The following is a 72,089-nucleotide window of genomic DNA, read 5'->3' on the forward strand; positions in this document are numbered from 1 at the left end:
AAAAGATGATGTTATTATTCTAGGTCTTTGGGACTTCTGGTTTGGTAATTACCGTCTCTGTGGAAATACTTTTTATGTCTATGAAGAAATGTGTGACACAAAGTCTTGGAGCTCTCTCAACCAACTGGAAGCCATTTGATGTCTACTAATGACAAGGACAGAGTTTTCCCTTTTTAGAACAGTTTTAATTGTACAGTTCAATTACCAAAGAGTTGTGGAGAAATGTGTGGAATTTTGAGATATTTTAACTAATGGTTTATGGATCCTCCTAATATTATTTGGTGCACTGTGCAAGTGGTTGTGAATAAGTGTTCATTTTATTACAAAGATCTGTGAGACAGCTCTGAAACAATCATTGGTGAGGATGTAATATCTTCTACAGTATTTGGTGGGGGACAAAAGGAATCCCATTCTTGCAAAAATAAACTTACACAATTAAACCTTAGCCTCTGCACAAAGAAGTGTAAATATGGACTGCAAAGGTGACAAGTTCATATTATTTGGTAAGCGAGCAAGCAAAGTGAAAATTCAGCTGGATTTTGTGACCTCTTTAGTTGTGTTTGTGTTTTTGTTTTTGTGTTCTCTCTTGACAGGCCAAAGGCCTTGACCGATTCTGATGAAATGTTGAGCGTATCTTTCTACCACCCTAACTTAGATCTGCCAGAAGTTTCAACTAAATCGGTGCAGCCCAAAATGGTAACAAACATGTACATTCTAATAGGTACATCAATGTAGATGTATATACAGTACATGATCAGACACCATGAGTAGTTTATTGGATATGTATATACAGTATTGGCCCGAATAGAGTGCTATGTTTTTTTCCTAAAAATGTCCTTTTCCGAAAACTGTACTCTTATTATATGCGCAGCCTAACACTTTTTATTTCTCAAGTAGAACACCTTCAAAACTTCAGGGTCGTATTATGTGCAAGACCCTAGTATATTCGTGCCAATATGGTACTTATAAATTTTCCACTCCGACCATTTTAATTCCCCCTTTTTTCATTATTGTTACCAATAAAACATTTTCTTTCTATAATCTCTTGAGATAATGTTTTTTGGCGAATAGCCATATGGGGCTCAAAACACCCCCACAACGTTCCTGCTGTTGGCCCAACATGCTCGCTTCACTTACACACCTTAGGCACCACTGATCCCCCCCGACCTGTGCAGCCTTGCCATTGCACTAAAACACCTGAGAAGGTCTCTGTCATTGCAGCAGAGCACCAGAAAGTAAGTTCAACAGATTTTCTTCTTCAGGGCAGATTTTCTCTCTTTAGATCAGCATGTGACTGCCTCTACCAGCTTCCTCCTTCCCATATAACTGCTGCCAGCCTCTCTTCCCCCTCTCCCTGACCCCTCCTCCATTTTACTTACTTATTCACACCCAGCTATCCACCTCAAGAGAGGAGAGAGCCGTTCCCCCACTAACCCAGGGAGCATAGCGAGGGGGCTTGGCACCTTGGTCATGCCACCCTTCCCTATCTGTCGGGGCTCTCTCTTCTTATAAAAAGGAATATATTATGACCAAGGGGTAATTTTATATATGCCAAAGAGGCTATTCTTGCCGTTTCCATCTGCAAATTTCCTTTGACATCTATGGGCATTTCCATCCTAAAATTTGCTGAACAGCTGCTTTGGCATATATAGATGAAGGCCCAAAGTCTATTTTATGCATACTGGCAGAATAAACGAGCAGACGTCTTCTGTTTGAGATACTCAGGAAACATGAGGAATGACATCAAACTTAGAAGACACTTGGTTTGCTTGTTGATACTACTGAAGTGCCCTTAAACACTATAAATAATAATAGAACAGCAGGAAGCTGAATCTCCTTCTTCTTATACACTTTTTAACATCATCTTTATAAAATTATTATTGTAATGTAGGTTTACCTGATGTATTGATATACTATTTAATGACTTCCTTTTTAATGACATTGAGTTACAATGCCCACTCTTTGGGCTCCGCTCTCCCTGTTTTGTCTTCTTTCTCTGTGTCATTACCTAATATTGTCAATCACTGTGATCATGTTGTTCCAGCCTCCACAAATTCCTACTCCGCCAAAGGAAAGCAGTTTACACTGGACTATCTCGGAGGCATTGAGTATTCTGATAATGCTACAACACCTTGCACTTTGTAACAACTACTCCTTTAAAGCCCATGTGTGTACATTTTTATTTATAGGTCATTCACACAGTACTCAGCGCTTAACAAAAGAGACATTACAGTGAATTATTATACATATATAATAGTATAAAAATAAATAATAAGAGCAGCAAGCCAAATCAGACAATAGGAAAATTCCTACCACAGAGAGCTTACAATCCATGTGCATAGCGTGTATTGGATGAAGGGGAGCGCAACTCACTTAATCCAATACAAGCTTCTACAAGAGGGAATCCTATGGACGGTCCCTATAAGGGTTTTTTGAGCAGCATACACTTATTTACACTTTTTTTGCACTTGATGGTCACTAATTATGTCACTTTTATTGTCATAAATGATATATATTTGAGTTATTGGTTATTGTAACACTTTATCACTTGTCACTTCTATATATAAGTTATTGGTCACTCACTACAGATCACTTTATCACAAGTCACTGGTTCAATCTTCATTTAGAGCACTGTTTTAGTTTTAGTTTTCTCAAGCCATGTGCATAGCAAGCCTATTACTAATTTAACAGAAATGTAAAAGTAAATCACAAATTAAATGGCAAAGCCTACAAAAAAAACAAAAAAACATTTGACTCGGAGGTACACACAGTAGATTTTCTTCTGGTTTTTAAAATAAAATAAAATTAAAAAAGAACTGACTCCTCTCGCTTACACCAAAAGTGCAGATGATCAGCATTTATCCTTCAAGTAGTGGAGCAGGAAAGTAACACTGTTGTTATCGTCAGTAAACTCATTTTTTCCATTTAGTTACATGACAGAAACACTTACTTTCTTTTCCGTGTGGATTATTTGTGAAGTTACATTGATTCTGATCTACTGTAGAAGAAAAAGGAACTGGCGTGTTTGGAATAAGTCCAAACTTTTTCATACTAAATAATGTTAATTAAGAGCAATGCATTGATCTCAAGCCAAAATTATAATATCATCATGACTATTTTATTATTTCAGCTTTATAAATGTAATTATGTAAATTACATCTTCTATCTCTTTGTCCATTAATAATAAAAAAAGGCGTGAATCTATATTGCATGTAAGGATGGGCAATTTTTCTCCAAGATCTTCGTGTGAATGTGAACTTGTATTTTCTGCCAATGTGTATTTATATTAAAGGTTCACTGATGTTACTGAAAGAACAGATTTTTTTCCCCCGCATAATTAGATTTCTTCTCAGATACTTAATAAAATAAATGGTAAAGATTACATGGTAAGATACAATTTTTTTTATTTTTTAGCAAATTTGCGTTGATGGGATCAGTGATGTCAATTGAAAAAACCCCAAAGGATTTTCCCATATAACTAGATCAAAATCAAATAGTCTCTGGAAACAAGAAGATCAACGAGTTGCAGTTTAGTTTTAGCATACTGTACCTTTCTCAGTTATAAGATGGTCTATGAAGTTACAAATAAAATAGGCTGCTTTTATATGGAGGGATGTAGAAGTTAGAAATGCAGAGACGGGGGAGACAAAAACATTATGGAAAAAGATTTGGGAGAGATTCCATAATAACGACTGTAGGCGGACGCTCACAGAGGTATGCAAGGGAGACTGAATATAGTGAAATTAAATAAGCCTTTTATTGCGCCTTTTCCTTAACATCAGGAAACCATTCAAACAAGGGGTAAACAAAGCTTCTATTCACTTGGGAGTATTTCTAGTGAAATACTATGCAGTTCACAACTCCTTTAGATAAGCATGTCTCCCAGCCCCAAATATATAGCATGAATTAAGCAGATATAAGAAGTCTCATAAATGAAAGTCTTATCTGTTCCTTGTGGTTTGTAGGGAAAATCTCCTCTGTCCCTGGTTCAGCTCCCCTTTCTTCAGGGTGTGTCAGCATTCAGGTTTAGAAGTTTCCCCTGTGTCTTGAAAGCAGCTCTGATGTTTCTTCTGGCAGGGCTCAAGACTGTTTGTCTCCAAGTTCAGCTCAGATGTGAGCTAAGGAGTCTCACATCCTGTGTCAAAAGACAGGCTTTTCTAAGCCATCTAATCAGCCAGGTGGTGTTTGTTAATAGACTACCAGCAGTTAACCACCACACTGCTGGATTAGAGGCACATTACTTGAACAGGGATAACTCCCCTGATACATACCTCCCCTGTTTGTGGGAAGCTCGGGCTTGCCACGGCCAAAGCCCATCCTTCCACTCTCATTCTAGATATCTCTGTGACTTGAATGAGAGTGGATGGAGGAAGAGAACCCTCAGTCCTGCTGGGATTGGAGTCCTTTCTCAAGTTTTTTCGTGTCTCCTCCCGAAGGTGCTTGAAATTAGCACTCCTCAGTCGCTCGAGGAGGACTTTTTCTAAGTATAGTCTTTTTTCTACGTGCGCGGTCATGAGATTTCCCTTGCGTCGGGTGCTCGTCTTATTGTAGGCATACTGTATGGCAGCAGTTGCAGAGCGTTTAAAAACAGCCCTTTGAGTTTTCCGCTCTTGAAGCTGTCTCTCGGACCTTTTCCCACTCAATGGGGTTGCTAGTTCAGCCTCTTTGGGGTTAATTTGCAATTCCACACCCACTTCCAGAGAATGTCCCATCTTTTCAGCTTCATCAGCTAAGGATTCTTCTGGTTTTGATTCAGCACGTGTATCTTCTTTGGTTGCCTGTTGGGTGGCTGAAGGTTTTGCTAGTGCTTGTTTAGGTGGTTCAAATTTTGCAACCTTGTCTTTCAGATGAGCGGTATTCCCAGCTCTCACTGTACCCTTGTCTTCATGGGTTTTGAGGCTGTGGGATACTGACGCTTAGTCAGGGTCAATACTTGTCTTTGTAGGACTGTAATCTCATCCGCGAGAGATCCCTGTTTTTTGAGTGCGTCTTGCAAGTCTCTTCTCAGGGAATTTATCTGCATGCTTTGCTTTCTCTGAGCTTGCTTCCACATTTTTATTGCATTGTGAAGCACTATGAACTTCTTTGCTTGGGCCACAGTTACTTGTGTCAGTTTCTGGACCTTCTTGTGCTCCCTTTTGTGCTGCGTCACCTGGGTTCTAAGCTTGGCCTTTAGCGTTGCTTTGGTGATGCTCAGGGTAGCCTTCAGTTTCTCATGCTGCTTTGCGGGGACATACTGGGTAATCAGACGTTACTGCAGCACTTGAATTTCTTTAACAGCCTGCAGATTGTCTTCCTGCAGAGTTCGCTGCTTCTCCTCGGCCTTCTCGAGGTGCGTACGCAGACCTTGCAGTTGGTTCTGCAGTCGGTGCTCTGCTTCAAACTTCTCACCTTCCAAAAGTCTATTTATTTCTTTAAGCTCGTGCAGCATTTCATTTTTTTCCTTGACGTCGTTTGTCAAATTAAAATGTTCTTCTTTGAGTTTTAAGTTTTTTCTTTGTAATCTTAAATTTTCTCCTTTTTCAGTCTCTGTACTATTCAGGGCCTCTTTGCAGTCCTCCTTCCATTTACGCACATCTGCTTTGAGAATGACAGTCTCCTGGCATGAGACTTCCTTCTCTAGGTTGAGGGTCTGAAGCTCCTTCTAGGAGACTTGGAGACCTGTATTAAGATTGACAATCATTTCTTTAGAAATGTCCAGCTCCTCAGTGAGACTGTGTAGTTCCTTTCTGGAAACTTCCAGGTCTGTGCGGCAGCGGTTGGTCTCATGATGTGAGGCATCCAGTGCTCTGCGGAGTGTCTGAACCTCTTTCTGAGATACGTCCACCTCTATCCGGACACTGTTGACCTCCTGTTGTGAGGCATTCAGCTCTATGCAAAGAGTGTGAACCTCTTGCTGGAAGACTGTCATCTGCTTCAGTGCCTCCTCATACTTTCGCTTTATCGTAGCCACCATTTTATCAGATTGGCTCTGCTTTTCATCCTTGGCGAAGATAGTAGCATTTGCAGTATCTAGCTCAGTCTTGAGATCGTCCAATTCTGTCCTGGCTAAAGAGTAAATTGTAAGCACATCTTTTTGTAGCCTCACGTTATTTTTCTGTAGCTCTGTGTAACCATCTTCCTTTTGTTTCAACTTTTCATGGAGCATATCACAGTCATGCCTGGCATTTTTCAGGGCATCTTCAGGGCTGGTCAAGGGATCGTCACTCACTGGTTCCGGCTCCACTTCCCTGGGATGGTTGGTTGAGGGTTCCTCACTGTTGGCACCGGACAGACACTTCTTTGGGGTACACGACTTCTGCCTTGGGCCCTCTGGATATTCGGTTAACCGCAGGACGAATTCTTCCTTTTCTCTAGGCTGCAGGGCAACTCGGTCCCCCTTTTCCTCCACAGGATCTGCGGACGTGTCTGTTCCTTCCACGGTAAGTGAAGAACCGCTTTTCTTTTTCCACTTTTTTGTTTTGGATGACTCTGTCCCATCCGGAATACTGGGGTCTCCTTCTTTATTTGATACTTTAGCAGCTTCATTATATACGCCAGGCTTTTCTTGCAGTTGCTTTAGCTGACAGAAATATTGGGTGATCTGCTGCTACCGCTCTTTTTCTCTTTCGACCATATTCGTCATCACAGAGGGCGGTCTTTTCTGTTTGTGCCGAGTTCAGGCACCCCCACATTCTTGGGGTGTTTTGTGGATGTGACTCGGTTCGGGTTCCCCGTAAGAGATGTCTTCCTCTTTATTGGATTGGAAGGGCCACTCTTCCGTGGGGTAGGGTTCATTACAGGAACGCTGCATCTTGTCCTCCATTCAGGTGTAATTTTCTTCCTGACCTCAGGAGGCGCTATTGCAGCTGTTGCCACTGTATTTGCTAGAACCCCCAATTGTGGTAGTCCTACAGGTGTGCATATTTTGCTTGTAGAGGTCGTAGCTCTCACAGGCATCTCTGTAGACTTTTTCTTTCTTGGATAAGTTTTACAATATCAGCAGTACTGTGCATGCATTTTCTCTCATCAGGTATACAGGATGTGCAGTTGCTAGGTAAAAATGTCTATTTGCTTTACACCATTTACTTGCTAGGTCTAATCTCTCATTAGGTATGCTGGATGTGTAGTTGCTAGGTAAAAAATTCTGTTTGCATTACACCATTTACTTGCTAGGTGCAATCTCTCTGCTTCAACCAAATAATGTGATTTTCTGCTTGAGTTCAGTCTCAACTTTGGGTATTATGACATTCACTCTTCACACTTTGGGATACCTTTTACACAGTTCAGCAATTCCTTTTTTATAGTAGGCAATTTTACCCTCAGCACTTGTTTACTGAAAATTCCCCTGCTTCAGCACAGTCTTGCATCAATTTTCATATTTTTCTGCATATACTCCATTCACAACTGGTAGTCCAATGCGGTGTGGCAGCCTTTACTTGCAGAATCAGTACCGCTCATGGGTCACCATTTGTATTCACTGCTTCAGCTAAACATTTGAAAATAACAAATGACTATCCCTTTCAAGGGCTAACTCACTTCTTGAACCCTGACTATGGCTGGAATTCCATTTTTCCTATTTCAATGACCATATTACACTTTATTGTGATAGGCAAATAAGGTTTTACCTGCTTCAGCAGTCTCTCTCTCTCTCTCCTCTTGGGATTGGGGAAAAGAGTCCATCTGTGGTTTTGTAAGTTTCAGTGCAGTAGTGTGTATCACTTTAACTCTGATCTCTGCTGCATGAGATTTTTTATTTTTTTTATTTTATTTTTTTAAGTTGCTCAGACTGTTTGTAGGCAAAAAGCATAAAAAAAAATTCACAGAAAAAATCTCCGGTCCTTTCTAACTTCAAAGACCACCTCTCGTCCCACTTCGGACACCATATGTAGGCGGACGCTCACAGAGGTATGCAAGGGAGACTGATTATAGTTAAATTAAATAAGCCTTTTATTGCGCCTTTTCCTTAACATCAGGAAACCATCCAAACAAGGGGTAAACAAAGCTTCTATTCACTTGGGAGTATTTCTAGTGAAATACTATGCAGTTCACAACTCCCTTAGATAAGCATGTCTCCCAGCCCCAAACATATAGCATGAATTAAGCAGATATAAGAAGTCTCATAAATGAAAGTCTTATCTGTTCCTTGTGGTTTGGAGGGAAAATCTTCTCTGTCCCTGGTTCAGCTCCCTTTTCTTCAGGGTGTGTCAGCATTCAGGTTTAGAAGTTTCCCCTGTGTCTTGAAAGCAGTTCTGCTGTTTCTTCTGGCAGGGCTCAAGAATGTTTGTCTCCACGTTCAGCTCAGGTGTGAGCTAAGGAGTCTCCCTTCCTGTCTCAAAAGACAGGCTTTTTAAGCCATCTAATCAGGCAGGTGGTGTTTGTTAATTGACTACCAGCAGTTAACCACCACACTGCTGGATTAGAGGCACATTACCTGAACAGGGATAACTCCCCTGTTACAACGACCATACACTGTTAATGAGGTGACATTAAGGAAATGAGACAACAAGTTATATTATTTGAGGTTACTTACTAAAGTCATCTGGCTGCAAAACTGGAGCAAAACCAGTGTAAAAGAATTACACCAGATATATAAAAGGAAAAACTCCAATTGCTTTCTCTGGGCTTTCTTTTCTTTGATAAATATAGTTCCATAAGGATTTTGTGGGGACGTCTGGAATGGAGCACATATAACAGTGTTGTGCATATTCTTCTACCTCGTTTTTAAATTGAGGAAATCAAAACCAATGCTGAATGAGTTCTAGAGTCTTTTGTACTCATGGATGACCTTCTAATGGGATGTCATAAAACCAGATTGGAGCAGACTCTGAAAGAAAGGAGAGAAGTGTTCTTATACATCAGAAATACTACAGAGCTCTTAAACAAGCTGGAATGGAGAGAGAAATGTATTGGTGCAAATGCTCCACTACTGTCGTCATACAGGCTTCTTCAGTCACTTTGGAGAATGTAACGACAAAGGAAGAGGTATTCACATGTGAAGCAATGTGTGATTGCGCACCAGTCAAAGGTTAGAAAGTGTCAGCAGCAAAGACACTATAGGAATGTGAAGAAAGCTGCTGTAGATCCTACATTATAAAAAAGCAAGTGGTCAACTTTTATAACAGGATCTGCAATGCTGTCTCAGTAATACAGTCTTCTTCCATGAAATGCAGAAGAGAAGAACCAAGTTACAACTGAAAAGTACAATACAAATCCAGTCATGCTACCATGCCCACATGATCTGAAACAGATTCCTTACTATGAAAGTAGCCGCTATAAAGATTTAGGGGCCTATTCTAGTAGCCTTCATAAAATCTCTTGCTTGGAATGTTACACCGCAGGTTTTGTGAGTTTAGGTATCACGGTATTCAGAAGACTCTGAAGCCATGCAATAGCAAAATGACCAAAACTTATGAGGAGCATTGATGTGATTTCAGCCTCTCTCAAAAGTTCTCACCCGTGCGATCTGCAGCGATCTGGCCCAGCTGCATAGACAGCTGCACAGAGAGAGCCGCCTGGGACAGTAGGTGGTAACAAGGCTCTCAAATATAGGTTAACCCCGTTTTGGTTACCCCTGATCTGTGTATAAGGGTCTAAGAGTGTTAGCTCTTGGGCCCAGTAACATTGAATCTTTCCAATGTATTATATGTAATAAAAGTTTTTTATGTGTTTTTCCTTTCCGTGCATGCCAGCTAGGGTATGGGTTTCATGGGGGAGCGGGGTTCACAGAGTATCTAACAGAATGTGACTAGTAGGTTGGGGTCCGGAGTTGTTGGTTCCCCTATAAATGTTCCTGGAATCATGCCTGATTCTCGGATACATGTAGGCACATTGCCCTAGCAATATCTCCCCTTGAAAACGCAAGCGCGACTCACCACTAGGGTACCCTGCTTCAACATAGCCCAGAAAGGAGAATGAGGCACAGGCATGAATTGGTATTCCTGGAGCTGAGGGAATCCCTACGTTAAGGGGAGTACCCCAGCGAGTGCCCAGGTGACCCAGAATAGTGTAGAGTTTGTGAGTGCCCCAACCAAATATAAGGTTGAGGGGGGACTCTGAGAGTCCAGTATGAGTTTAAAAGATAGTGTATGGGGAATAAGGCAACAAAGAATAAAAGTACACCATCTTTGCTTATTCTGACACCTATACCCAGAGACTCAGAAGTATATTAAAACATATACCTTAGCGTATTAAAATATACTTTATTTGTGTACTTGAATGTAATGTGCTTTTACATTCAGAACCCATGTCCAGACCGGCTGTCCAAGCTAACACAGGCACTTGTAAGTCTGCTGGACATCGGAGTTCAAAGCAGTCAGAGGATGCCCAGAGGTGTGAAAAGCATTTTAGCAGCGGGATAAGGTGGAGTACCAGGTCCGGAAGTCAATGGCAGTCATCCGGGCTGCCACTTGCTCTGCCAGGCTTAGGGGAGCCTGTCCCAGTGGGTGGCATTGAGATAGCCATGCACATAGGTGGCAAACTTGCGCATATCCCTGGCAATTTCAGATTTCCCGCTCACCCTGCTTTTCTAGCCGGCTTGGCTCTGATTGCTTGCTGGGAATTTTCCCACGTGATGATTGGCTGCTGAGTTTTGTGAATGAAACTTAAAATACTTTAAAGAACCTGTGAGCCAATCATATTCGAGTTCTCCTAAAGTAAGAGCGCGGGCGTTCTTTTCAAAGTTGCTCTTGCGTGAATAGCAGAGCAACCGGTTCTGATTTCAAGCCTGAAAAGCCTGCCAGAAACTAAGTTCTGACTTTTGCGCCCAAGTTCTCAAAATCGAACTTAGCGGACGCGGCAGGGATTTTATGCCGATTTGATTTCCAGAGGATTTATGGTAACTCGCAGACATGAAGGTCTAATTTCTCAGAAGAGAAAGGAGCGGTGGCGTGTGGAACTTCATACCGATTTGAGTTCCAGGGAATTCAGGGCTAAGTACCGTCAGGGTATAACTCTTATAAGAGTTCCCTGCACCTAGGAAAGTCTAGTTTTCGACCCAAGTTCACCAGTGAGTGTGTATTTTTGTCTGTATTTTGTGTTCCATTGTGTGAAAGCAAATTTGTGCAAATAAACTTCAATTTATTTCATTACCTTGTTTTGCTCAATGATTGATTTAAAATTTTGATCCTGATAAAAAGGTGTAAATTGCCTGTTCTCCTGTGACTCCACCTCTCCCTGCTCAAATCTCGCCAGCAATCGCAGGGTTTTAATAAAAATGTAAATACTAGTGTACGTGACCATGGGGTCTCTGGAGCAGAACCGCATTGATTTTAGGTCAGGGGACCCCTTACTTCCCGAGATACAGATTCCGTTATGGGGTGCCAGTATCTCCAATGCATTTAAATGTCCTAGTCACGTGACGCGGGACATTTAAATGCATAGGAGATACCGGCACTCCATAACGGGGCCTGTATCTCGGGAAGCAGGGGGTCCCCGGACCTGAAATTAATGCGGTTCTGCTCACCTACACTAGTATTAACATTTTTATTAAAATAGCTTCATTACCTTAGCGCAATGAAGGGGCTCAACTTCAATAGCCTGTTTATTGGAGGAGAGGGGGTGGATGAAGAGCCCCAGGGTGGGATGTTAGGCCTGCCGGGATGGTTGTGGGAGGAGCTAACCCTTCATTACCATCACAGTGGAAATCTTCTTTCTTCTTTTCAATCAATCCAATCCCAATGGTAAATCCAAACCGGATGTTGACTCGTCGACATCTTCAGCTAATGAGATGGAACAGGCCTTATACAGGGCCTGGGACTTCACATTTTAGAGTCACATGGTACAGCACCAATCCGATTAGACGCTTTATCAGGTGACTGGCTTTTAAAAAAATGTTTTAAGGATGTGACGTCATCTCCAAGGGGGGTACGTTACATCCTAAAAACCACATGGCTCATATCACATGGTATTACAGCCAATGGGATTGAACTCAATCCCATTGGTTCCTGTACCATGTGATATGATCCATTTGTTAAAAAGGATGTGACATCATCCCTTAAAGTGATGCTGCTTGTGTTCGCCCACTTGTTCCTTGCTGTTCCTTGGCAGTGACATCACCTTCAAGTGTCCTTGCCTGAGCCACTCTCCGATCGGAGGTGATTGCAGCTACACTTGTTTGGTCGACTGGGGCGTGTGAATCTTGGACCGGGAGTGGGTGCTTTCCCTACCAGATCGGATGCCTTCACTGCTACAGTGACTGTGACACTACTTAGCTGCACCAACACTATCAGCCCAATTGGGCTTTTCTGTGAGGGTCCGGATATCTTTGCGATTCCTGACGGTTTTATACCTCAATGTTTTTAATTCTTGTTTCTGCTGTACGCACATCTATTACCTTCGATTCACTAAAAAATCTTATTCGTAATGCAATGAGAAATTGCGCTTGTCTTTTGCTATTCTCAGTTCCTGATGTTGAGCCATCCACTTTGATCAGCAGCAATTCTCTTCCAGTCAAGGGAAGTGTTTCCTATCACATTTTGCAATTGATTGACATATTATTATATTATATTGTTTTACATTTTGTATATTATTCACTTTAAGATTTTTTTATCACCCACGATATAGTTTAGAGCGCACTATATTTGTTTTTTCACTTACATTGTGTGTTATGTATTTTTGTCAAGAGTTTGTTGAATTATTGTTATTAATAGCTATGATGGAGTGCAGTTTAACAATATTATTGTTTGTGCTTAAGAGATGAAGATTAATGTTTACTTCATGGGTAATGAAACAATAGTATACTACTGCTAAACATTTATAATGCTTATCAATATTATATGTAACCAATTCTGACTCCACTCAATTCATACTAATGTCTGGGTATTTAAAATCTAGCAGATGGTTTTCAGGCTTATATCTCATAATGTAATTTGACATGGTAAGGTAACCAGAAGATGTGGCACAGCTTGACACATCTGCCTCTGTATCAAACAAGGTGCATGTATCTCTTAATAATTTGTCTAAGAAGAACATAATATGTCAGCTAGACATACACAATCTTAGCAAGCTCAGAACCCAGACACACAGTAATAATAATAATTATTATATATATATATATATATATATATATATATATATATATATATATATATATATATATATAAATGTAGCGGTCATGTAAAATGCCTACAGTCATCTCTCCTGCTGGCAGTAAGGCCTGGTAAGTGTGGGCATGCCAGCAGTAATCATGGAGGTTTTCCCTCACACCCTGGTGGGGTGCTCTGTGTATGGCTGGGACTGGTCACATGCTCTGACTCCATGGTTAGTGATGTCAGAGGTGTGTCAGCCTCAGAAGCTTACATAAGGCACAGCACTGTGTTCTAAAGTTAGTTGCTGGAAAGTTCTACCTGAGTGCTGAAAGAGTTCTGTCAGTTATGATATAGTAACTCCATGGGAGACTGTGTCCAGGGACCTGCCGTGTCAATAAAGATGAGTTCAGCCAGAAACCCTCTCGTGTATCTATCTGGAATGAGTGTACAGAGAGGAGCACCACGGAGGAGTTCCTCGCCAGGATCATCCCCTTGCGGACGCAGGGACCCTGGTGAGGTGGAGGCGCTGCACTGGAACTAGGTGAGACTCAGCACACTACCTCAGCTGCCTGTCTGGACGGGTCCTCCCCACACACCATCATGCGGGAGACTCAGGAGTCCTGTAGCCAACAGGTGCACCATCAGGCATATCTACACTGTAATGGGGTCCGGTTAGACCACAGGGGCCAATGTGAGATAGGGGTGGGTCAGGCCGGGCCAGAAATACCGTTACATATATATACAGTGTTCGACAAACCTATACATTTGCTCGCCCCGGGCGAGTGGATTTAACCCCCGGGCGAGTAAATATTGGCCCAAGCAGCACACGTTTGGTACTAGGTGGCGAGTAGATTTTTTTGTGTGGCGAGTAGATTTTTTGGTGATTTGTCAACCACTGTGTATATATATATATATATATATATATATATATATATATATATATATATATATACAGCTCAACCCCCTTATAACGCTGTTCTTGGGGTCCAAAGATCACATCGCGCTATAAGTGGATCTCGTTAGAAATAATGTACAATTGTATGCATTGTACAATAAAGTATTTAAGATACCAATAATCGTGTTGTAAAGTATTCATAAATAAGAAAATTGGGAGCCACGCTTGCATTGCGTTATAAGCGGATTCATGTTGTAACGGATCGCTTTATAACGGGATTGAGCTGTGTACACACACACACACACACACACACACATATATACAGTATATTTGTTTATTTTTTGTGTAAATTGCAGTGCTACTGGGAAAGTGACATCAAATATAAAATAGTAAACAAAGAAACCTCAATGTACATCCAATAAGAAATTTTATCCAGTTCATTTCCAGATTTTTTCTTCTCATAAGTATGGGCCATTCTGCACAATCCTGTGATCAAAACATCCCACGCCTGCAACCACGTCTAGTTAGGCACTATTAACAGGTCCTACACTATCAATTTTTTACTGTGTCTTTTCTATTTCTTCCACTGTATAGAGAAAAGAGGAAACAAAACAATGATATTGCTAACTGCATGTGCCGCGTAATATGTTTGTGGTGCCTACGTGGTTGGTTAACTTTTAGGAGCACTGCTTAGGCTATTTGTGCACTACAGGGCCCCCTAAGGATGTCTGAACCTCAGGGAAACAGGGGGTCTCTGGACCTGAAATGAATGGGGTACAGCTCTGGGGATACCCTGCTTAAATCCTATGAAAAAAATAATAATTAAAGTGGGAGAACTGTTGTAAGAGCTGCACGGGGAGACACAGAGAGAGAGAGACTGCTTCTATCTGCTCTCTGCTCAGTTTTTACAGACTGATTGCTGGCCCAGTTAGATTAATGCTGTGCGAGTCCTATAATGAAGCAGGGAATCTTTCTGGGAAACGTACTGCCCTGCCAGTCATGAGAGCTATAGTTGCAATGCTGCTGCAATCCGGCCAGATTCGCCACTCCAAATCATGGTCATGGAGAGCGTAAGTCTTGCTACATCTGAACTGCATGATATTGGTAAGCCTGCTGTCTACAAGCCCTCCTATATCCTTCTCCATCAAGGATTGACCTAATTTATCACCATTTAATTTGTAAATTGCCTGTTTATTCTTGTTTTCCAAATGCATAACCTTACATTTATCTGTATTAAACCTCATCTGCCATTTACCTACCCAAGTTTCCAGTCTAACCAAGTAATTCTGGAGAGACATTATAACCTGCTTTGATTCGACTATTTACACAGTATAGTGTCATCAGCAAAGATGGAGACTTTGCTCTTGATGCCAACCTCAAGGTCATTAATAAACAATTTTAAAAGTTGTGGTCCCAGTACCGATCCCTGAGGTACTCCTCTAACAACTTTAGCCCAACCTGAAAAAATTCCATTTATTACACCTCTCTTTTTATCCTTCAACTAGTTTTCAATCCAGGTGCAGATATTTTTACCGATTCCAATTTGCTTTGTTTTATACACTAACCTCTTGTGCAGCACTGTTTCAAAATCCTTTGCAAAATCTAAGTAGACCACATCAACTGCATTACCCTTGTCTAAATTTCTACTTACCTCCTCATAGAAACTTATAAGGTTAGTTTAGCACAGCTTATCCGTCATAAATCCATAATGACTATTACTAATAATTTGGTTATCCATGAGGTAGTCCTGACTATTATCCCATAATAAATCTTCCAATAGCTTCCCCACTATTGATGTCAGGCTTACAGGTCTGTAATTCCCCGGTGGTGATCTAGCTACCATTATAAATATAGGCACCACATCTGTTTTACACCACTATTGTGGTACTGAGTCTGTGGAAATGGAGTCCTTGAATATTAAATGTTAGGGTTTGGCTATTGCTGAACTTCGGTTAACTAATTGTTAATTAATATAGAGGTTGTGGTTTCCTTTGTTTATTTAATACCTTTGCTTTTTCCTTATCTCTAATAATTTGTCTGAAAAGCTTATACTGAAATGGTCCTATATTCTCTTTTCTAATTTTGTTGTTGTAAAGGTAACTTTTTAGGGTTGATCTTACATTGTATTGCAATCCTTTTTCCATTTTCAATTTTTGCTAATTTGATTGCCCTTTTGCAACTTTTGTTACATTCCTTATAATTCTGATAATATACCTCGGCCCCTTCTGACTTTAAGAATCTAAATGCCTGCCTCTCCTTTTCATTTCCTTCCATATCTGTCTATTTAGCTACATGGATTCAGAATGGTTTCTTTTATTTTTAATTACCCAAGAGTATACACTGATAAGTTATGATCACTATTTCGCAAATGTTTGCAAACTTGAATATTTAATGTTATTCTACATTGTTTGATATTACCAAATTCAGTATTGCCCCTCTCCTGGTTGATTCCTCAATAATTTGCACCATGTAATTAATAGACTGTTAGTCCCCCTCCCCCCCCCCCAAAAAAAATCTGTTTCATATACTGTAGTAATGCTAGTCTTATTACTCCAGTCTCCAGATAATTAAAATCACCCATTATGCAAACAGGACCTAGTTTTGATGCCTCCTCCATTTGCAGTATTCTCCAGTATTTTGGTTTCCTCAATCTCACAGATATTTGGTGGTTTATAAAGTAGCATGCTGTGCGGAATGCGACGGTTACCTCCAACCCCCCCTCCACTCCCACTTCACCCCCCCCTTCCCTGGTAGGGAAGGAAGGAGCGCGCTTTGGGGTTTGCTAGGGTTGCCAGGTGTTCGGTTTTCACCCGGACAGGCCGGTAATTCCGATGCCTCTCCGGTATAAAATCGGAGGTAAAACCGGACACCTATGTGTCCGGCATTACCATTTTTGCGGCGAGGGCAGGCAGTGCTAAGACTGCAGGTGGGGGCGGGAGGAGCACTTGTGAGTCTGTGCAGCCTGTCCCTGATTGGAGGAGCGGAGAGCCAATCAGAGGACAGCGGGGGCAGAGCCCACACCCCGGCGGCCCAGAGAAGTGTATCCTTCTTGGCATTAAGGTAAGGACACAGATTGGGGGATGGGGTGAGCCAGTGTGAGAGGATGGGGGGAGCCAGGGTGAGATGGTGACAGGATGGAGGGGCCTGGGTGAGATGGTGACAGGATGGGGTGAGAGGGATGGGATGGGCAGGGTGAGAGGGATGGGGGGGGGCAGGGTGAGAGGGATGGGGGGGACAGGGTGGTAGGGATGGGGGGACAGGGTGAGAGGGATGGGGGGAACAGGGTGAGAGGGATGGGGGGAACAGGGTGAGAAGATGATGATGGGGGGAATAAGATGATAATTGGGGGGGGGGTGAGATGGTGATGGGGGCCAGCTTGGGGAGATGAGATCATGATGATGGTGGATATTTTAAATGTATTGTGGAGGTGGTGGTGTATTTTATATTTATTGTGGAGGTGGGGGTATATTTTATATGTGTTGTGGAGGTGGGGGTATATTTTATATGTATTGGGGAGGTGGGGGTATTTTAAAAATGTATTTGGGGGGCGGTGGGGGTATTTTAAAATGTATTCGGGGGCGTGGGGTATTTTTAAAATGTATTTGGGGGGCGTGGGGGTATTTTTTATATGTGTTCGGGGGGGGGGGGGGCATGGGTGTCCAGTATTTTTAGACACGCCATCTGGCAACACTAGATCCCCCCCCTCTCCCGCTCTAGCAGTGTAGCGCGACCCTGAACTTCCGGGGTCAGCTGCTAGAGCACGCATCCCTCGCGATTCTCTCTTCTGCCATCTCTGTTGTCTCCGCCGCCGCCACCACCTCTGCTTCTGCTACTGCTGCCGCCGCCCCCATCAAGTAACATGGGAGGGTAGTTCATCCATGAGGGGTTGGGGGGGCTGCTGAAATGGGCAGGGGGCTCTGAAATGGGCTGGGGGGCTGCTGAAATGGGTTGGGGGGCTGATGAAATGGGTTGTGGGGGATGCTGAAATGGGTTGGGGGGCTGCTGAAATGGACTGGGGGCTGCTGAAATGGGCTGGGGGGCTGCTGAAATGGGCTGGGGGACTGGTGAAATGGGCTGGGTGGGGGGCTGCTGAAATGGGTTGGGGGGAGAGATGTGAGGTGCAGGGGGGAGAGAGATGTGAGGTGCAGGGGGAGAGAGATGTGAGGTGCAGGGGGGGAGAGATGTGAGGTGCAGGGGGGGAGAGAGATGTGAGGTCCAGGTGGGGAGAGATTTGAGATGAAGGGGGGGAGAGAGATGTGAGGTGCAGAGGGGTGGGATGTGTGTGGTGTGCAGGGGGGTATTATGTGTATGGGTGAGAGGGAGAGATGGGGGTATGAGAGATCGATGGGGAGTCTCGCAAAGGTTGATGATGAGGGTTTTTGGGGGAGATATGAGGATGATGATGAAGGGTGCTGGGGTAGATAGATGATGATGATGATGATGATGATGATGATGATGATGATGATGATGATGATGATGATGATGATGATGATGATGATGATGATGATGATGATGATGATGATGTGGATGATGATGATGATGATGATGATGATGATGATGATGATGATGATGATGATGATGATGATGATGATGATGAAGGGTTCTGGGGTAGATATATGATGATGATGATGATGATGATGATGATGATGATGATGATGATGATGATGATGATGATGATGATGATGATGATGATGATGATTTTACCAGTGCGGCCCCAAACTTTTTTCCTTGGAGTAGTTCGGCCCTTCTCATTGTACAAGTTGTGCAGGCCTGCAGTAGCATATCCCTACAAACATTTTCATTGTACTGTTACCTCCACTGCTAATTTCTATCTACAAGGTGTTTACATTTTTATAATTCCCTTCATAAACATATTCCCTTATAATAGGTCTTAAATCCAGTTTAACATATGAACATACTCTACCTTCTATTTGCTTGATCCCTTCTGAAAAGGGAATAACCCTCTAAATTAACTGCCCAGTCATGAGTTGCATCCCACCATGTTTCAGTAATGTCTATGATATCATACTGCTCCCTTGTAAAAAATAATTAAAGTTCCCACTTTTTATCTGTCAGGCTTCTTGCATTAGCAAGCATGCATTTGAGGTTTTTTTTCCAGTCTGTGCTATTATCTTATCTGCTCCTTCCTTTCTACTCCAATTGTATTTAGTCTTACAAGTTTACTAGTAGTAGCTGTATTTAATATACCCATGACCCTTAGCTATTTCCCCATTCCTATCTATTCTGTCTAATCCATTACCTCTTCCATGTCTCTCCTCCTCCTTCCTAGTTTAAAATCTCTTCAACCTTTTTAACATCCTCCCCTTTGCACAGTTGATCCATCTTTGTTGAGGTGCAATCAATTCCTACTATAAGGATAGCACTTCTTAGAGAAGGACTCCATGTGCTCTAAAAACCCTAAATCCTCCTTCATCCTCAACATTTTTAACTATGTATTAGCGTCCATAAACTCCAACTGTCTCCCTGTTGTAGCGCATGGCACTAGTAAAATTTCTGAAAATACTACTGTGGAGGCCCTTGCCTCAAGATTGCTGCAGGGATCACTGAAATGATTTTTAAGGGCCCTCCATTTTTCTCTATCTTTGTCATTGCTGCCAAGACCGACAGGTCAGTTCCAGCCCCGATCAGTCCCAGCCTCTCAGAATAATCTGTCTACCCGATCTGAAATGTGCCAAACCTGTGCAACCACAACTGTTCGGTTCATGCAGTCACAGCCACAGATATCCCTCTCTACCCTCCAACAAATGGAGTACCCTACAACCCCAACCTTTCTTAGTCTAGGAGTATCCTGAATCCCCTAAATGCTGGAGGAACTATTCTCCTGCTGAAGAGGAATCAGTCTCCCCCAGCCTTGCCATTCCTGACCTGATGCTCCCAATATCTTTAATCAATCTGGCAAATCTATTTGGATGGGTCAACTCAGAACTAAAGTGCCTCATCCTCTTCCCTCTGCTTCCCCTTCTAACTGTTACCCAGCTACCTACCTCTTCCTGTTCCTCACTCACAGCTCCACCGTCTGCACCATTAGTCCCAGCCAGAGCCTGCTCCGTGAGCACTTAACTCTTTTAAAGATTTTCAATGTCCCACAATCTTGCAAGTTGCCTCTTCAGATCATCAATATGATACTCTAAAGTAGTGTTTCCCAACTCCAGTCCTCAGGGAACCCCAACAGGTCAGGTCTTAAGGATATCCCTGCTCCAGCACAGGTGGATCAATCAAAATGACTGAGCTGCTAATTGACCCATCTGTGCTGGAGCAGGGATATGCTTAAGACCTCACCTGTTGGGGCTTGCGGAGGACTGGAGTTGGGAAACACTGCTCTAAAGAGACCACCTTCGAAACACTTCTCACAGCGGCATGCTCCCTGGAACATCTACTCCAAGTGCACATACATGTGCGAAGATGTGCATTGAGTGGCATTCTCAATCCTGCTCATTGTTGCAAATATGGAGCATTAAGTGGTAACAATTTACTGTGCTTCTATATACTTTGGTTCACACCTTCCTTGTTTCAACTTCTTCTTGTTGTTATAACTGCACATTTAATCCAAACTGCACATGACCAAAATGCAATTCAGTCATACACCTCAACACATGCAAGCTCAGGATTCATTACAAGCCTCTGTCCAAAGACACACACACCCCAGGTGTTTTAGGTAATAAATTTATCAGAGCACACCCATTGCAATCTCATCCAGGAGAAAAAAAGTTTGTTACAGACTAAGCTCCCACACAATCAAAATATATTAACCCACTGTAAACTCCCCCAGCTCCCCCACCAATGCTAGTATACACACAGCACACCAATTCCTTCTTGTTATAACTCCACACTTAATCCAAACTGCGCCTTGAAACAAACTGCAATTCAGTCATACAAATGTGTTGATAGGGTTTGTGGGTGTGAATTTCGCTAATATTTTGTAGGAGTGAGATTGATTAGACTAAGCTATACAAAATACATGTATATTTGGAAAGTGTAACAAAGCGAAGACTGGCTGAGAATGTCCCTTATATTTGGCATATATCTGGTAACCTAACTAACAGTGCACACTTGCCATGTCAGGTACAGTAGCACTGCACCAGGATACCAGCATTTATTTATCTGCAGTTTAAACTACTATACTGTGGTATTGACTATCCAATTGTCAGAAAGCCATCTGCTCTGGTAGACTTTAAATGATTATGATGCAAGGCATAAAAACTACATAGTTTGTAATAAAACGTAAATTTTGCCTCATTATTTGATGTAATTGTTGCCAGAAGCTACACAAGGGAAAAACTGTTAGAAATGTTGCATAGTGAAGTGTTTTTTGTTGTAACTCCTTTAGAAGTCAATGGGGCTAAACATTCCATATTATTAGTGTTCTGCTGTCATTGCACAACGTCAAGGAGAATGCAGGGATCATGATTCATGTGCAGAAACTCGGATTAGTTTATGTCACATCCACCGCATCACTAGGGCACTCACATTATATGAGACTACAAGTGTCATAACACACTATTAGTTCTGTGACAAGGTTCTGTGTGAAGACATATGGAGAGTTTAAGCTTGCACACCTTGCAGGACCTGTCTGGAAGGAAACACACAGGATATTCTAAAGACTAGAGGATAAAAGGTGGATGGTAATAAATAGGAAAGGCAGTGAACGGTAACTCTGGATGAAGAGGTCGTGAAGATTTGTTGAGCAGACTTAAAAACTTGAAAAAAAATCAGTTTAAACTGACCTCTGTCTTACTTAGATAGTAAGCTCTTTGAGGCAGGCTCTCTGTTTTCCAAATGTTACTTTTATGTTTTAAGTGCTTATTCCCATTATGTGTTATTTTATTATATCACATGTATTACTGATGTGAAGCGCTATGTACGTAGATTTTATTTATTTATAAAATGTTTTAAGAGGAAGTAATACATTTAGTGTTTCCTCGTATTATTCAAGTATGTCCAGGGCATAAAGTTATGATAACAATACTTGGTTACAAATACATGGTTACATTAAATGAACAGGGTTGTACATTATATTTAAATACATTGCATCAACAGTTAAAGATAATATATGTTATAGGCGTATGGAACCGTTACAGACCGGATTAAAAAGTGAGACAGCTTTAGTTTTGAAAGAACTTAGGCTGCACATATAGTGCCGGCGACGGTGACGTCGCGCTGCGGTCGCTGGAAAAATCAAATTGAGATGACTTCCAGCACACACGATGGTGGAAATGTATTTGTTTTGAAGCATAGTCGCGTCGCTGTCGCCATCCCCGGCACTATAAGCGCAGCCTTACACTGGTAGCAGATTTGAGAGTCTCTGGTAGGTTGTTCATGTCGTGATGTGCATGGTAAGAGAAGGAGCAGATGGATTCTTTGTTGAACCTTAGGACCATGAACAGTCTTTTGGAATCAGATCTCAGATGATAAGTGCTGCATGTGGTTGGGGTGAGGAGCTTGTTCAGATAGGCAGGTGGTTTGCTCCGAAAATATTTGAAAGAAAGATAAACTTTGTGCCTACTCAAGAGATAGGCATTCTAGTTCTTTGAGCATTTCACAGTGATGTGTGTTGTAGTTACACTGTAGGACAAAGTGGCACATTGACTTGTAGAGGGTGTCTAGTTTTCTAAAGTGAATTTGGGGTGCTATACCATATGTGGAGTTGAACAGGGAAGATTATTGGAATACTGGACTGATCTCTTACCCTAACAGACATCTTTTTCTTCTCTACCCATGTAAACCCCAAATGTGATTCTTCTGTCTCATAATCACCCCTTGATATGCCTATTTGACTAAATTCAACTTGTAAACTCCATGCCAGGACAACAGCCTGTTTAGAAGTACAATTTGTTTAAATATGCCTCACATGTGCTAATTGAGCTGGTTGGGCTGAACTTAATTCAGTCAGGTGACTTGCAAGACATATATAGCTAGAGACACAGTGAGGGAGCAGCAATGCCTGGGCAAGCAGCATACATTTAAAGCAGTCCATATGTAAAGTAACATTTTTTAAGTAGCAGTAGCATGCCGTGTGGAGTTTAACAGGGAGTTCAACAGGAGTGAAACAAATGGACAACACAACATCTACTGGCCCTGAATCCTGGATTTGGAACTACGCTGGAATGGAGGACATTATCTATCCCAGACTGCACATCTCAGCACTAAACTATTGCTGCCATGCCGCCACTACTGTTTGTATTTGCTTTGACCTCACTTCTTTTCAAAATACGTACTTCTTTCTACTAGTCTCATTATGACTCTAACTCTATTCATATATCTCCGTCTCTCCTTTCTTTGCCACTTCTATGTTCACATGAACTCCTTTCAATCCTGGCCCCTGCTATATTTCTGTATGCTCTCGTCCTCGCCTTCCACATACAATTTCTACTCCTTCTGGTGTCAACCCCTCTAACCTCGTATCCATCCCGTCACCCTCCCTCCTCTCTTCCTTTCTCCTGTGCCCTTTGGAATGCACACTACTTTCTAACAAGTTCCTCTCTGTGCATGACTTCTTTTTCTCTCACTCTCTGCTCCTCTTTGCTATAACTGAGACTTGGCTCACTCAGTCTGACTGCTCTGGAAGCTGCCCTCTCAGGCCTTGCTCAGACAGGCCGCATTACGACGTGCGCGCGCACGTCCATCGCAATTTCTGGTTGTTCGTGGGAGTTTTCAAACTGAAAACTCCACCGGCGGCAAAGTGCAGCATTGTCGCTGCGACATTTTGCCGCCACAACCAAAATTGAAATTTGGTGCTACTGTCGCGTGACGTGAGCTGGTTCAGCCAATAAAGGCGAACCAGCTCCATGACGTGTGCGTTACTCCCCCCGCCACGCCCCCAAACGCCACGACCCAACTCCTGCAGTGTGAGCAGAGATCGCTGGGCTGCAGGAGCACACGGTGTAAGTGCGAACACAAGCACGCTGAAGGAGCGGTCTGTCTGATTGAGCCCTTATGGTGGCCTTTCTTTCTCCAACAATCCGTGCCCTGATGGCAGGGATGGAGGCGTGGCGATCCTGCTCTCCTCCCTTCCTATACCTCCATCTCTTGCTTTTCCCTCCTTTTTGTAACGCTCGGCCTGCCCACAAGCCAGACGAGACCCCGGGACTGAGGTGGAAAGGGTAAAACCACACACCTAGCAGCAAACGGGGGCACGGCCAGAGAGTGGTAGTAGCGTAGTGGCCCGGGAAGAATGTAAATGATACCAGACTTGACAGCTCCGGAGTAGAAGGGTTAGTTCGTATGCCAAGGGTCATGGGTTGGAGAGGGCAGCGTAATCGATTGTCCGTAAGCCTGGGTCGTGGAGTGGAGAGAGCAGCGTAGTAGTTTGTCCGTGTGCCGTGTCCAAGGGTTGTAGAGGTCTGCAGCGTAGAAGTCCAAAGCAAGGTCCAAAGGGTTCCAGAGAGCAGCGTAGTAGAGTTCAAAGCAAGGGTCAAATCCAGGGAGGTCAGCAAAGATTCCAGGGACAGGAGTAGCACTGAAAAGACAAGAGAGGCCAGGCAACAACAGACAGCAGACCAAGGTACAGAAGCTATGCAGAGCAAAGATGAAATGGAGAAGAGGGATTATATAGGGGAAGGGGTACAATCAGGGAAAGGGGAGTGATGGAGGAGTGGCCTGAAGAGGAACTAATAGGAGAGCAGAGTGAGGAAGTTTGAAACCAATGGGAGTGAGGGGAGGAACAGAGGAGTGAGCAAAATAAGGCCCAGATAGAGGAGATTTGCTGGAGGCAAAGGGAATGGTCAGAGTAAGGGAAGGAATGGAGGGACGGACAAGGGAAGGGACAGAAAGGGAAGGAGGACCTGAGAGGCAAGGCAGATGGGGAAGGGGCGTGCCGGGCATGTGCGTGACGTCCGAGGAGGCGGAGCATGGGGAAGGTGCACCGGAGGATCCAGAAGCAGAGAGAAGAAGGGGAGGAGCAGAGGGACGGACAGGGGAAGGATTAGGTAAGGAGGGAGAAGCAGGGAGGTGGAGCTGACTGGACCCAAGCGGCAACACGCAAGGAGCGTGTGCCGTGCCAGCGGAGGCGGAGTCAGGCACCTGGCGCCAACCAATGGCGGCTTGGTTGCGCACGCACCGTAGGCAGGAGGGCAAGGAAAGCAGCCAGGAGCGGGGAAAGCCGCCGGGGAGCCTGAATGGCCTGAGAAGGTAAGGATGCGCGGGACGCTGGTATACCCGCAGCGCGTATCCTTACACTTTTAGGCTCACACTGTCCATTTTTTCTCTCCTCTCCCTGTCCACGTGGCGGTCATCTATCGCCCAAATACCTCTACTCATCCCCCTTCTGTCTTTCTCTCTCACTTTGAATCCTGGCTTTCTTTCTTTCTCTCCTCAGACTCCCCTGTTTTTCTCCTTGGGTACTTCAACTGCCATATTGATGACCCCTCTTTCCTATGGGCTTCCCGCTTTCTCTCTCTAATTGTTTCTTTTGGCCTTTAACAGTGGACTGCATTCAGCTTTCAAAAGGATGGCCACTACCTAGACCTGGTTTTCACTAAAAACTTTTCTCTCTCGGATTTCTCCATTTCCCATTTCCTCTCTCTCTCTCCTTATATAATTTTCTCTCTCTCTCTCACTTCTCCCCTTCTCACCTCCATCTACCCTTGTCTCTGCAGAGACCTGCGCTCTATTAACCTACTAGCTGTTTATTTCACTTTACGCTCCTCCCTCAGCTCTGCTCCAGACCCTGACAATCTGGTCAGGAACTACAACTCTGTGCTATCCTTCTCTCTTGATCTACATGCCCCGCTTTCTCTCTGCCATTTCACCCTTTGAACCCCAGACCCTGGCTAAATTCCCACACGCGCATGCTGTGTTCCTGCACTCGTTCCACTGAACGTCTCTGGATGAAATCTCACACTCTCGCAGACTTCCTTCACTACAAATTTACTGTATGCTATCCTGTTTCAACAGCCCTCTCTCAAGCGAAACAGCTAAACAAACGTACTTTTCTTCGCTAATCAACACGCACAAGTCTAATCCATGCTGAATCTTCACTGTCTTTGACTCCCTACTCAGACCACCTCTGCTGCCTGTTCTGCTTCCTCCATCTCACCTTATGACATGGCTGACTATTTCAAGGAAAAGGTGGAATCCATACATCAGGGCATCCCCTCTGTATCCTCCTCCCATCCTACACCTCATCCTAACTCTCCTCCTGCATTCCTTGACTCTTTATCCGCTATCAAGAGGAAAATATGTCGTTGATGATCTCATCTTCTCCCTCTACCGCCTCCATTCCCCCCCACCTCCTAAAACCTCTTATACCTACTATAATCCCCTATGCTCACATACATTTTTAATTCCTCCCTCTACTCTGGTACAATTTCCCTCTTCCTTCAAACATGCAGCAGTTATATCATTACTCAGAAACAGAAAGCTTGACCCTACCTGTCTTTCTAACAACCGACCTTTCTCCCTCCTGCCTTTTGCCTCTAAACTCATTGAACGTGTTGTATTTTCTCGCTTGCTCCATTTTCTCAACACCTATTCTCTCCTAGACCCAGATGGCTTCTTCACTGCTCAGTCCACTGAAACTGCCCTCAATAAAATAACAAATGACCTCCATGCTGCTAAAGACAGAGGTCATTACACTCTGCTCATATTACATGACCTCTGCAGCATTGGATACTGTGGACAACCCTCTTCTCCTTCACATTCGCCATACTTTTGGCGTAAAAATGCTCTGTCCTGGATCTCCTCTTACCTCTTCCATCGTACTTCCAGTGTCTCTTCTGCTATCACCTCCTCCTCTATTGATCTCTCTGTGGGGGTACCCCAAGGCTCTGTCCTGGGACCCCATCTCTTATCTCTTTTCTCTTTACACACTCTCTCTATGTGACATAATCACATCTCTTGGGTTCAAATATTCCCTCTATGCTGATGACACACAGATTTACTTTTCTACCCCTGACCCTACACCTGCTGTACTGACTAAAGTTTCTGAATGTCTCTTGGCTATATCATCCTGGATGGCCCTTCGCCGTCTTAAACTTAACATGGCAAAAACAGAGCTCCATATACTTCCTCCCAAAACTGGCCCTACTACCTCCTTCCACATTACTGTTGGAAGTACTATAATTCATCCAGTAGCCCAAGCACGCTGCCTAGGGGTCGCACTCGACTCTTCTCTCACATTCTCTTCTCACATTCAAAAGGTAGCAAAAAACTGTAATTTTTTCCTCCCCAATATTACAAAGATATGCCCTTTCCTCTGTTGCTCGACTGCAAAAACTCTGACACAGACCCTCATTCTCTCCCATCTCGACTACTGTAGCATCCTCTTCTGTAACCTCCTGCTGTCTGGCCTTCCTGCCTCTCACCTGTCTCCCTTACAATATATCCTAAATGCTGCCAGACTCACTCTACTATTTCCGAAATCTGTCTCAGCTCCTCCCCTGCTGAAATCCCTCTCCTGGCTTCCTATCAAATCCCGGATCACACACTCAATTCTCCTCCTCACTTTTAAAGCTTTACACTCTTCTGCTCCTCCTTACATCTCAGCCCTAATTTCTCACTATGCACCACCCCGACTCTTGCGTTCTGCACATGGATGTTTTCTCTCAACCCCTTTTATACTGTATATATAGCCCTCTCCTGCCTTAAGCCCTTCTCACTGGCTGCCCACACCTCTCCAATACCCGTCCCCTCAATATCCGACTAGCACCTCTCTATCCACATTTAAGACACACCTCAAAACACAATTGCTTAAGGAAGCATATGAGTAGCTCCATGGCTGATAATTAACAACTCATACATAAACCTTGGCCCCTTGCAGACGCACTTACTAGAACGCACTCCTACTGACTTTATACGTTCTTCCTACCAACCAATTAGATTGCAAGCTCTTTGGAGAAGGAACTCCTTTTCCTAAATGTTACTTTTATGTCTGAAGCACTTATACCCTGTATGTGTTATTTATATTATTTGTTATTTATATGATTGTCATGTATATTACTGCTGTGAAGCGCTATGTACATGTAACGGTCTTTCTGGCCCGGCCCGACCCACCCAATCTCACATTGGCCCCTGTGGTCTAACCGGACCCCATTACAGTGTAGATATGCCTGATGGTGCACCTGTTGGCTACAGGACTCCTGAGTCTCCCGCATGATGGTGTGTGGGGAGGACCCGTCCAGACAGGCAGCTGAGGTAGTGTGCTGAGTCTCACCTAGTTCCAGTGCAGCGCCTCCACCTCACCAGGGTCCCTGCGTCTGCATGGGGATGATCCTGACGAGGAACTCCTCGGTGGTGCAACCTCCTGTGTAATCATTGGACTCTCACACACAGGGGTTTCTATGATCAGCTCCATCTTTATTGTCACGGTGGGCATAGCTGCCCTCCACAATGGGGTGTATTCAGCCGATCATCTCGCCCGTGCTCCCCTTTGATAGGTATGTCACCTAGATGAGGGATTCACTATTCCCGCAGGAATCACTGCCCTGTGCCAGGTCCCTGGACACAGTCTCCCATGGAGTTACTACAACATAACTAACACTCTGCAGAACTTGAACTCCTTCCTTAACCTTGCAAGAACTTCCCAGCAACTGTACTCGCCTTGAACTAGTACATTTCAGCAACTAACCTTTAGACACAGTGCTGTGCCTTATGTAACTTCTGAGGCTGACACACCTCTGACATCACTAACCATGGAGTCAGAGCATGTGACCAGTCCCATCCATACACAGGGCACCCCACCAGGGTGTGAGGGAAAACCTCCATGATTACTGCTGGCATGCCCACACTTACCAGGCCTTGCTGCCAGCAGGAGAGATGACTGTAGGCATTTTACATGACCGCTACATTCTCCCCCTGGTGAATCCCATCGTCCTCGCTGGGACCTAAATTTGTATACCTCTTTCCAGGAAGCACTGTAACGGAAAACATAATTAACATCACACAAATTTCCACATAATGCAGTACACATGAATACAGTTATCCGCCAAGCCCGCCCCGACCAGCAGCCACGGACCCGCGTAATGCACAGTACCACCTAAAAATAGTGATAGGGGTCCGGTTTCTTTACTTCCCTACCCCCCATATCCAGAACTGTTACTGAGAAATGCCTGGGTAATCCCCTCTCTGGTCTATATGTTACTCTGTGTTTATAGATATTTCTCCCAATGGCCCATATACACTGGCGACACACTTTATTCGAGCTCGGCTAGTCCCACGAATTCGGGTATACCCGGGTGTATTGAGGTTTGTGACTGTTTTCTGCCCGAGTGCATTGAGGTATTTTCCAGGCAGGGATTGAAGCATTTTATTCCCGCTGGCTGCAATACTGCACAGTATATATATATATACTGCATTACAATTCATGAATTTATGCCATCTGGTAGACACGCGAAGCATTGCAGCCTATTAAATCCTAATCATTATCATTTAACAGATCAGCCGCCCGTCAGCCAGGCATGAACCCAGGCTGGGAAGGCAAACACAACGGGGCTTGTCAGAGGTGAGGAGCGGCGCATTCCAGGTATCTGCCAGGTACAAACTGGATATTTGCTCGAATAAAGTGTGTCGGTGCAGTACGGATTAAATGTTCTATCCGTTCCTCGGCCTTCTTTCCTATCACGGAACTCCCTCTCCCCACTAGGTGCATTTCTATGGCCTCCCTAAGCCACCTATCCCGGTTGTCCTCTATTTCGTCCATTAACGGCTCAGGGACATACGGGTACTCCAACCCGTGGGAAGATTTATACCGAGCCATTATGGTTCTCTCGGCCCTACTAATTCTAGTCAGGTCAGCCTTACCTGCCCTCCCAGGCAACACCCATGATAGGGGCTCATCAGGATCCACGGTGTCTGATAGTATGCTAGGACCCATAGGCTCTATTTCCCTATTCTCAATCTGCAGCCATCGCTCCTGCAGCTCTCTGTCCCTCTGTTCTGGGGTAAACTCTCCCACCGCCCACCAATAGTCCACTACATCCTCTCGCCGGATGAGGAACCGAGTGCGGTCCATCCAGGCCGAGTACCCTTCAAATAATGGGGCCCACCACCGGTTCTCCCGAAATCTGTTTGACCCTCCTGAGTCCCTGTCATCGTCCATGGAAAATAACCCTGATGACCTCTCAGATCGCGGTACGGACCACCTAAACGACCCCGAGGCCTTTACTACGGGTTGGGGTGCTGTAGTTGCCACTCTCAATTCTCCCCTTGAATTGCCCTCCGTAGCGCCACTGCGCTGCCTTTCCCCAGTCCGTCTTCCCTCTCTCCCTTGTGAATTGTCCACGTACTCCAGGCTAGGCGGTGAACCCGGTGACCGTGGGATGGGGTAGGGGTGTTAACTATGGCGGGGGTTTGGGCATAGGGGCACGGAACGGGACCCCACGGGGTTACGACCCGCTCCTGGCTGTCCGTAGACTGGTCCAAGGATGATGTCTCACCCTCCTCAGTCCTGAGATCGTCTCTCCAATTTCTGGGCCTTGTAAGTGATCGGGGACCTTCCCCCGATCACCAAAGCGTCGCTGCTTTTTCTTCATGGGTTCCGCCGTCGCCACCGGAAGTGACGTCCTCCCCGGAACCGGAAACGTCACCATCTTGCGTGGGACCCCCATGCGGGATCTCTTCCTCTATGACGACATCCGGTTGCTCCGCCGTCGTTGCCGGAAGTGATGCCGTCCCTCCACGTGCGCTTTGGGCCTGGCGCGGCCCCTCCAGCGCTTCGCCGTCCGCTGTAACCAGGTAAGTAATAGGGCTGCTTGGCTTACCCGTCCGCAGGGGTGTAGGCGTCTCTCTCCCGTCTCCGCCAGGTCCTGGGATGGCGGGACTCCGTCGGTCGGGTCGCCGATCTGCGGGGGACGTCCTGCCACTCACCCCACGGGGTGTCGTCCTTCCGGTCTGCCTTTTCAGCTCCGCTTTTACCACCGCCAGCTCACGGAGGTCCTTGTCTGAGTAATCCCCTTTTCCTGTCTTAGGGGTCTCCGGGCGGGGTGACAGTCTCTTTTCCCCGAACGCGGGGGTTGATTCAGCCGCCTCGATCGCTACTGACCCAGCCGACTTGACCGGCTCCAGTCCCTTGTCTCCGGGACTCGCGCGGTTGATCCATAGCGCGCCCGGGGACTCGGCGAAGCGCCTTGTCACGTCCACCGGGGGGTCAGCAGGCTGTATAGGAATAAATGTGGGCATAGGCCACAGGTACAAAGTCCCGCAATGAGGACAACGTGCCGCCGTGTTGACTGTGCCTCCGGGCAGCCCGCATTGTAGGCATAGCCCAACCACCGTCTCGGTATTGGCCACCCTCACCACTAGCACCCCGCCAGGCACTGAGTAGGGCTGGGTGGAGACCATCGTGCCCACAGTGGAGGAGCAGGCCATTCTTTACACAGGAGCCACTTCCTGTACAGGTCTCTCCTTAGTGGTTCCTCGCAACTGACTGGTGGAAGTTGCTGGATCCGCCACTCCTTGCTTCGGCTCCTCCCTTCTCTGACAGAGCTGGAACCCGCCCCTAGGGGTTGCAATAATGGGCGGGTCCCACAGGGGAATATCATGCCCCTTAATTAAGGCCGCACCTCTCTCAGTCCTGGTGGGTGCGGTTAGCGTTTTCGCGCCAATTTCCCCACAAGGGTGGGGGTCTTTTCCCGCGGCTAGTTCCCGCCTTCTCCTGGCAGCCGTCCTCCGTGCAAGATAACCATCCTTTTTGCACGGCTCCTCCACGGCCGGAACTACTTTCTGTAGTGGCGCCGTCTGGATATCAGTCCCTGGGCCCAGTGGGTGCATTCCCACAGGCCATAGTTGAAAGTCACTCCCCCTGGTAGAAATCAGGGGAGGGTCCCATAGACTAAGCGGTTGACTCAGCACAGGGGCTGAGTGAGTCACTGTCCATGCAGGCGCAGCCATAGCTTTCGCGCCATACCCCCCATCAGGGCGGGGCTCTGCTGTTCGCGCCATTCCCGGCCAGCTTTTTGCAAGTCCTGCACCAGCCACATTTTCTATGACTGTCCCATACAGTGTCCCTAGCAAGCGGGAACCGCCATTTTGGTTGACTTTTAAGCCCAAAAAGTCCGTTTGTTTGTTCTCCTCACGGGGTTCTCCCCCAATTATTACAATTTCCTCACACTCTTCAAGGGTGGCCCCTCGCTGTCCCAGACAGGATAAAAACGGGGCAGCCACGGCCTTCGCTCCGCTCCAGAGCAAATTGGTCAATGATAACTCGGCGACAGTCTGCTCTTCAGTGGGTTGCACGCCACGGGTGCCCTCCCCATCAGCCTCTGTCCGCCATTTCATGTTCTCCGCCCCATGCGGATCCTCCACTCTCTCGTAACAGTTATCGTACATGGGGCTCCACTCTGCGGGGCAGCCACCACACCGGCACAATAAAGATTAGCTTCAGATGCACCACCACATGTGTACCTTATCTAGGTGTGACCCAGTGTTGCACTACCTCAGGCTAGGCTCACTCTCTCAGTGTCTGCTGTGACTCCTTCCTCCCAGTCTGTGCTCCCTATGGTGAGTGTCTGGAATGGGCTAGGTACTCTGGCTCTGCCATGCAGTACTTGGGGCGTCTACCTCTCTTGGTCAGCCTAGCACAGACCCTCTCCAGGATTCCTGACCAAGTTAACAGGCTATCCCTTCTGGCATCCTACCAACTAGCACTGCCTCAAGGTGACTCGGTCAGCTATAGCCCCGCTCCAAACCCCTCACTCCTTTCAGGCCCCTAGGTTGTCCCTGCGAACTGACAATATCCCGTCAGCCCCTGACCACCCCTAGGTCCGTCCCTACGCAGCACAGAGTGGTAGCAGACTCTATCCCTGTTTCCCAGTGTGCCTAGCTAGAGCCTGTCCTGTTGACAGATCTGATCTCAGCAGCTCGCCTCCAAATGTAACGGTCTTTCTGGCCCGGCCCGACCCACCCAATCTCACATTGGCCCCTGTGGTCTAACCGGACCCCATTACAGTGTAGATATGCCTGATGGTGCACCTGTTGGCTACAGGACTCCTGAGTCTCCCGCATGATGGTGTGTGGGGAGGACCCGTCCAGACAGGCAGCTGAGGTAGTGTGCTGAGTCTCACCTAGTTCCAGTGCAGCGCCTCCACCTCACCAGGGTCCCTGCGTCTGCATGGGGATGATCCTGACGATGAACTCCTCGGTGGTGCAACCTCCTGTGTAATCATTGGACTCTCACACACAGGGGTTTCTCTGATCAGCTCCATCTTTATTGTCACGGTGGGCATAGCTGCCCTCCACAATGGGGTGTATTCAGCCGATCATCTCGCCCGTGCTCCCCTTTGATAGGTATGTCACCTAGATGAGGGATTCACTATTCCCGCAGGAATCACTGCCCTGTGCCAGGTCCCTGGACACAGTCTCCCATGGAGTTACTACAACATAACTAACACTCTGCAGAACTTGAACTCCTTCCTTAACCTTGCAAGAACTTCCCAGCAACTGTACTCGCCTTGAACTAGTACCTTTCAGCAACTAACCTTTAGACACAGTGCTGTGCCTTATGTAACTTCTGAGGCTGACACACCTCTGACATCACTAACCATGGAGTCAGAGCATGTGACCAGTCCCATCCATACACAGGGCACCCCACCAGGGTGTGAGGGAAAACCTCCATGATTACTGCTGGCATGCCCACACTTAATAGGCCTTGCTGCCAGCAGGAGAGATGACTGTAGGCATTTTACATGACCGCTACATACATTAATGGCGCTATATAAATAAAGACATACATACATACATACATACATACATATACTATGTCCAAAGTCTAGTCTATAATTGACATTTTCATTTGCGGTGCAATGAGCTTTCTAACCCTTAGGGTCCATTTGTTCCTATAAAGTACATCTAGATGGGCATAGGTTTTATATGTCAGAGTATCAATGTGCAACACAAATGTTAGATGGGAGTCCAACCATAAGCCCAGATATTTAAAACTAGTGACAGGGGCTAGGATAGTATTAACATTGGTTCTGATCAGAAGCTCTTTCATGGGTTGCTTTAGAAATTTAGCATTGGTCCCAAATAACATTGTTTCAGTCTTGTCAGTGTTTTAAAACAGTTTGTTTTGGGAAATCCAGTTTTCAAGCCTCTAAAAGTCAGATTGAAGTACGTGTCCAAGGTCATGGAGCCTTGGACTGTGTGCATATACTGCATGGATATAATGGCGCTATTTATAAATAAAGATTTACATACATATATAAGCCTGGCAGGTAAAGATACACATATTGGATTTAGATTTGACATGCATTTACAATAATTATAAATATGGAAATAGGTGTGAGCTGGTCTATACACCTGTGATAATAATGTCAATGATGCATCCACTTATAACAGTTCAAACTGTCACGGACCAAAGCTCGTTGAAAATCTTTGTTTCCGAGGGTTGGTTATGTATTCTCCTTTCTCTCTGGTCCCTCACTTTTGCAGTATATCTTAAACTGAAGCAGCGTTTGTGTTTTTGGCATAGATTACAACCCAAAAGCCTTTTAAACTCTGTTATTGCTTTTCAGGTTAAACAATTTAAGCTTGAATGTCTTTTTTTTTTGTGCATGTAAACTGATCATAGAAGACATATTTGCAGATGCTAGAATCATACATCTGACTGCTCAGCAACAACAAACGTGGTTACTAAGCTACAACGATGTCTGCATAAATATCTAATCCAGCGGTTTTAAGCCGCTAGCACAGTAGTTGGAGTACAGTCAGCCTTCTCTGATAATTATGTGTTTTGTGAGTAGCAGTTGAGATAACATACAACACCAGGCTTTCTAGTTGATAATCTCTAAAAGGAAAGATTCACAGTGCCAAACAAACCATGGTTATCAATTCAGCACAAGGCTATGCTACAGGTGAAATCTGCAATTGTCTGCTCATTACTTAGGAAAGCTATTGCTACTGTATAAGCCAGGTAGAAAAGGTAAAACGAGTCAGGTTGAGGTCAGGACTGGCAGAAAACAGAATACACAAGAGGTAGCCAAGTAGCAAGGAAGAAAGCTTAATCAGACAGGTGTAGCAGACTTCATTACTCCGACTGATAATGCAACATATCCTGTTATAAAGCACAATATCACAGAGTTCCCATAGAATTCAAGTATTGGTGGAGAATATCCCAATATATCCCACTAAAATGCACCAGAGGGAGCAATAAAGATTGCTACATCTTTACTTTTCTACCCAAAGAATGAAAGCACAAAAATGTACCTCGGATAAGTAGAAAAGGTTTTAATATTCTATCAGGAATAAAAATCCATATTTACACATAACATTAGAAGTTGTCATGGAAGGAACTCTCCTAAGGGACACCTGCCAATAGCCAAGGTTATTGGCGGGAAGACAAAATCGTGTTGAATACATGGAAAGGATGTTGATCCAGGGAGTAATGTGATTGCCAATTCCTGGAGTCAGGAAGGAATTTATTTTTCCCCTTATGAGATATCATTGGATGATATGATTCTGGGGTTTTATGTTTGCCTTCCTCTGGATCAACAATTAAGTATAGATATAGGATAAAGTATCTGTTGTCTAATTTAGCATAGGTTGAACTTGATGGACGTACGTCTTTTTTCAACCTCATCTACTATGTAACTATGTAACTATGTAACTACGTTACTATGTGTTCCAAAAGTCTGAAATCCCATTTTCAAGTAGCAGTACAAGCAAATATTAGGCAAAGGACAACATATCAGGGAGGGACTCTTACTGACGTGACAAGGAAATGGTATCCCAATTAAGGAGAACCAAGAGAATATGTCATATATCCTTACTAAACATAGGTGGGAGATACAGAAGAAGCAGGCCAAACCTGCCGGGTTGTTATACGTAACAGTATTAATATCCGTGGGGTTGCTGTCTTGCTAAAGTGGCAAACTTGCTGAAGACTAAGTCTCGAACCTCTTAGAACAGCTACCTGGTGCTTATCCTGTAAATGGTCATTTACGAAAGAATTAAGATTTGTAAAATAAATATAATACATTACTATAGAATGAGAAAGGATTGGGTCGTAGCTAGGATGTGGAGGAAAAAATGTAAAGTCTTTGTCCAGCTCTTGATGGCTGATAAGCGCTTTTGAATTTTGTTAGTATCATGTGACTTGTTAACATTATAAGTCCAGACTTAGCTTAGGTAAGTCAGAGCAGGGGGAGGTAGAGTTCATATTTTAATGCATGAACATTTCTAACCTACTATATCTGAAGTCATACAGAGTTGGAAAATATATGGGTTTCTGTCTGTATGGATACTACTACAGCCTCATCTACATGAGGATATTGTCTTCCTCTGCACTTCTCACACTTGGAAACCTTGTCAGCCTGCACCATTACCTTTCCCCACTGTAACCTCCCATATTTTCTCTCAATACTTCTCCTTACAAACAATCTCACAACCATATCAGTTGCCCTTTCCTGACTTTCCCCTCTTTCCCCTCTTTTAGCTTGGTCACCATACTTTCCTTTCTTCTTGCTGCTTCTTCTTGCTTGCCCCCCTTTTTTCTTCTGTTAAGTTACTCCCTACTCACTATACATTTCCTCGACTCTTCTTCCCACTTGCCTTTTTTGTATTCATGAACTCCAATGCTTCCTGCATTAATTTCAACCACCTACATACTGTATGCTCCTGGCAAGAGTGCATGTTCTTCTACATGTCTTCTTCTCACCTCTTGTTCCTATCCATCGTTCTCCTTTTGCTTGCAGGAGACATTTCTTCCAATGATGACCCCTTGTAGAGATGGGAACATTTTTCACTGACATTTGACTTTGTCACAAACGTGGCATTTATTCACACACAAATATTCACAGTTTTATAAAAAAAAAAAAAAGGAAATTTGCCAACCTTTGGTCAAATGTATGCAATACCGTTGGCCTTTGGTTCATGAGAGGAGATCTGGAAGTTGGGGGAAGTGCGAGGAGTGCAAGAAATAGCAAAGGTGTGAGGAGTGCTTGAAGTGGCAGAGTTGGGAATAATGGTGGTCTTGTTGAGGTTAGACGGGTGGGGGGGAAGAGGAGGATAGGAAAGCTTCAGTTGATCATGTAGATCATAGAGCATAGATGAGCCCAGGAGGGTCTCGGCAGAGAAAGTTATGGCTTCAGAGGAGGAGTAAGAAAGGACTGGGAGAAGTGAGCAGGATGAGCCCAGAGACTGAATTTGAGACTCCTTCTGCAGTTGAGCCAGTTGCCCAACATTGGCATGTTTCTGGAGTAAGAAATATATGCTTTACGGCTGCTGAGAATGAGCTCCTAATGTGCAAACATTTCCCGTAGTTTTGCAATCCTGGCGAAATTGACCACCTTTGTCGAACTTAGAGAAATCTAACTTTTTCAAAATGTTACCAAGCAAAATATATCTACAATCTGAAATATTGGTTTTAGAGGAGAGAGAAATAGAGGGACTAATGTTGTTGAGTAGAGCCATTCCTGTGAACACACCTGAGATACTTAGGAAATATTCTAATTTGAATGAGCAAAATATATTTAAATTAGCATATTTTCCAGGTAAGGTGGGTTCACAGGTAATGCATGTCTCCACTTGTTGTATTGAGGAGTGTTTTGGGTGGTACATTATATAAGTCAATGGATACTTCACAAAATGTGTCTCTCTTCTCTCCTGCAAACCCCCATTTCAGGGCAGATTCCTCTCTGGCGAACACCAAATTTAGTTTGAAAATAACAACAAATGCTGAACTGTGCTTTGGGAAGTTCATCCAAACATTTCACATTAAAAAGTTTTAACAAACTGTTTGGAATTTCTTCAACTTTAAGAAAAAATGTTTTGATTCAAACATAGTGTTGGACAAATTCACATATTGTTGTTTGGGAACATGGCATCTAGGATGAAAACTTCTGGGGAAAAAAATGAAATCCGGGGAGAGATCTGCGCTAATGTTAGATTCTCTGACCTGAAACAAAAATGGAATAAGAAATGATTCTAGACCAGGAGATACGTCGCTGAATGAAGCCACCTAAACTGAAAACGCTGACACCAATGGAGGAAAGATTTAAGTCTATCCTGTCCCCTGAGGCAATACATGGCCGGTTGGAGACCTATGTACTGGATCTGTTGAGTAGTAAGAAGAGGAAGCAGGTCAGCATTTTAGGACAACATTACTTGAACTGCTTTAGAAATTCTAAAAAATACTATGAGTAGCACAGTCTGTTAATAACTATTTACATTTATCCTCATCACATGCTCACATTTTAATTTGAAGCTGCTTTTTACAAACGATATATATTTTTAAGCAATATGACTTTAAAGTATTTTAGATTCATATTTTACATTACACTTTTTAATATCTGCTTGTTGCCCAATACATATGAATTAAGAGTTATTGTCAGGATACATTTTTATTCGGAACTTCAAAATGTTTGGTCAGGTGAAAACTAGAATGAGCTACTGTTACAAAGCTTTGATTAAATATCAAATAAAATACCACTTGTGAGCACTATGATGGAAAGGAGCCTAGGGACCAGTAAAATAAAGGTTAAGCCCAGTCCATGGCCCTTGTCCATCCTTCCCTGGGGATCACCCGACCATCAGACCGCTGGGTTTCCCGGATATTACAGTACATGCCCGGTAGCCCCTTGAATCCTATGTAAAACTGTACTTTTATTCCTGTGTGTAATATAACTGTAAGTATAAAAATGTGTTCATTGTAACAGTAAAGCAGAGCATGTCTCTGGACATGCAGGGCTGAGAAACCCTTTTGGCTGCCGACATGTCCAGAGAAAATGGCTGCTGTCGGGACTGGAGGGGGATTGATGATTGCAGGAGACAAAGAATAAAGTGTCTAGGGGTAGAGATTGTGCTGGGCGACCACCCACCTAAAAAGCAGAGCAAATAGCTGCCTCCCCAGCCAGAGCGGCGTCAGCCCAGAAGGAGATATCATGTCAGCTGTGGGAAGCCATTGCCGAGTCCCTCTGGTAGGCACTGCTTTCGTTAGCCAGTTTGTATTTCCTTCCACAAGCCCTTTAACTCCCTAAGCCCGACTCCAGCCGATGCTCCGTGAACAGCATCTGCACAGTTATTGGTTGCCAGACACTCTACCATGCTTTCCTATGGCAGTGGGGAAGCTAGATAAGGGAACCTGATCAGTGCATTACAGCTCATTCAGATCCTTATGAATAGGTGATCTAAGTGGTGTACTCGGAGGCTTTGAGCTACGGGACTGTAACTGTCCCAGAGGAGTAGGGAGCGGGACTTTTCAATGAGACCTTTGAAAGTGCTCTGCCGCGAATTGTACCAGAGAGGTCTGGACGGTCCCTATCTCATCAGAGAGTGGCAGCAAGGCCTGGTTAAGGCTTTGATGAAGCGTTCAGCACCAAGTAAGCTATGATTTCCCATGTATGCAACGCTGTGTACGCTGGTACACTGAATGGTTCTGGAAATGTATAAAATTCAAGTCCGGGGTTCAGTCTAATTCTTATTCAAGAGGTGTTCCTGAACCTCTCGTGATCTGAAGACAAGGGAGGCAGATGAGCACACACAACAATTCACTTCGCCAGCCAATTAGTTATAAGGTTTCAAAATATATCTAGTTCGGTTCCATTTTTTTCTATCTTTGCAGATTTTACACGTGTTGAACATCACTTTAGTCTTGTTGATATTTATACCCCACATTCTTACTTGCTTCGGCGAGTTCTCCTTGCACGGAGGTCTTCTGAACATTTTATGATTAATTGTTTCAAAAACTGGGGTCCCTCTAAAAGAATAGAGAATAGGCTATAGGATATGTCTGGTGGAAGGTCAATTTCAATCATGGTGAGTGTATTTTCAGTAGATTGCACAGGGAACAATCCTGATTGCACATTGTCAAATATAGAGAGGAGCTGAGAAAGCCAATAGAGCCAGAAAATACTAGACATTCAATAAAATAGGCAGGAGTGACAATTAGTTGGCTGTAGGAGTGGTTTAATGAGTAAAGGCAGCAAACTTTGAGTAGCAATCACAACTGATTTTGCAGCAGGGGAACCTAGTTCAAATTCTGGTGTAAGCTCCTTGTGATCTTAGGCAAATTACTTTATCTCCTTGTGCCTCAGGCACCAAAATCATGGATTGTAAATTCTACAGGCCAGGGACATATGCCTACAAAATGTATCTGTACAGCACTATGTACACTAGCAGAGCTACAGTGTATACAGGAAATAATTATTATTATAAGTGATAGCTATTATCATTTTTGTAGCTCTGATGTTTTATCCGTGCATCACAAAATGAGATCGATTACTGTACAACACTGATTCATCAATACATGGAAGGCATTATAAACAGACATGGAAAACAATGCCAAAGTTATATCCTTATTCTGAAAGCTTACAATGTAAACAATTTAATATAGATGAAAGGCACATACAGTCATGTTCTATGTTAGTCCATACAGTATAGGGTTACATTGTAAGTAATTATAGGTGAGCTGGTACCTGGACAGTATATAAATGTAGGAACATGAAAGAATGCTACATATGTAGCAGAGAGTAAGGGATTGGTTTCCTACTACTTGGTGAAAAGCTTATACTGTCAGAGCGTATCCTTAATTGTTTAGAGACGTTACTGTAGGTCAAGATATATTGAGTATTTGTGTTAATTTTCACTTGTATTTCTGTTTCTATTTTTCTATTTTGTTGACATACATTTTCATTATTTCACCCTCCATACCTCACCATGTGTTTCATGATTTTAGAAGAAGATCTTCCCAGGGCTGGTTCGGCCAGAAAAACACTGGAGGCACCATGTAGCAGCATGGCAGCCAACAGGGAAGGGGGGCAGCTGGAACTACTGCCCCGGGCCTGGTAAGTCAGGGGGCCAGAGCAACCTGCTGGCGACCTTAACAAGGACCAGATCTGCAGAGGTGTCTCTCGGGGGGGGGGGAGGGGCTGCTGGAGGCCAGTGGAACTGACAGGCACCTCTGCAGTCACCCTCTGACTGTCTCTTTTTTACTGAAAAATAAAGCTGTAATTATAAATGCAGAATTGTTATTGATACTAATACACAATATTCATGTTTTCAAGTTAATTGTTGGGGAGGGGGAGGTGCAAGGCTGAAGGTTTGCCTAGGGCTCTGAATACCCTTGCCACAGCCTTGGCTCCCCCCCATCCCCCATTTGAAGAAACCATACTATCCATAATAGTGAGATGCAACTGTAAAAAACAGATATCATATCTATGTTAATATCAGCATATTGAAAAAAAAATACACAGATAGAGAAGCAGAGACACTGAAAGAAACACACACTAAATACTAGTATAACAAGTTATGTTAACAGGATAATGGAAGATTAATAGGTGTGAATATCTGCATGCTATTTGAGACCGAAACAGAGCTAGAGTCAAGAAATGTCATTATTGTTCCTTCTTTGTTTATTTAGGTTGAGCAACCAAACCCTGAAGCAGGTTGGTTTAGAATCCCTTTAAAACCTTTTGCAGTAGAAATCGATATGAGTATAATACTTTTTAACCCATCTTCAGACTTTGGGGATTAGGTATCAAGTGTTGCAAACTGGAGTTTGCTCCAAAACAGGTGACAATTGTGTAATTTAAAGCGGCAATCCAAACCCTTTTTAAAAATATATATATGTATGTATTTGTTCATTACATAGGATTGAAGCAGGGGGTCTCCAGAGCTTAACCCCATTCATTCAATCTGCAGGGATCTCTTGCTTCTAGAGATACTTACCTCCATAGCGGGTTCCACTAGGCACACCGCTCGGATAGCAGGGTTTACATTATGTCAGCGTTTCAAAGCTCAAGCTCCATGATGTCATCAGGTGCGGCTTCCTATTAGACCTTGTGATGCTCTATAGACCCACTGGTTCAATTGTGTGCCTAAAAAAATTAAATTATAAGTGCAGTTGATGGCAGTGCTTGGTCCCATGGGCTGGTAGGAGTGACTGCCGGTGTTTGTTAGTATTCATGAGTCTAGGCTATTGAAACACTTAATTTAAGATATACGTGGAAAGGAGACAGTTATAGTAGGAGAAGAAAGCCAGGAGGGGGCTTTAAGGAGGAGATGACCAGAGACTGTTTTGGGAGAAAGTAAAATTATTCTAGCAGCAGAATTTTAGATACTGTAGATTGCAAATGAGAAAGTTGTGAGACAGGGAGGCCTGATAGAATATGTTAGGTGTGTTAAAATAATCCAGACAGGAGAAGATAAGGGCACGCATAGGAGTTTTAGCAGTAGATTGACAGAGAAAAGGATGGAACATGGTAAAATTACAGAGGAATGAGCAACACATTTGAGCTATAAAATGAATTTGATTGAAGAAGGAAAGGGAGGAGTCAAATGTCACTCCCAGGCAACGTGCTTTGGGGACAGGATAGATGGTAATACCAGTTACTGTGTTTGAAAAGGGGGGTATTAGATCAGTTTTGGGGGGAAATATGAGGAGCTCAGTTTTATACATATTAAGTTTAAGGTGGCGGAGCATCGTCCGCGAGGATATAGCCAGGAGGCAATGATATCCTTTTTAGCATATATCCCAGGTGTCTCAGATATCTTCTTTTTGTGCAGAGGTGAGTGCATGTTCACTGATCGAGTAGTACTAGGCCAGCCAGGAGCACGAGGAATATGGAGCACTACCTGTGCTATATAGCAGAGTGATTCTATAGGCAGGCCAAGCAATAGAAAACCTCAGCACCTTCCCAGAGGGCCGAGATGGGGACAGCTAGAGAAGTTGTGCACACAGCATAGTACAAATATACTTTACTGGAAATACAAGATGACCTCTGAATATTACTTTGGAAACTGTGCCTACCAGATAATAAACTGCTTTTTGAATGAATGAAGTTACTGGCACCCATCATTGTGTACCAACTCCCAGCCTGCATGAAGCCTGCACCCTGAAAAAGGTAACGCATCCCAAGGAACCCTAACATTGACACTGATGGAAACTCCCTGGGAGCCGGGCAGGTAGGGTTACATAAGAAGCAAAATTAACAAGCTCCATGCATGAGTCGCTGGCATATATTGATGCAAATTCAAATATTTGTGCAATTATTCTGTTTTCTGGAACAAATAGCACCATTTTGATACATATCCCCCTATATATTTAGTTACCAAGAAAAAAAAAATAGTTTTTCTTCAATTAAATGAAGCTGATGACCTCTACTGTGTCTGGTGTTTATTTTAAAGCATTTCATAGTAAAATATAAGGTAAAATAAGTATTTTAAATTACACTTACATGTTTTTTCATACATTGGTGATGTGCCATGTTTTTGCAATTATCTAAAATCTATGTATTGAGTTTCCTACATGCACAAAAACTTACACTTTTCATTTTTACTTTCCTTGTGTTAAACAATAATGATACGGGTAAATGTCTTAATAGATAACACGGATTTAAATTTCAATTGAAACACCATTTTGTTTCATAACTTTCATCTGAAAGATAAAAAAAATTAAAAAGTAGCTAACCGAACAATCGACTAGAACATTGCATTGCTTCAATTATCTACTCAAGGACTGTATAGGTAGAGTCGTAATAAAAATTCTCCAGCCAACAAACCTGCTGCTACTAGTACAAAGGAATTTCAACAGTGGCCCGAGGAAGCAATAGATATAGCTGTCAGCCTTTAAGTTGGAAAACAACAGTCGTGCTTCATCAAATAGGAGATTTAGATGCAGCAGTCTGTCACTGACCCAAAAGTGTGCATCACATTCTTCAGATCACCAAAATAAATTGAAAAAGGCTTAGTGCCTTTTTTTAAAAAAAAGGCATCTCAAAGCTTCTTGTGTCTTAAATATGCTTTAATTATAGGTGTTTATAAAGTGAAAAAGTCTTGAACGTATAGCCGTTGGCAAACAGCAATTGTGAACATTGAGAAGACCCATGCACTTAACAATCGAAACTTTCAACAGTGTCCCGCTGGCATGATGAACCTGTGCTCTGAAGCGATGATGTAATGTAATGCAACTAATTTCTAACATGTATTTATACCATTCTTATCACCTGAGAGTATTACGTTAAAGTCCACTTAGTAGTTGTCAATTGGAGATAATATAGAAGACTTTCTGTATTGGAAGTTAGTGTTTTTTTTATCCAGTTGCAAAATATAGCAGGTGAAATAATGAGTCATAGCTTTACTCAAGCTAGTTCCAGTTCAAGATAAGTCTAGTTTGTTTAATAGTTTTTGTCAGTATCATAATTTTTGATTAATGTACAAATGTACTTTTTTTTTTTTTTTCCTAAGCAGTGCTATGCCAGAGGACACCATCTGGTTCAAGAATACACCCTGTGGCCCATTCACCTGAGAAGGTATCTAATGGCACAAAATGTGTTCTTATATGTTCACTGGCCCTCCTAGAATGTACTTAAAACAGCAAACACAATTTAATTAACTTTACAGTTTATTCTTGTTTATGGAATAATTAAGCTCTTAACAAATTACAGAACAACTTATTTAAAAGGACAACATATGTTTATATTACTGCAAGTTCTGGCCTTTGGGTAGGGACCTCAACAACATGGCATGATTGTGATAAGACTATAAAAGGACTGGCACATGAAAGGTTTGCATCACATTGGTCAGACTGCGCTCTTCAGAGGAGAAGTTATTTTCAAAGGTAAAAGACAAGCTTGTGGTGCAAAGTTCATCACATAACACAGCTTATAAAGAAACTACAAGATATCAGGTAGCTTTGCAGAGGTACCATTTAAAGAGCCAACAATAGGCAGGTGGCCATTAATGTATGTATTTCAAAATAAATGATAATCCTACTTTATGGTGCAGTATTGTATTGTATTGTATGTCTTTATTTATATAGCGCCATTAATGTACATAGCGCTTCACAGTAGTAATACACGTGGTAATCAAATAAATAACAGATAATATAAATAACAGATCATGGGAATAAGTGCTTCAGACATAAAAGTAACATTAAGGAAGAGGAGTCCCTGCTCCGAGGAACTTACAGTCTAATTGGTAGGTAGGGAGACAATACAGAGATAGTAGGAGGGAGTTCTGGTAAGTGCGTCTGCAGGGGTCCAAGTTTTATGTATCATGTGTCCAGACCCTTGAACAGTACCGGCTCCATAATTCCATTTTTTATCTGCGCATTGTTACAAAAGGATTTTCCTGATTTCTTTTTGGGTAAATATTGATGTATACTATCAGCACTTCTGGTATGAACCGAGGTCCAATCCGGAACTTGAAAAGGATCTTATCCAGAACAGGAGCAAACTTGAGTAGGAACAGGAATGGGACTAGATCAGAGATAGGATGGGAGAAGGAACACAGACTGGGTTTAAACATATATATATGTTTAAAATGTTTAAAAATGCCATTCCCCATACACCATCATGCGGGAGATTCAGGAGTCCTGTTGCCAACAGGTGCACCACCAGACACGACCATGTAATGGGGGCCGGTTAGACCACAGGAGCCAATGTGAGATTGGGTGGGTCAGGAAGGTCCAGAAAAAAAGTTACATTTGGAGGCGCTGCTGAGAGACCTGTCAACATGACAGGCTTTTGCTAGGCACACTGGGAAACAGGAGAGTGTATGCTGCCATTCGGTGCTGTGTTGGGACGGAACCTAGGGGTAGTCGGGGACTGATGAGTTGTCAGTCCGCAGGGACGACCTGGGAGCCTGAAAGGAGTTGGGGGTCTGGAGACAGAGTTGGGGATCTGTTCTAGTCACCTTGAATTAGTGCTAGTTGGAAGGATGCCTAAAGGGATAGCCTGTTAACAGAGGTCAGGAATCCTGGAGAGGGTCTGCACTAGGCTGACCAACAGTAGGTAGACGCCCCAGTACTGCATGGAGAAGCCAGAGTACTCTAGCCCATTCCAGACAACTTACCATGGTCAGCACAGACTGGAGAGAGGAGAGACACAGCATACACAGAGAGAGTGATAGAAGAAAAAAATGTGTGATGCTCTCAAGACAATTATGTAGTTTGAAAATTGTTATAATGAAATGGAAGACAACCTGTTGATATATATGTCCTATTGGATCAGGTAAACAGCTATCCCACAAGGCAATGAGGTAAGGATAGTTACCGGTTGATGATCCCTGGAAATGTGATTGAGGCAAAGCTGGAACGGACTCACTTGGGAAAGCAGATTCCACGATGAAAAGAAAGTCCTTGTAGATGTCCAGCACCTCCAGGTTGAATGTGCCTCCGTTGTGGAAATCTTCACAGACAGGGAGAGGGAAAAAAAACGGAGCACTATCTCCAATGCTGTAAAAAACAGCCAATAAACCACAGGGTATGCGTTCCCAAAATAAAGCTATTTAATGGCTCAAGAATCAGTTACAAAACACACCAACGCGTTTCAGACCTTAGTGGTCCTTTATCAAGGTGAATACACAATTTCTAAAGAGAGTGTGATTTATACTTACCCCAAAGCCGCGCGGACCAGTCGCGAAGACTTCCGGGTGCGTCACGTGTCTCGGGTGCTAACCCCGCGACCTGCGACGTCATCCCGTCGGTTGCTGCAGTGGGGGTGCATAGCCGCATCAGGCGCGCGACGTCACTACGCATAGGCTCGTGTGGGGGGAGCATGGCGTCTGTGTAACTGTCCACAAGAACTGCCAGTGCTCCTCCTCCCTCCGCCTAGATGTTACGGTGCGCGTGACGTCACCACGCCGCGCGCGTGACGTAAACACGTCACAATGCATCCCATTGCTAGGCAACTAGGTCCCCTCGGCTCTGGGGAGGCACAATACAATAGAAACAACTTTATTAACATAGACAATAACACTCTCCAATCTACAGTGAAAATAAAAACAAGAAAAGACAATAAAAAATGATTAAAACATAATGATAATTTTTTAAAAAAAAACAGCATATCATGAAGGCAATTGATCCATATATGATCAATCCATGACTGAGTGACAACCTTGGAGAAAATAATTTCAATTCGATCTTAATGAATTTGTGTAATGTTTGTAGTGTAGGTGTCAGAAACTTTTGTGGTTAATAGTATGTCTTGGCATAAGCAGCTTAACATTACCATAATGTAAGTTCTGAACCTATGAGAGAATGAGACTGAATTTAGGATTGCAAACCAGTTACATAACGAATGATTATTTAAATACACATATAGAGATGAAATCTTTTACGGCTATATATTCTATATTGTATATGTAATTGCGATATCCATGGTTTGCAACTAGATGAACTTCATAATCTGTGCACGTGCTGCTAACAAATATTCAAACACACAATATGTTAGAAAGAGGGGTACATCTCCAGTGGGCAAACAGAACTTAAGTATCGAATAGAAGAGAACCTATATCCCAGTCTGAATTTAGACCATGCGGGATACGGGTTTGAAGGGTAAATATCCAGTAAAGCTCTCTTCTATTCAAAATACTTAATCTGTTGCCCCCTCTAATTGGGTTCGGCACATGCTCAATGCCCATGAAGGACATGTTGCTAGAATCGCCCATGCTACAATTACTAAAATGTAGGGATACAGGATGGTTAATATCTTTTTTTATAATCAACCTTAAGTGTTCAAGGATGCGAACCTTGAGATTTCTTATAGTCCTTCCTATATATTGTTTGCCGCACCCGCAGCTTAACAAATACACTACATAAGTGGTATCGCAATTAATGAATGAATTTATATGATATCTTTTACCTGTTTGTTTAGAACAAAAATCTGTCTTGCTATTCATATGTTTACATATCTTACATTTAGAGCAAACATAACTGCCCTTAGGTAATTTAACCGTTGGATTCTTGGTGGATTCAAATAGGCTTCTAGAGACATGGTTGGCAATAGTTTTGGCCTTCCTGAAGACTATTCGTGGTCCTTCCTCGTAGATGGATTGTAACATTGGATCTGCTGCTAAGACCCCCCAATGTTTCTTAACTATAGCTTTGATATTATTGGCTTGGTTATTGTGTTGTAGTACAAGAAACGGGGAGTTTGGATATATTTTTGATTTCTTGGGGACCCTGTCCAATAAATTGGACCTTTCCATGTTAACAACCTCTATAAAGGCTTTGTTTAAATCCTTTAACTGGTAGCCCCTGGCTTCAAACCTCTGCATCAGATCCTGGGATTGTTTGATAAAATCATCGTGATTGGTACAAATTCTTCTCAGTCTAATGAGTTGACTTTTTGGTATGCTTTTGATCAACGATTTTGGGTGGCAGCTGTCAGCACGCAAAAATGTGTTACGTGAATTTAATTTGCGATAAACCGTAGTGATAATATTTTTGTGCATATCAACAGAAAGTAATAAATCTAAAAAGTGAATGTGATAAAGATTGTGATTGGAGGTGAAATTTAAATTAAATTCATTTTTGTTGAGATAATCAATGAATAAAGTGAGAGAGTGCTCATCCCCATTCCAAATGAAAATCAGGTCATCAATATAACGCCTGTAAAAAGTGATAAAGTGTCTAAAGGGATTTCTATCTCCAAACACATGGATCGCCTCCCACCAACCTAAAAATAGATTCGCGTAGGAGGGGGCAAAACTTGTACCCATAGCGGTACCACGTGTTTGGAGATAGAAATCCCCATCAAACATAAAATAATTATGAGTGAGTAAAAATTGAATAGCATTAAGAATAAATGTGCTCTGTGCTGGTGAAAGATCTGATTGCTGTAAATAAAACCTGACAGCTGCCAACCCATGATCGTGTGCTATAACTGTGTAAAGGGACGTAATGTCCAAACTTACCCAGATGAAATTTGTTTCCCATCTGATGGAGTTAAGTTGAACCATGAGGTCCCCACTGTCTTTAATGTATGACGGTAACTGTTGCACGATTACCTGCAAAAAATGATCAACATATTTAGAAACACCATCTCCCAAAGATCCAATACTGGAGACAATTGGCCTCCCAGGAGGGGAGACCAATGTCTTGTGGATCTTTGGGAGATGGTGAAAGATGGGGATGATAGGATACGGACGGAATAAGAATTCCAACTCGTTGGCATCGAGGGCGCCGAGAATGGAACCTTCATCGAGGAGGTTCCTAAGTTCTTTAATGAACATTGTTGTAGGATCTCCTCGTAGCTGAATATAGGAGGTATTATCATTTAATTGGCGAAGTGCCTCTGTCCTATAATCTGACTTATTTAATACAACAATTGCCCCTCCTTTATCTGCCCCCTTGATGACCAAGGAGTTGTTAGCCCTCAGTGCCTTAATAGCCAATCTTTCACCCTGGGAGAGATTGTCTAACTGGTGATAAAGTGGCATGATTGAAAAAGAATAACCCTTGGCTAAAAGAGTTAAGTCACGTTCAATGAGTTGCTCAAATGTATTTAGGCAATTGCCCTTCATATGTAGAGGATAAAACACAGATTTTTTCTTTAACCCTGAAGGCCGTCTACCTAAAAAGGTGGATGGATCATCAGAGTCATCCATATTTTCAACAATTAGGTCTTTCATATCCTGTACACAACAGTTCTCATAGAAACTTAAAGACTTATTCTTAGCAATGTATTCATCAATAATTTGTGGAACCATATTGTCAATAACAACAGCAGAATCCTTGTGATGGTAAAATCTTTTCAATGTTAATTTGCGGATATACTTATGAAGGTCGATAATAGTATCAAACAGTTTAAAGTCATTACAGGGAGCAAACTTCAGACCTTTGTCAAGAACTGATAACTCATCTTGTGTTAAGGTAAAGTCTGAAAGGTTGATTATTCCTGTGTTTTCAATCAGAAGTTCTTTTTCCTCTTCTGAGGGTTTTTTATGTTTCCTTTTTTGGCTCCTCCTTGTTCGTCTGTAGTGACCCTGTTTTTTGACCCGAAAAAGGTTCTAGATTCGTATTCGGACTCCCTTTGGTTCGTCTGTTGGGATGATTCACCTCTATCTCTTTGTCTATCAGCCCCATTGTAATAACCAGTGCTTTCTTTGTTATTGGATGCAATTGATCTTGGGAATAATTCTGTTTCTGACCCCTCAGATTCTGCACTTGCTGACTGAGAGAAAGAAATGTTCTTTTTTAATATTGATTTCTTTTGCTGGCCCTTAGGTTTATTACTTTTATGGGGAGTAGAGGAGTTAAAGTTCTTAAAGTTGGGAACCCTTTGCCACACGTAGACCTGGTTTCGGGCATAATCCTGCTTGTCTCTTTCAAATTTTGATTGTTTTTTGGCCATAAGTTCTTTTTCCATAGCTTTTGTATTATTTGATAGGACACGATCTAACTCATCAAACCCCTCCATGTCTTTATATTGACGCAGATTTTTTTGGAGGGATATAATTTCTTCATCTATGGTAGATTTTTCTTTTGTTTTGGCTTTGACAATTAAATCAATTAGAGTAAAGGAGCATAGGTTTAGTGCCTCCTTCCATTTGGTCTCGAACTCTTGATTTATAAACCCAAATGTAGGTGACTTTTTTATACGTAAGCCCCTTGGGATTCTTTGTGTAGTGATATAGTTTTGCAGTGAAATAATATCCCACCAAAGTCTGATTTTTGCTGACAATATCTTTTCTAGTCTTGCAAAATGTATCTTTAAATCAGACGCATCTTCACAATCTAATTCAAGTGTGTTTTCAAACACTTGTTGAGCTTTTTTGGCTCTGTGGGAATTATCAGAGCAATTGAAAGCAAATTGCACAGGATTATCAGTATCAGTCTCATATTCGCTCTCCGTGATATTGAGATCCATTTTGTAGTTGATATCCAAAAATTGTTAGAAAAACAAAATCTACAAAAAGCTTATGGGAAACAAAACATACCCTTAGTGGTGTGGTAGAAATAAAACTACGGTGTGTCTGAGCTATCTCACAAATGCAATGCAATAGAAGAAAAAAATGTGTGATGCTCTCAAGACAATTATGTAGTTTGAAAATTGTTATAATGAAATGGAAGACAACCTGTTGATATATATGTCCTATTGGATCAGGTAAACAGCTATCCCACAAGGCAATGAGGTAAGGATAGTTACCGGTTGATGATCCCTGCGGCTATGCACCCCCACTGCAGCAACCGACGGGATGACGTCGCAGGTCGCGGGGTTAGCACCCGAGACACGTGACGCACCCGGAAGTCTTCGCGACTGGTCCGCGCGGCTTTGGGGTAAGTATAAATCACACTCTCTTTAGAAATTGTGTATTCACCTTGATAAAGGACCACTAAGGTCTGAAACGCGTTGGTGTGTTTTGTAACTGATTCTTGAGCCATTAAATAGCTTTATTTTGGGAACGCATACCCTGTGGTTTATTGGCTGTTTTTTACAGCATTGGAGATAGTGCTCCGTTTTTTTTCCCTCTCCCTGTCTGTGAAGATTTCCACAACGGAGGCACATTCAACCTGGAGGTGCTGGACATCTACAAGGACTTTCTTTTCATCGTGGAATCTGCTTTCCCAAGTGAGTCCGTTCCAGCTTTGCCTCAATCACATTTCCAGGGATCATCAACCGGTAACTATCCTTACCTCATTGCCTTGTGGGATAGCTGTTTACCTGATCCAATAGGACATATATATCAACAGGTTGTCTTCCATTTCATTATAACAATTTTCAAACTACATAATTGTCTTGAGAGCATCACACATTTTTTTCTTCTATTGCATTGCATTTGTGAGATAGCTCAGACACACCGTAGTTTTATTTCTACCACACCACTAAGGGTATGTTTTGTTTCCCATAAGCTTTTTGTAGATTTTGTTTTTCTAACAATTTTTGGATATCAACTACAAAATGGATCTCAATATCACGGAGAGCGAATATGAGACTGATACTGATAATCCTGTGCAATTTGCTTTCAATTGCTCTGATAATTCCCACAGAGCCAAAAAAGCTCAACAAGTGTTTGAAAACACACTTGAATTAGATTGTGAAGATGCGTCTGATTTAAAGATACATTTTGCAAGACTAGAAAAGATATTGTCAACAAAAATCAGACTTTGGTGGGATATTATTTCACTGCAAAACTATATCACTACACAAAGAATCCCAAGGGGCTTACGTATAAAAAAGTCACCTACATTTGGGTTTATAAATCAAGAGTTCGAGACCAAATGGAAGGAGGCACTAAACCTATGCTCCTTTACTCTAATTGATTTAATTGTCAAAGCCAAAACAAAAGAAAAATCTACCATAGATGAAGAAATTATATCCCTCCAAAAAAATCTGCGTCAATATAAAGACATGGAGGGGTTTGATGAGTTAGATCGTGTCCTATCAAATAATACAAAAGCTATGGAAAAAGAACTTATGGCCAAAAAACAATCAAAATTTGAAAGAGACAAGCAGGATTATGCCCGAAACCAGGTCTACGTGTGGCAAAGGGTTCCCAACTTTAAGAACTTTAACTCCTCTACTCCCCATAAAAGTAATAAACCTAAGGGCCAGCAAAAGAAATCAATATTAAAAAAGAACATTTCTTTCTCTCAGTCAGCAAGTGCAGAATCTGAGGGGTCAGAAACAGAATTATTCCCAAGATCAATTGCATCCAATAACAAAGAAAGCACTGGTTATTACAATGGGGCTGATAGACAAAGAGATAGAGGTGAATCATCCCAACAGACGAACCAAAGGGAGTCCGAATACGAATCTAGAACCTTTTTCGGGTCAAAAAACAGGGTCACTACAGACGAACAAGGAGGAGCCAAAAAAGGAAACATAAAAAACCCTCAGAAGAGGAAAAAGAACTTCTGATTGAAAACACAGGAATAATCAACCTTTCAGACTTTACCTTAACACAAGATGAGTTATCAGTTCTTGACAAAGGTCTGAAGTTTGCTCCCTGTAATGACTTTAAACTGTTTGATACTATTATCGACCTTCATAAGTATATCCGCAAATTAACATTGAAAAGATTTTACCATCACAAGGATTCTGCTGTTGTTATTGACAATATGGTTCCACAAATTATTGATGAATACATTGCTAAGAATAAGTCTTTAAGTTTCTATGAGAACTGTTGTGTACAGGATATGAAAGACCTAATTGTTGAAAATATGGATGACTCTGATGATCCATCCACCTTTTTAGGTAGACGGCCTTCAGGGTTAAAGAAAAAATCTGTGTTTTATCCTCTACATATGAAGGGCAATTGCCTAAATACATTTGAGCAACTCATTGAACGTGACTTAACTCTTTTAGCCAAGGGTTATTCTTTTTCAATCATGCCACTTTATCACCAGTTAGACAATCTCTCCCAGGGTGAAAGATTGGCTATTAAGGCACTGAGGGCTAACAACTCCTTGGTCATCAAGGGGGCAGATAAAGGAGGGGCAATTGTTGTATTAAATAAGTCAGATTATAGGACAGAGGCACTTCGCCAATTAAATGATAATACCTCCTATATTCAGCTACGAGGAGATCCTACAACAATGTTCATTAAAGAACTTAGGAACCTCCTCGATGAAGGTTCCATTCTCGGCGCCCTCGATGCCAACGAGTTGGAATTCTTATTCCGTCCGTATCCTATCATCCCCATCTTTCACCATCTCCCAAAGATCCACAAGACATTGGTCTCCCCTCCTGGGAGGCCAATTGTCTCCAGTATTGGATCTTTGGGAGATGGTGTTTCTAAATATGTTGATCATTTTTTGCAGGTAATCGTGCAACAGTTACCGTCATACATTAAAGACAGTGGGGACCTCATGGTTCAACTTAACTCCATCAGATGGGAAACAAATTTCATCTGGGTAAGTTTGGACATTACGTTCCTTTACACAGTTATAGCACACGATCATGGGTTGGCAGCTGTCAGGTTTTATTTACAGCAATCAGATCTTTCACCAGCACAGAGCACATTTATTCTTAATGCTATTCAATTTTTACTCACTCATAATTATTTTATGTTTGATGGGGATTTCTATCTCCAAACACGTGGTACCGCTATGGGTACAAGTTTTGCCCCCTCCTACGCGAATCTATTTTTAGGTTGGTGGGAGGCGATCCATGTGTTTGGAGATAGAAATCCCTTTAGACACTTTATCACTTTTTACAGGCGTTATATTGATGACCTGATTTTCATTTGGAATGGGGATGAGCACTCTCTCACTTTATTCATTGATTATCTCAACAAAAATGAATTTAATTTAAATTTCACCTCCAATCACAATCTTTATCACATTCACTTTTTAGATTTATTACTTTCTGTTGATATGCACAAAAATATTATCACTACGGTTTATCGCAAATTAAATTCACGTAACACATTTTTGCGTGCTGACAGCTGCCACCCAAAATCGTTGATCAAAAGCATACCAAAAAGTCAACTCATTAGACTGAGAAGAATTTGTACCAATCACGATGATTTTATCAAACAATCCCAGGATCTGATGCAGAGGTTTGAAGCCAGGGGCTACCAGTTAAAGGATTTAAACAAAGCCTTTATAGAGGTTGTTAACATGGAAAGGTCCAATTTATTGGACAGGGTCCCCAAGAAATCAAAAATATATCCAAACTCCCCGTTTCTTGTACTACAACACAATAACCAAGCCAATAATATCAAAGCTATAGTTAAGAAACATTGGGGGGTCTTAGCAGCAGATCCAATGTTACAATCCATCTACGAGGAAGGACCACGAATAGTCTTCAGGAAGGCCAAAACTATTGCCAACCATGTCTCTAGAAGCCTATTTGAATCCACCAAGAATCCAACGGTTAAATTACCTAAGGGCAGTTATGTTTGCTCTAAATGTAAGATATGTAAACATATGAATAGCAAGACAGATTTTTGTTCTAAACAAACAGGTAAAAGATATCATATAAATTCATTCATTAATTGCGATACCACTTATGTAGTGTATTTGTTAAGCTGCGGGTGCGGCAAACAATATATAGGAAGGACTATAAGAAATCTCAAGGTTCGCATCCTTGAACACTTAAGGTTGATTATAAAAAAAGATATTAACCATCCTGTATCCCTACATTTTAGTAATTGTAGCATGGGCGATTCTAGCAACATGTCCTTCATGGGCATTGAGCATGTGCCGAACCCAATTAGAGGGGGCAACAGATTAAGTTTTTTGAATAGAAGAGAGCTTTACTGGATATTTACCCTTCAAACCCGTATCCCGCATGGTCTAAATTCAGACTGGGATATAGGTTCTCTTCTATTCGATACTTAAGTTCTGTTTGCCCACTGGAGATGTACCCCTCTTTCTAACATATTGTGTGTTTGAATATTTGTTAGCAGCACGTGCACAGATTATGAAGTTCATCTAGTTGCAAACCATGGATATCGCAATTACATATACAATATAGAATATATAGCCGTAAAAGATTTCATCTCTATATGTGTATTTAAATAATCATTCGTTATGTAACTGGTTTGCAATCCTAAATTCAGTCTCATTCTCTCATAGGTTCAGAACTTACATTATGGTAATGTTAAGCTGCTTATGCCAAGACATACTATTAACCACAAAAGTTTCTGACACCTACACTACAAACATTACACAAATTCATTAAGATCGAATTGAAATTATTTTCTCCAAGGTTGTCACTCAGTCATGGATTGATCATATATGGATCAATTGCCTTCATGATATGCTGTTTTTTTTTTAAAAATTATCATTATGTTTTAATCATTTTTTATTGTCTTTTCTTGTTTTTATTTTCACTGTAGATTGGAGAGTGTTATTGTCTATGTTAATAAAGTTGTTTCTATTGTATTGTGCCTCCCCAGAGCCGAGGGGACCTAGTTGCCTAGCAATGGGATGCATTGTGACGTGTTTACGTCACGCGCGCGGCGTGGTGACGTCACGCGCACCGTAACATCTAGGCGGAGGGAGGAGGAGCACTGGCAGTTCTTGTGGACAGTTACACAGACGCCATGCTCCCCCCACACGAGCCTATGCGTAGTGACGTCGCGCGCCTGATGCGGCTATGCACCCCCACTGCAGCAACCGACGGGATGACGTCGCAGGTCGCGGGGTTAGCACCCGAGACACGTGACGCACCCGGAAGTCTTCGCGACTGGTCCGCGCGGCTTTGGGGTAAGTATAAATCACACTCTCTTTAGAAATTGTGTATTCACCTTGATAAAGGACCACTAAGGTCTGAAACGCGTTGGTGTGTTTTGTAACTGATTCTTGAGCCATTAAATAGCTTTATTTTGGGAACGCATACCCTGTGGTTTATTGGCTGTTTTTTACAGCATTGGAGATAGTGCTCCGTTTTTTTTCCCTCTCCCTGTCTACACAGAGAGAGTGAGCCTAGTCTGAGGTGGTGCAACACGAGTCAGACCTACATTAGGTACACAAGGTGGTGCATCGGGCAATCTTTATTGTATCGGTATGGCAGCTGCCCCGCAGAGAGGAGCTCCATATACAATAACAGCATATAGAGTAACCAAATGGCGACCGCAAGAATGGAGGATCCGCGCGGCACGGAAGGTCCAAGATGGTGGGCGGAGGCAGATGGAGAGAGCGCACGTGGTGTGCGTTCAACAGAAGAGCAAGCTACTGAAGTGACTTTGGCTAGCCTGCTGTGGAGAGGCGCTAAGGCTGTGGCTGCGCCGTTTTGGTCCTGCCTAGGAACGCGGGGTGATACCCTGGAGGACAGTATGGAGGACATTGTGGTGGTGTGTGGTGGAAATGAAGGATCTGCTTGCCAGTCGGCGAGCGCTATACAAAAAGCTACCTCAGTTGCTAAAGTGATTGGCAATGTAAACCAAGATGGCGGCTCCCGCTTCCCTGGGAGACCGCGTGGCTGAGTGCAGAAAATGCTACAAATGTTGACGTTGCAGAAAGTTGGCCGGGAGTGGCGCCAAAAGGAAAACCCCACCCTGATGGGAGGTATGGCGCGAAAGCTGCGGCCACGCCCTCATGGACAGTAACAAGCTCAGCCCCAGTGCTGGGTCACCCTGTGAACTTGTGGGATCCTCCCCTAATCTCAACCAGGGGGAGTGGTTTCCAGCTGTGCCAAATGAGGATGGAGCTGGCGGAGGGAAGAGTTACCAAACCAGCCCCTGCCCTTCAGTTGCAAGGAGCTGACATACTGGGAAGAACACTGCAAAAAGTGTGTCCCGTGAGTAATATGGCCTGCAAAAGTGAGGAAGATTTGGACATTTCTGCTCATCCCTATTCGGCTCCAGGAGGCTTCCTGGTGCTCAGAGCTGGGGGAAAAGAGACTGTGAAATGTTTGTGTATGCAGTGTCGGCTGCCCGGTGGTTCTGTTAGTACCACGTCCAGATGCCCGCAATGCGGCATCCATTATTTATGTGTGCAGCCTGGAAGGAACCCGTGGATCCTGGAGCATGGGGATCGCTCCTCATGATAAAAATGGAGCCTGAGGAGAAAGGGGCCTGTAAGCGAGGTGAAAGCCGAGCACATCATCAGCGGTCTCCGACGGGAGTGCCACTCCCTGAATCGGAGTGCGACTCCTCGGACGAGGAGCAAGCGACCCCGACTTCCGTGGTGACGCGCCTACCGGCGGACAACTACAGCGGTGCTGAAAGAGAACCGGCACTTACCTGTGTCGCAGCGGAGCGAAGTCTCGTGTCGCCGGTGCAGAGTCGACCCGAGAGGCGGAGTCCCACGGCCATGGTGACTGGCGGAACCGACGGCGGAGAAGGAACCATCCCGAGCCGACGGAGCGGTAAGCGACATCCTTGCCCTCCCCAGGCGCCGGTGGTGGCAACTGCAGAGAAAGGCCTAGTCCGGGCCCGAGCGGAGCGGAGAGCATAACCATCACTTCCGGCGGCGGATGTCATTCTGGAGGAAGAGGTTCTGGTTGGGAACCCAACGCAAGATGGCGGCGAATCCCGCATGATCCATGACATCACTTCCGGTGGGCACAGTGGAGCTGGATGGAAGATGGCCACGTCCTCGCGACCAAGTAGCTGTACCAGATCGCCTGGATCCGGGAGGAGGTGAAAGTCCCTGTGAAAGCCTGGGAGCAGCGAGACGGGAGAACCGGAGGGCCAGTCCGATGGCAACGGGCAAGGTAGCGCCAAGTTGCGGGTCGTAGTCCCGCTGATGCCGATAGCACTTCCCTATGCCCAACCCCCAGCCATAGTTAAAGCCCCTGCCCCTGTCACTTTTTACTACGGGTCCCAGTCGAGCCAAGGGTTGTATGGGGAGTCTTGAGCCACGTCGAAAGAACAGACTGGGGAGAATCTGGACTTTGGCGAATGCTTTACGTCTGATGATGGGTCGGGAGGGGGAAGGTACACGCGACCAGTGTCCGTTTCAAGTGAATGCCCTAGTAGTATCAGTGTCAGTGTCACTAGTAGGCCCAAAAGGTTGGGGTCCAACTGCAGATCTACTGGCACCTCGGGGATATCCTCTAGCGGGGAGTTAGAGGAAAGTGAGGGTACTGTAGCGGTACCAGTGGTGGGTGCCCAAATTTGAAGGGTATGAGGCCTGGCTAGACCGCACCAGGTTTATCCTAAGGAGAGACAGGGTTGTGGATTACTGGTGGGCACCAGGGGAATTCACGGAGGAGGCTCGCCTGGAGGAACTGAGACTGAGGTGGTACGATATCGGTTCAGGGGTTGTGGATCCCAAGGGGCCAGGTAGATTCAAGGATCCCGTAGAGCCGGATGAAACCTTATCATGGGTGCTGCCAGGCAAGGCAGGCAACGTAAGGCTGATTAGGACTAGCAGGGCCGAAAGGGCTATAGTGACCCGATACAAAAAATCCCACGGGTTGGAGTATCCTTATGTCCCTTAACCCTTAATGCAGGAGATAGAGGATCAGAGGGATGGGTGGTTGAGGGAAACCATTGAAGACTATATATTAACCAAGGGTGGCGGATGTACTGGGCGCAGGGCGGAGGAGAGGATTGATCAGCTCATGAGGGTATGGAGTATAGGGCGCAGTGTGTACATGCACGGGTAGTATATAGGCTGGAGAGTGGGCTACCCAGGGAGTACTGGGTGACGGTAAAGGACATTGGTGGCCGGGAAATAAAGAAGCCAGATCCCAGGCACTATTATTAGGAAGAGAAGACACTGGGGTCCGCTTTAGAAAAGTGCTGTCTGCTGGCCAGCAAGCATTGTAGCTGTTAATATGTTATCATGAGAACTGTATGATGTAAATTTGTGAGATGATTATGTTGGTATGTTTTGCAGTGCTGCCTGGAGGAAGATCTGACAAATTTAGGTCCCAGACGGGTCGTTGGGATTCACCAGGGGGAGAATGTAGCCATGTTTAAAAATGGTATACAGTTCTCTCTCATGCTGGCAGTAAACCTGGTAAGTATACAGGATTGCCAGCATCAATCATGGAGGTTTGCCCTCGCACTCTGGTGAGGTGTCATATGTATTCAAGGGGAGTGGTAACATGCTCTGAGTCCACTGTTAGTGACATCAGAGATGTGGCTGTTTCCTAAGGTATATAAGACACAGCACTGTCCAAAGTTAGTGTGTCAAGACAGAGGTCAAGTGTGTTAACTAATAGTTCGAGAGTGGTTTACAGCATGAAGTCAGACCTGAAGCAATAAGGCTGGCAGGGCCTACGCTGTGTCCAGGGACCTGGCACAGGTGGTGATCTCCCTGAGGGGAGAGGTGATCCAACTCCATTGGGAGGGCAGATCTTCTGAAGGGAGAGTGCTGTACCCAATGAGCGGCTAAGCTGTTTGCTGCGAGGGGCAGTCTTCCTATACCATCAATAAAGATGCCCTTGTTCACAAGAACCCCCATGTGGGAGTGTGAAGTTACTCCACAGAGGAAGGCACCACAGAGGAGTTCCTCATCAGAACCATCTCCTTGCGGACGCAGAGATCCTGATGAGGTGGAGGCGCTGCACTGTATGTAGTTAGGACTCACGCACACTACCTCAGCTGCCTGTCTGGGTTGACATTCCCCATACACCATCATGCGGGAGATTCAGGAGTCCTGTTGCCAACAGGTGCACCAACAGACACGACCATGTAATGGGGACCGGTTAGACCACAGGGGCCAATGTGAGATTGGGTGGGTCAGGAAGGTCCAGAAAAAAAGTTTTATATATATATATATATATATATATATATATATATTCACAGTTTTTTGCAGAAGTATTAACTCCCTGCAAATTTTTTCACATTTTTGTTGGTATCTGAGCGTACTTCACCTGCACAACGTACGTGGCTCGCGTATTTACCATTGATTTTGATTCCTTTTTTCTCCCAATGTTTTGAACAATTTTTCAAGTGTTGCAGTGATACGCTTTGGTGACATGGTGTTTCCCTGTCACACTCATCGCTGATCCATACCTTGCTTATCTGTTCATGTAATCTAATAGTTCATATGACATTCTCGTAAATGTTCTTTATAATACTGTATCAATATACGTTTCTTCAACACTTGGTCTTCTTAATGCATTTAGAACTGTTGAGGTGTAGACAGAATCAAATGCTTTTTCATAATCTATGAATCCTAAACTTAGTGGTAGATCGTATTCCTTACTTTGGGAAAGCACTTTTGATACAAAATGGATGTGGTCCGTTAAAACACTGCAAAATCCCACTTGTTCTCTAGGCTGGGCGTAGTCCAGTGTCTGTTGCAGCCGATTAGTAAGTATCTTCATAAAACATCTTGTAAGTGATTGGAAGAAGACTGATTGGTCAATATTGTAGGTCTTGACGTCTTCTTTGTCTCATTGTTCATGAATGAGAATAACTATGGCTTTGCTCCATTATTCTGGAATTTCCTGTTCTTCAAACAGCATGTAAAGAGTTGTGCAATGATTGTGTCTACGTTTTCCCCAGCTTCTTTCAAGATTTCAGTTGTAATTCATCTATATTCATTATTATTTATTGCTGTGCACCGCCGGTTTTTCTTTGTTGTAATTCCATCTTCCCTGGGGGCCTTTTCCTTCTTCATAGATTTTATTGCTTTTGATACTTCTTCTGGAAGGATGCATAGTACATAATTGGTGGTTTCTTCTTGCTCTTCATCTGCTGGATTATGTCCTGTGTCATCTGTGTTCTCGTGCAATTTAATGTAAAAGTCCTCAACTCTCTTTATGATAAGTACACAGACTTTTATTGTTGATCCATCATCTTTTTTGAGTGTAACAATGTGATTTTTCCCAATCATAAGTTGTTGCTTCATCTTCTTTAAGTTGTTGTTATCTTTAATAGCCTTTAACACCTTTTCACTGCTCATTATATATATATTACCATAATACACTACCATTCACTCACTAGCGCTACTAATTGTCTCTGTGTTTATATATATATATATATAAACACAGAGACAATTAGTAGCGCTAGTGAGTGAATGGTAGTGTTAAAATGTGCAAATTAATTCTGTATATGTGTAGTGTGAAAAAAGGATTAAATAAGTGTAGCAAGTGAATAATGTGAGCATCAATTGATTATAGCATAGGGTCAGTCTGTACGGAATAGGCGAAGCTTCTGTGTGGTCAAGCCAGACCAAATGTAAACAGAAAACAGGAGAAAAAGAAGCGCCAGTTCCGTATGGTTGAAAATAAATATGTGTACATTTTATTAAATGACCAGAGTAGTCAAAAGGACTAGTAGTAATTAACTGTGATTAAAAAGCAATAAAATGTCTAGTACAAGCAGATAGCAGCCATTAGCAATTGGCATATGGAAGGGGATGTGGAGCAAGAAGCAAGATATCATGGGGAAAAAAGGCCAACAGTGGTGAATGTCAATGACAGTCCATATGGCTGATGATAGCCCAGTAAGGAACAGTAAACACCCACTAGAGAATGTCCCTTCTCAATGGTGATGTGGGTGTGCTGGTGACAGACCTGTTACATCTGTTGAAGCACGGAATATACCTCCTCAGCGTGCGATCCGGTTAAACTGGTGTTGTTCTGATGCTGAAAAATCAATTCCCTCCTGTGGCACTAAATTACTTCCCACGTGTCAGACCTCAGTTTGAGATGAGGCTTCCTGCATCTGAGTCCTTGCAGTGGCACCGAATGTATATATGAAGACAGGTGCCTCTATACCCAGATGTAAAGGAACAAATGATCCTGGTTGCTTCTTGGTTGCTTTGCACAAAACGTGCCCGCGTCACTGCGTTGCTGCGCTGCTACGTGATGACGTCCAACGCGTTTCGTCACTCTAGGTGACTTTCTCAAGGATATATATATATATATAGTCCTCGCCAAATGCGGTCGACCGGTCGCCCGGGGTGACTGCATTTTACCTGCTGGCGAGGTGCTGCTGTGGCGGCTGTGTATGGCGTTGGTGGGGTATTGCGGCGGCGCGATCGGTCCTTGGGTTTGGCGCATGCGCAAAAGAATACTCCAGCCAGAGATCCCGGCACGCATGCGCAGAGGTCTCGGCGCATGCGCAGGGAAGCAGATGTCCGGCCTGCAGGGGTGGGGGATGAGTGGTGTCCGGCGGGCGGCAACCCCCCCAATCACCTGGACAGGACAGTTAATTCAAGAATATCATGTATGTGCCAATTATAACACTTAAGATACATATTTTCAATAGACATTGGGACATTCTATAAAAAGACCTCATTATCTCTCAAATTGTTCCTGACAATCCTAAACTAATCTTCACTAAGGCTCCTAACAACAAACAGAAAAAAGTACCTAGCATTTAAAATAAGCAAAAAAAAATAAGTTGGTTTTAAAATAAACCAAATGGGTTTTGTATTGTTCCAAATGGAAAGCCCATAAATGTTGTAACTCTTTGTAGGAATTTGAATTTGAAAGTGACCAATGAGATATTTGATATTGACAAGTTTATTACCTGTAAGACTTTATTAATGATGTATGTATGTATATCTTTATTAGCGCAATTCATGTTCATAGCACTTTGCAGCAGTAATACACATGACATAATAATATAATACATAATGAGAATAAGCGCTTCAACATAAAAGTAGACATTAAAAAAAGAAAGGCCCTGTCCCGAATGGGTTACAATCTATGTGGTAAATTGGGAGAGCTTACAGAGGTGGGTGTAAGTGCATATGAGATGTTCGCAATCAGCCAACGGAGCAACCCTTATGAATGCTTAATTAAAGAGGTGTGTTTTAACATTTGCCTTAAAGGTGGAGAGAGATGGTGCTAGTCGTATATTGAGGGGAAGGACATTCAAGAGGTTTGGGGCCATAAGTGAGAAAGGCTTTAAGCTGGAGAGGGTTTTAGCTACAAAAGGGGCAAACAGAAGACATCCTTGAGCAGAACATAAGAGTTGGGAAGGTGTATATCGACAAATTAGGGCTGATGGAATGGGGGGCAGAAGAATATACAGTATAGCCTTAAAAGAGAGGAGGAGAATTTTGAAAGTAATACTGGATTTATTTACTCGAATCTCCATGCGACCTGAAGTATCTTGGCTGCACAAGTAGACCAGTGAGAATGGGCACATTAGGAACATGAAATAATAATATCTCTTATGTCACAGTGGGGCCTTTTCTTGTAGCTCCCAAGTTGTCATTGCCAAACCGTGTGGTTTGGAATGTTCAGAAGTCACCGAATGAAATGTGTGAAAAAAACCTATACCTGTACTATGTTGCAGTGCTTCCTAAAGCATGGTACGCTAAAGGATTTCAAGGGGTACTTGTTTGGTACAAATTTAAAAAAAATCAGGAGATAAGAATGGTGTAGAAATACATATATATTTACAGGTTTGCATTAATACTATCCAATGTGATGCGTTCGGCGACATCTGGTGGCACTAATACAAACAAAAGTACAGCAGCGACCTCCAGCCAAAGTCATAACGTGGGACCTGCGGTGTGGTTGCTTTTTTTGCAGATACGCCCGCACCATACTTGCAAGGGTTAATGTGAATTACACATTACTACGTATTAGGAACCTTTGGTGTACTAAAGATCATAGCAAGTAACAGATGTCTGTGAGTGCAGTGCATTAATATACAACATTTCTCTAGTTTTTTTTCTGTTAAACCCCTTTACGGTGGATTGGTGGCTAAAAATAGGATATTTGAATCGTATGTAGCCCAAGTATCCCCCTCCCCCTCCCCAAGTGAGATTGGGCGTGTACGCTTTGGATGCTACTGGTGCCGTGCTTACCTGTTGGCTCACAATCGCCTAAGCCTCCGCCACGGGGAGCTCGGGGTGATATAACACAATACTCTCGGTGCAACACCTCCACCTGTGAGGGATCCCAGCGTAGTGGGAGGAGCCCTTCACAGAAACCCAATAATATCAATCACACACTGTGTATAAAACAATAACATTTACTGACACAGGTATAACTCTTAACACTCTTTAACACTAATAGATACAACTACCCCTTTGCCTCGCAGGGCTTTAACCCAACACCTTATTCCCCCACACCATGTACCTAGAGTCCAAGAGTCCTCCACCCACTCAAGTGTGAGACAGCGCTGCCCACTAGGTGAGGTGTACTGGTTGGTATACGTGTTGGGATGAGGGTACCTGCCGGGTGTGTCCACACTCGGGCGTGCAGAGTAGTTGAACTTGGGATCCCTTGCTCCAGAAGGCTGATACCACGTTGTGTTCCACTCCTACGATTGATGCCTCCTGCATGGAGTACTCCACCTTGGGACAGTCTCTGCCTCTGATACTGCAGAGGATTATCCACCTTCAACAACAATGCCCAGGTTATTCACTCTTCCTGGCTGTGGCCCTCAATTATACTGGATGCTACAGGACCCTGTCCCTATCTTAACGAGAGTCCCTGCAGTACCCACAGCTGAGGGTGTTGGGGCATAGCTGGAACCTGAGGGTGAGTGGGGCCTAGCTGGGGCCTCAGGGGTATCTGGCCTAGTACAGGGGCCACCTGCTCCCTGTACATACAACCTACCCTCTCTGCATCCCAGCTCCAACTGACTATCCTTCACCAGGGTGCCAAATGTAACTATCTCCTCAGGGGAAGCTCTGCCACACGATTCGCTGCTGAGGATAACATGTATGTCAGCCCAAGTAACTGCTGGATCTTGTAGTCCCTTGCAGACCTCTTTAACATTAGGGTCGCGTGCGCTATCTCCCTTGTGCATGAGCGACTTTGTAATGGCCGCCACCACTTCTCTGACACTCAACTGCTCCAGCACTACTTGTAATGGCCACCGCTCGTGCCACTGCACTTGTGCGACCTCCTGTTGAAGCGCAACTTCTCGCAAAAAGCCCTAACATGGCCACTGCAAATACAATAAACATGGCAGTGCCCTACCGCAGATGCCGTGGGGAGCCCCCGGCAACACGATCGCCCCCGCAGCTCCCTGCACCAGGAGCGGGAGTCCCCGCTCACACAAAGAAGGTAACGGGAGGAAAACAGAGGTCTGGGGAGCCAGAGGGGACCTGGCTACATGTACAATAGAAAATTGTGAAGGAAATGTGAGTGCTAGTGATAACGGTGATGAAAATGCAGTTATACTGTATGACAACTGTGAAGACCAAATTAGTGAACCGTGTGAATCATCTGTGAGTGTGTTGAAAGTTTCAGCTGCAAAAAAAAATAAAGGAGCCTACAAATATGATGAAGATTATTTTATATTAGGATTTTCGTGGACTGGCAATGAGGTGAAACTGTACTGTATGTGGATTATCATTAGATTCTCAGAAATGACAGCATGGAACCATCCAAGTACAAGCACTATTTCGATAGCAAACATAAAGAATACCATGGAAAACCAGTAGAATTCTTTGAAAATAGGCGCAAAGGTTATCAAAAAGTCCCAGAAATCAATGTCAGTGTGACTGGAGGTGAAAATGTGAAAGCAATAGACACCTAATATAGGGTGTTGTACTTAATAGCAAAGTCTGTAGGTGCTGAAGTGTTTGGCGAAAGTGATGGTTGGAGACAAAGCGGGCAAAGTGATTGATAGTGTTCCCCTGTCAAATAACACTGTTCTTCGTAAAATCACAGATATGGTCAGAAACATAGCAGCTATTATTGTTACAAGTACAACAGAGTCGCAATGCAATGCAAGCTGATGATTCCACTGATATTGTGAATTTAGCTAATCTCTTGTTGTTTTTCAGATACGAGCTGAATGGGAAAGTCCATTATGATATTTTGTTCTACCAACGTTTGAAAACACGTCCAACAGGAGAAGCCATTTTAAAGTTATTGATGACTTCATCAAAGAGTCACTTGGACTGGAGTCAATATGTTGGGATAAGCACGGATGGCACCAGAGCCATGACCAATTCAAAGAAAGGAGATGTTGCATGTATTTAAGTCGTTGCACTGCAAGCAAAATCGACTCACTGTTGTATATACAGGAATGCACTCATCACACAGGACATGCATGCAGATCTGAAGCAAGTACTTGATGAAGCTGTTAATATTGTGTCTTTTATTAATATTATCAGTTTTGTGATAGGCCGGCCACTGAATGCACCAGCTTTTTTATCAGATTTGTGAAGAGATGGGCAGTGACTTCACACCTCCTATTTCACACTGAAGTACGTTGGCTTTCACATAGAAAGGGGCTCACTCACCCTTTTAAGCTGCAAGAAGAACTTCAAGTTTTTTTTTGCATGAAACCTTTAACCATCAAGACAGTATGCGTAACTGGAAATGGCTATGCAAATTAGCATACTTTCCCGATATCTTTGCTCATTTGAACAGCCTCAATCTATCCTTGCAAGTCAAGCTCATATCCATATTCAATGTTCAAGACAAAGTGAACGCGATGATTGCAAAACTCAAGCTGTAGAGTAAATGCCTTAGTCGTGGCGAATTGGATTCCTTTCCATTCCTTCATGACAAGGATCAACTCAGCTAAAGAATTTGATGCTACGTTGCAAACCATGAAGGAGCATTTGGAAAGCTTGTAGAAAGGCCTTCGTAAGTACTTTCTTTTCCTTAACCAGAAGGCAGCTTTGAGTGGATAAGGAAGCCTTTCCTCATCAGTGTCAAAAAATTGCCAAATAACCTCTTAGATACAGAAGAAGAACAGCTCTTGGAACTCACTTCAGATGGCTTTCTGAAAATAGCATTGATAATAGACACTGACATCATTTTGGTTGCGTGTTAGTGTCCAGCCCTATCGGACAACGCAGTTAAGTATCTTCTGCCCTTCCTCACCTCGTACATGTGTGGTTCTCTGTGCTGGTTGGAATCAAACCAGATAAACAAAATTGTCTTATTGATGTGGAGCCGCATCTTCATCTTAAGCTCACCATCATCAAGGCAGATATCCCTGTCCTACTGTCTGTCACAAGCAGTTCCACTCCTCGCATTGAACAACTTGTTTATTTCTAGGTACATATGACAATTTGAATGTAATGATGATTGCTTTCCTTTTAATTGACTATTGATAAAGCTCGTAAGCTTCTGTACATTTATATATTTATTTCTTGTACATTATGTGTATTTTTGGATATGGGGGTTGAATTTTAGAATTAAAAAAATAGATATGGTTAGCAAGAATTCCATGACTAAGATAGTATTAAAACTGCTCTTTCTAGAATAAATTTTTAAATATTTTCCAGCGGGAGCTTCACGGACCCTCAGTACTTGGAGGGTACTAGGGTACCCCCGAATCCCCCAGAATTTATCAGGGGCCGTTATAAGACTTCATATGCCCTTGGAGAGGGGGTACACAGATAAGGCCGAAGACCTGAAAGGGATACATTAATGAACTGCCTCGACCGACGCATGTCAGCACTTCAACATGTGTGTCAGCTGGTACACACTGCTTCCTTGGGGATTAGTGAGACGTTATCTTTCAACCAAGAAAATATATAACATAAGTAAATAACCACTTTTACTTATAAAATACAAATGTGTACACACATGTATAAAACATATTTAATAAAGATATCTAAATACGCATAATTAGATATAATAAGCATATAAAATAGATTATTAAAAAATACAATATGGAGGGGGACTAGGGTTAATGTGAGTTGTGCATTGAAATATTAAAAATGTAAATCTTTACTACTACAGCAATAGAAGATTTTATGATATGACTAATATGATGCTTGTAAAAGTATAAAACTAAACCTAAAAACCGCCTAAAAACATTTATACAGAAAGGACATTTTAAAAACTAGACTTGGAAGAAGATATATATTTGGAATAATTTACGGAACCAATATGTAAAATGATACATTGTAATGGAAGAGAATAAAATGATGTGATGAGTTCATATTATGACCCAAAAAGATATTGCAGAAAATGTGTATGGTAGGTATGGAGAAACCCACAGAGTAATATAATTATAATTCTAACTACGATGGTTGTTAAATAAAATGAGTTGCTAATAAAATGAATACATTAATATTACTAAACTGAAAAAGATACCAAATTGATGTCTATGTTTAATCCTAGCTAGGGGAGGAAGGGTTTTTAATTTGTATATCCAAAAAGTCTCTCATGTTTAGTCTGCCCCCCTTTTGGAACTGGCCAAAGGGTTTTTTTTTTTTTTAATTCATTGCAGATTATGATTACTCTTAGCATGTACATATCCACATACAGTGTTGGAATGGGTTATAGTTTAATTGATACCATTTTAAATAATTAATGTTAAGTCTGGAATCTTAATTTTCTCAGTGCTAGTATTAGAAGTAACAATTTAATTTTTACAATTGGAATTCAAAGATTGGACAACAGTTGAAAGAATATCAGGGTCATTTATAAAACTCTTCTAGAGCACCAGATTTTCTCCAAATGTATTGTTGAACCAAATGTGTTGTTCTTCCCACTGGATCAGTAGCAGAAGGAACACAGTGCACAACGGATTTGAAAATCTAAACTCATTTATTTGAGCCAACCACTCAAATAAATGAGTTTAGATTTTCAAATCCGTTGTGCCCTGTGTTCCTTCTGCTACTGATTCAGGACTGGAAACAGGCTTTCGTTCAGGCACGGGAGCACCGGTAATTGTATCATTTAATATTTTTCAAGGTGTGCAGCATTCACTTCATATGTCTGTTCTTCCCACTGGCCCATGAATACATTTGTGTAACTTGGTACAAATCTGGTACCCATAGCAGTGCCCCACAACTGTAAATAAAAAGTGCTCAAAATGAATTATTTAAAACCCAAATAGTATTTTCATTTGGAGGGCACTTAATTCAAGAATATTGTGCATGTTCCTTTCAACACACACCATAGTAATATGAAACTTAAGTGTAGCCCCGGTCTCTTTTCTGCCCCAGAGGCCCCCTTCGTAGCGTGCCAAGCGGTCGTGGGTGCCGCAGGAGGCAGCGACGGACCCGCCGGCAAGCTGAAAAGGTGGGGGCCAGAGTAGGGAGTGCTCCGAGTCCTGGGAGTCCCGGTGGCGCACCCGGCTAGCGGGGGCCGCAATTACAGATGTGCGCGCATGTGCAGTGAACGCGCATGCGCAGATAGGGCTAGGGAGTGGCGGCGGCCATTAGGGAGTCGCGCATGCGCAGTGCAAGCGCGCACGCGGCCCCAATGCAAAAGCAGCCTCCACGGGACTACAGTTCCCATGAGGCTTAGGGCCAAAGACCCCAGGTATCCCAGAGTGGCCAATGAGGGCCAAGGATTCTCAGCCAGGGATATAGATACATTTCGCGGGCTTCGGAACAGCAGTTGGAGCTGGGAGCAGGAAGGGGGAGGAAGGGTGTAGGGAGCATGTGGCTCCTACAACAGGTCAGGTAATCTCCAGGTCCAGGCAGGCCCCAATCCCCAATAGGGTAGTGGGTAGGTTCTGAGGGAAGGCCCCTAAGGTAGGGACCCTGCCCTTAGGTGTGTGTGTGGGTGTAGTATTGTCAGTGACACAGCTGGCAGTGCTGTGTGCACTGACAAGAAGGACACAGGGTTGAGTGCAGTGCGGTTGCTGCAGGTATTAGGTTGCGCTAGAGAGGGGATCCGGGAGGTGAAGGAAGAGGTAGTGTGGGTGCAGGGGGTCCGTGACCCGCCTGCATTGGACAGTTCTTCCCCGTAGGCCCTTAGGAGAATCCCTGAAGTCACCGTAGGTTGCAGTGCTGCAGGGAAGCCGTATAGTGGTTGCGAACATCACCCCTTACTGAGTACCAGTTAGGGACAAAGCACAGAGTTGCGGCGGTTGCAGTCATCTGGGACTAGACGGCTGGACACCGTGATATCTGGAGGCCACGTGTCGGATCGATGGATCATTTTTGAAGCTGTTGCCGGTCACCGCCGTGACCGGAAGGTATTATTTACATCAAGAGCACCAACACCGGTCAACAGGTGCTGAACCCGCCTTAGGTATAACTCTTTGGGGACACTAAGCGAAGTGGCCAAAGGACTGAGCCTTTACAAGTACATTACCGTACACAGACACGGTGTGGAGCATGCGGTGACGGGACAGAGACACACTCATTAGGAGCGTGGCTGAGCCACTAACGTTATAAAGACATTACCAGTTACAGTAGCTGTGTTAGTGTATAAGCATTTAGTATATGTGTTATGTGTTGATGCAAGTTATAGAGTACTCAGGTTATATTGCGTTACAGTAAAATCAGTTACCAGCATATGTGTGTGTATATGTTTATTGCCCAGGGGAATCGCACATCACAGGGATAGTGGGTAAGTGCAGGCGCTGCGCTATAAGTGTTACCCCAGGCTCCCAGTTAGCGGAGGCTCAGATCTCCTGGAGCCACAGGTGCGTGCAGTTACACGTAGTCTCTTTGGGAGCGTCAGAAAAAGGGCTACATTTGGAGGCGTTGCTGAGATCTCAGACCTGGGGTGCCCTATAATTTTTTTCTCAATTGTGCTCTATTTTTGTTTCACCATGTGGGCGCTCTCAAGGCAGGAAGTCTACGCATGGGCCTTGAAGGTTAACGCTACTCCTAACCACGTGGTTGCTATGGGAGCAGTCCCTGCTGGCGTGTCTTTGCTAGACGTCCAGGCGCATGTTCGGAAACTCCCTGGGCTAGCTTGCACGTGGGTCAGAGGACAAAGGTATGATGTCACCTTGCAATGGAGTACTGTACTGATGTATGTAGGCCAGGCCATAAGCGAGGAAGATGGCCCCCAATTCTTGAATCTGCCCGAGGGTCCGACCGATGGATGCCCCTTTACCCTGACTTGGCAGTTTCTGCATGCACCGAGAGCCCTAGTATGGTTAACAGGACTGTGATCAAATTGGAGGCTCCTGCAGCAAGGGATGCTAACAGTGAGTCCCACCTAAAATGGCGGCTCCCGCCAAATCAAAATGGCACATGTGCGGCTGACAGCCAACCTGCACAGAAAAATGTTGCGAGCATCTGTCCAGGACTGGTGGGAAAATCAGAGCCACGCCCCCACCATGTGAGTGAGCACAGTGAACAGCAATCAGCCATTTCTGTTCCTCCTAAGGAAAGCAAGGGATGCAGAGAAACACACCCTTGGCTTTATAGAGTCATACGGGCCCCACATTTAGGCTCGCCAATGATAGTATGCCCATGTGTGTTAGAAGAATATAATGTGTCTGGTGGCTGGGCAGCGGGCTTATCTACGTTACCAGTAGTGCTCACGACGTCAGAGGTATATGGGGAAGGATGCCTGCACTGCTGCCTGATCGGTTGTGATTGCCTCGTCGGTGAATTGACCCGGGGGCCCAAGTGTCCCGACTGTGAGGTGCAGTTCCTGAAACTCAGACTGCTGCAGCCTACAGAACCGCCAGAGGAAGAGGAGGTGGAGGAGGACACTGTTGCAGAAACGGATTGTTTTTCCTCCGAGAATTAAATAGACTGCAAGGGGTTACACCCTAACGTGTATGTGCCCCGGCAATTGCCAGAAATAGATGTCCTCGCGCTAATGTGCCTCTGCCTTCAGGAAGCCCGTGACAAGGGAGTCGACATGTTCCAGTTCCCGCTAGGCTTCAAGACAACCGAGGTGGAAGGAGAAACGTGTATACAGTGTTTTAGTACCGCCTGTGACTGCTCTAGAGGCGCACTGGCTTGGGAGCCCGAATGTGCCTGCTGTGGTGCATGTTTCTTGAAGCCTATTATGCCCCAGCCTGCGGAATCCACAGAGAAAACTGATGTGACTGATCTCTCTATCCAGGCGGTTGAAGCCACTGCTATTCAACCTACCCCACCTATAGAGGTTGTGGAGGGCCCGTGTGCCCAAATGGACATTCTAGACTCAGGTCCCGAGACGGAGCCGCCTAAGGCAAAGTCACAGATGTCGGAACTCCAGATGTCGGTTTTAGATCTGGTTCTAGAGCCGGAGCCAGCGGAGAAAGGTACATTGACCAAAATGGACAGCTGCGACGCTGTGGCTGCACCGAGTCGGTGTGCTATACCAGATGTTCCAGGGGGTCCGTGCACCCCGGTTCTAGACACAGTTACACTCTCAGAACCGCAGATTCCAGAATCACAGGGTAAGGTATCTATGCCCCCATCCGCTCTTGGTGATTCCAGCTACCAATCACTCGTGGTGATGCGCCTGCCGGTGGACCACTCCAGTGAAGCTGCGGACAACGGGCTGATTGCCCCATATACGCGGACTCTGCTATGGGTCCATGTGCCCTACTGTGGCCAGTCCGGTCGTCAACGATGGTACCATCGGTCC

Source organism: Ascaphus truei, chromosome 4 (genome assembly GCF_040206685.1).
Source record: "Ascaphus truei isolate aAscTru1 chromosome 4, aAscTru1.hap1, whole genome shotgun sequence".
In the NCBI taxonomy this organism is placed as follows: Eukaryota; Metazoa; Chordata; class Amphibia; order Anura; family Ascaphidae; genus Ascaphus; species Ascaphus truei.